The following is a 72,089-nucleotide window of genomic DNA, read 5'->3' as shown; positions in this document are numbered from 1 at the left end:
CTATGATTCCCCCTTCCCACCCACTCATTTTTTTCCCTGTACTCAGCCATTGATTTGGGTTCATTAGCATAACCTCAGGAAGACAGAACGTCCATGAATACCCAACGAAAGCTTCCTAATTCCTGGATGAGAACAGAACTTGCAGCGACTCTTTTTCATCCATCAAAATAGAGCACGGGGTTCATTAGCATAATCATTCATCCGTGGAGCCTGCAGCTCTGCAATAACTTCCAAAACTATCCCTCAACATCCATGAACCGAGGGGGTTTGTATTATTTATGGATCTCTTCCATGGCTAGATAATTTCTCTATGGGGCCATAAATTCTGTGTTATTAACGTGAGGCTGGAGAAAGTACCTGCAGATCCTTTCACTTGCCATTGTTAGGTTACTTTGATCCAGATTCCCGGCGAGGTATATCATCTTCGCTCCATTGCCTTCGAGAAATGGATGTACACAACACGACAAACTCGTAATTCATAACCAATGTCCTTGTAATTCATAACAAGGCTTGTTGTTGGGATCCGTCTGTCTCGAGAGACAATGGAGTCCGCCTCTGGGGGTGAAGTCAAACCTCTGCATTAGCAACACTGAAGTGACCTCCTTGGGGCGCAAGCCTGGGCAGTATGTTTGGAGGCCCTGGGTTGACCAGACGACAAGACACACCCACCCCAGTCGAGCACAATTCAAAGTGTTGGTGCTGACCTTTCAAGCCCTAAACGGCCTCGGTCCAGTATACCTGAAGGAGTGTCTCCACCTCCATCGTTCTGCCCGGACACTGAGGTCCAGCGCTGAGGGCCTTCTGGTGGTTCCCTCGCTGCGAGAAGCCAAGTTACAGGGAACCAGGCAGAGGCCCTTCTCGGTAGTGGCACCCGCCCTGTGGAACGCCCTCCCACCAGATGTCAAAGAGAAAAATAAGTACCAAACTTCTAGAAGACATCTGAAGTCAGCCCTCTTTAGGGAAGCTTTTAATGTTTAATAGGTTATTGTATTTTAGTGTTTTATTGGAAGCTGCCCAGAGTGGATGGGGAGGCCCGGCCAGATGGGTGGGGTACAAATAAATTATTATTATTATTATTATTATTATTATTATTATTATTATTATTATTATTATTGCTGATGTGGTCCAAAAGAAAGCAGAGCAATACGTTTGGCACCAGCTTGGCTGCAGGAGTTGCCAGAAGGAGGTGTACAAGGTGCCATCCAACCGTCTTAGGCAGGGGTTGGCAATGTTTTTTGAGGCCGGACCCGTCCACTCCCTGGCAGACCTCTCGGTCGGCCAGAACGTGTGTGCCCATGCTCCTGTGCTCAAGCTCTTTCTGGTGCTCTTCTGGGTCGGAAGAGCACTGGAAATAGCGTGCATGCACGCGTATGGGCGCACTGCTGGGATGGAGGAGCGCCCGTGTGCATGCGCAAATGCTATTTTTGCGCTCTTCCAACCCGGAAGTCGGTACCCACGGCGAGAGAAAAAATGGCACCATGAAAAAAGGGGGGAAAGCACAGAATCTCCACGCTGATCCATGGAACGGCTGTGGGCCAGTTCCAGGAAGCTCATGGGCCGGAAACAGCCCATGGGTCTTAGATTGCCGACCTCTGGTCTTAGGGCTATTTTTAATTTTTAAAAATACGGAAATATATTGAATTTCTCCATCATCCCCAGCTGTGGCTTGGGAACGTATGCAGCCTAGGTCATGAACTTGTCGTGTTGTGCGGTTGTCTGATAATCATCTTCCAAAGCAGCTACTCTATTCCAACCTTAAAAATGGAAAGTGTAATGCTGGTGGTCAACAAATGAGATTTAAAGACCCTCTCAAGGCAAATCTTTTAAAAATGTATTATAAACACCGACAACTGGGAAACACTGGCCTGCAAGTGCTCAGGTTGGAGAACAACCTTTACCAATGTTGTCATGGATTTTGAAGATGCTCAAACTCAAGACGAAAGGGAGAAATGTGCTAAGAGGAAGGCATGCTTGGCAAATCCTCACCATGATCAACTCCCACCCAGAAACCTATGTCCCCACTGTGGAAGGATGTGTGGATCCAGAATTGGCCTCCACAGTCACTTATGGACTCACCGTTAAGACCTTGTTCATGGAAGACAATTTTACTCAGCTATGAGTGATCGCCAAAGAAGAAGAAAGACAGCCTAGGTAAAGTTCTGAGACCAGACAGAAGAGCCCAGAGGACCAGATTTGGCCTCTGGTCTTGAGGTTCCCCATCACTGGTCTCCACTGTGATGCACTTAGCTATCTCTTCCACATGATTTGGACTTTTTAAACGAACCATGAACCATGAATCTTCTGCATGTATAGATGATGATGATGATTATGATTAGGTGTAACTATACTCTACCACTGGTCCCATCACCTACTGGCAAATAGAATGGGAAGAAATGGAGACAGTGAAAGATTTTACTTTCTTGGGCTCCATGATCACTGCAGATGGTGACAGCAGTCCTGAAATTAAAAGACGCCTGCTTCTTGGGAGAAAAGCGATGATGAACCTAGACAACATCTTAAAAAGCAGAGACATCACCTTGCCAACAAAGGTCCATATTGTTAAAGCTATGGTTTTCCCAGTAGTGATGTGTGGAAGTGAGAGCTGGACCATAAAGAAGGCTGATGGCCGAAGAATTGATGCTTTTGAATTATGGTGCTGGAGGAGACTCTTGAGAGTCCCAGGGACTGCAAGAAGCTCAAACCTCTCCATTCTTAAAGAAATCAGCCCTGAGTGCTCACTGGAAGGACAGATCCTGAAGCTGAGGCTCCAATACTTTGGCCACCTCATGAGAAGAGCAGACTCCCTGGAAAAGACCCTGATGTGGGGAAAGATGGAGGGCACAAGGAGAAGGGGACGACAGAGGATGAGATGGTTGAACAGTGTTCTCGAAGCTATGAACATGAGTTTGACCAAACTGCGGGAGGCGGTGGAAGACAGGAGTGCCTGGCGTGCTCTGGTCCATGGGGTCACGAAGAGTCGGACATGACTAAACGACTAAACAACAACATACTATACCACTGGGCACCTGGGGCTCTGCTATGCAGAGATGATAGTCAGTGCATTTACTTGCTCGTTTAGAACTTCATTTTCATCGCTATTGATTTTTTAAATGCTCGTTGAAGTGAATGATAACATTTTCTTCAGCCCTCTTAATACACTTTGAAGATCTGTTCCTCACTACAGAAGGCATTTCTCGCTGTTCATTTGAATCCTGATTCATGCGAAATGAGCTGCCTCGGTGGAGGTGTTCCAGCGCGAAGGAGGTCAGACGCCGATTTACATTTGTAGGAATCTCATTTGAGTTGGTGGCTGTGAAATGGACTATTAGCATTTCTGAGAAGGAAAGATGAAATGGGACTCTTATCATTGGCTCATCCTCCGCGACATGCCTGTGTCTGGGAGTGTTGGACGCAATGCAAGAACTGCTGGGAATAAGCTATACATTGGCCGCTAGCAAATGTGCGGTTGCGTTCTCACCTGTGATAAGTGAAGAACCAGCACCAGGTGACCGACCTTATGTCTATTGGACAAGAGTTGGTTCTCCCCAGCAAACTTTCCCTGTTGAGGTTCTTAGAGTGCCACAAATTTATAAGAGAGGAAAGCAAAAAGCATGGGGACCAGTAACTTTCCAAAGTTTTATTTATACGGCAACTTTATTAGGGCATATCAATAATTAGGGTTGGTAGGCAGCAACCCCCAAAATATGTGTACACATATTTTATACACATGGGCAAAGTTAGAAGTGAGGAAGGCTTGGTGGCTCCCATTCTCTTCTCCCATGGTAAACTCTGAGCTCTCTGGTGAGAAAGAAAGAAAGAAAGAAAGAAAGAAAGAAAGAAAGGAAGGAAGGAAGGAAGGAAGGAAGGAAGGAAGGAAGGAAGGAAGGAAGGAAGGAAGGAAGGAAGAAAGAAAGAAAGAAAGAAAGAAAGAAAGAAAGAAAGAAAGAAAGAAAGAAAGAAAGAAAGAAAGAAAGAAAGAAAGAAAGAAGAGTTTGGATTTGATATCCCGCCTTTCACTCCCCTTCAGGAGTCTCAAAGCGGCTAACCTTCTCCTTTCCCTTCCTCCCCCACAACAAACACTCTGTGAGGTGAGTGGGGCTGAGAGACTTCAGAGAAGTGTGACTAGCCCAAGGTCACCCAGCAGCTGCATGTGGAGGAGCGGAGACGTGAACCCGGTTCACCAGATCACGAGACTACCGCTCTTAACCACTACACCACACTGGCTCTCAGTGTGGTGTGAAAGAAAGAAAGAAAGAAAGAAAGAAAGAAAGAAAGAAAGAAAGAAAGAAAGAAAGAAAGAAAGAAAGCGAGCATGCAACTAACTCATACTCAGACTAGACCTCTTGAAATCAATGGGCTTAATTTAGCCGTGTCCATTCATTTCAGTGAGTTGTTCTACTATGACTTAGTTGGGTACAATCCAAGCAAGGGTGGCAACTTGGGGGACAGGTAAGGCCTGCCCCACATAATCGATCACAAGATGTGGGATACACACACCATTTGAATGGCAATGCCCATCAACTAGGGAGGGGTCTGGCCCCCTCAAATGTTTTATTGGGGGGAGGCAAAGAGACATTGGTCCCTATGAATTCAAGTAACAGACACCATGGTGCTGCTGTGGTTTTCACCTGACCTCCCGACAGAAGAGTTACTACTGCTTTTCAAAAATTGGAGGGGCAAGATGGCGGGGAGGTTGGTGAATGCCCCAGCAGAAACACCGAACTGGCTCCGCTGGTGTGTTTGCATCACACCAGCCTCCCTGGCCGCCTCACTTCTCTCCCTCTCAGGAAGCCATCAGGACTCAGTCATTGGGAGGTCAGGTGAGCACTGCTGCCTCACCACGATGCCTGCTGCTGCCAAAGGCTCGTTCTTTAGCAAGACAATGTCCGCAGCAACTCTCCAGCATCACTTCCCACGACGTCCAGTAATGTGCGAACAAGATCCAAAGATTAATGTTGGCATGGGGGTGCTTGAAGAGTCCGGGGAGGTCAGAAGAGGAAAGGCACACAAGTGCAAGGCCAGGGGTGCATCTAACACAGAGGTTCTCAACCTGTGGGTCCCCAGATGTCGTTGAACTACAACTCCCATCATCCCTGAGCTCTGGCCTTGCTAGCTAGGGGTGATGGGAGTTGTAGTTCAACAACATCTGGGGACCCACAGGTTGAGAAAGGCTGATCTAAAGCATCACCGTAGACAGGGCCCTAGCTAGGGGGTGGTGAGGAAGGCCCCTGCCAGGGGTGCAGGTGAGGGAGAGGTTGCAAAAAATATGTCCATCAATATGGAGGGTGGACCGAGGGCTGGGCTGTTGGTTGCCCCTCCCAGCCTTGGGGAATGTGTGGGGCTGCTGCACAGAACAGCATCCGTCAGGACCCTGACAGACCAAAGCTGATCTTGCGACTCCCCAGTCATCCCCTGGAAAGCAGTAGCACTGGTTCTATCCGGGCTGGTCTGGCTGTGCCGCTGGGTCTACCAGAGCCTACTGGTCTACTAGCTTTGTAGAGCAATGACTCTGTGGTCTATCTACACCAGGGGTCAGCAAACATTTTCAGCAGGGGGCCGGCCCACTGTCCCTCAGACCATGTGGTGGGCCAGACTATATTTTGGAGGGGGGGGGGAAATTCCTATGCCCCACAAATAACCCAGAGATGCATTTTAAATCAAAGGACACATTCTACTCATGTAAAAACATGCTGATTCTTGGTCTGCCTGCAGGCCGGTTTGAGAAGGCGATTGGGCCGCATCCAGCCCCTGGGCCTTTGGTTGCCTACCTCTGATCTACACAACTGGAACTACCCATCCTGCCACGTGGAGGACCTCCAAGGTGCCCCCGGTCTACCCGCTGGGGGAGGGGGAAAGCGCCAAATCTACCTGCTGGAGGGGCTGGACCCACCACCGGGCTGCCGGGTCTACTTGGGAGGAAGAGCTAATTTGTCCATGGCTAGGGGGTGCAATCTGGAAAGTTCTGCCAGGGACACAAGATCACCTAGCAACGGCTCTGACCATAGATGCTTATCAGAAGAATCAGACTTGCTGGCAAGTTACTTCTTCCTCCAGCATAGGGGTGTGACTGGAGAAATAATTTGTTGATTAAGGTTGGTTTGGGAGCTGTCTGACATTTCTAAGGATGGATATGTCAAGAGACTTAAACTGGTTTAACAGCCATTCTCTCTCTCTCTCTCTCCCTCTCTCCCCCCCCCCTCTCTCCAGGAGGGTCAGTTAGCTGCAAGTTGGATAAGGCTGAGCAATACATGACTTCTCAAAGTGTTTCATTCTGTTTGTAGGCAGTTAAAATCCTGACAACATGGGGGGGGGAGCAAGTGGAGACCCAAAGCTGGTGTTTTGCCCACCTGCCTCCTGTTGGAGATGATAACGATGCCAATGGCAGTAAATTTTATCTAACATGGTTCAAAGGAACCCAAGGATTTGCAATTGCACGATGGAATTTGCCCCTTCACCTCTCTGTGTGTCCCCTAAACCTTTTCTGGGTCGCCCCCCCCCAATATTCCAGAGCAGATTTGGGGGAGACACAGGCCACACTCAGAGCAAGAAAGGGGAGACACTGTTACACAAGTGCAAATCATTGTGCCAAAATAATTAGTGGATTGGATTAATAATAATAATATAATAATAATAGGCATGAAATAGATACCAGTATATAGTGTTGCTGTGCTGTCAGAAAATTTGACAGATATTAAGGGTCTAAAGGTTTTCAGCAAACATTGCTGAAGTGACTTTTAAAAAGCATGAGGCAGTATTATTTTATGGATAGCTTGAGATAACACTAAGTATTTGTCCTTCAAGACGGAAAGGTCTTTGGCATTTGACACAAGCCATCTCAGCCATCCATTATTGTTACTGTTTTTCAACAAGATGGGCTTACGTGTTTTTATTTTATTTTTCTTGTTCTGGAAAGAGAAAAAAAAGCACCAGATTTCATGAGCTAGCAAGAATGGAAGTGCAAATTATGGAGTTTGCCTTCCCTTGCTTTATTAATCAGTACGGAAGCCTTTGTTTGCCCAGAAAGCTGAGGTCTAAAATGAGGCACCAGCTCCCTCTTCTGTAAGAAGGAGAAAAAGCGGGAGGCATTTTTTATTCTTTATCGAAGGTGTAAGAGCAAGACAAAGTACCTGTGCCAAAGGGTTCGGCCTGCTTACCTGGAAGTAAATCTTGCTGTGTTCAATGGGGCTTCCTCTCAAGTAACTTCAAATCCAAGTAACACACAAGTTGCTCGCTTCTTCTGATAAATGTGCGTTGCATAAAAAAGATAAGAGGAGAAGAAGAAGAAGAAGAAGAAGAAGAAGAAGAAGAAGAAGAAGAAGAAGAAGATCAAGAAGAAGACGAGGAAGAATCATAGAATCATAGAGTCCTGACATATGGTTGTCAAGCCTCTGCTTAAAGACCTCCAAAGAAGGAGACTCCACCACACTCCTTGGCAGCAAATTCCACTGTCGAACAGCTCTTACTGTCAGGAAGTTCTTCCTAATGTTTAGGTGGAATCTTCTTTCTTGTAGTTTGGATCCATTGCTCCGTGTCCGCTTCTCTGGAGCAGCAGAAAACAACCTTTCTCCCTCCTCTATATGACATCCTTTTATATATTTGAACATGGCGAAGAAGAAGAAGAAGAAGAAGAAGAAGAAGAAGAAGAAGAAGAAGAAGAAGAAGAAGAAGAAGAAGAAGAATTTATTATTTGTACCCTGCCCATCTGGGTGGCTTGCAACAAAGATTAAAAATACATTAAAATGACACACTTTAAAAACTTCCCTGAACAGGGCTGCCTTCAGATGTCTTCTAAATGTCAGGTAGTTATCTTGTTGGCATCTGATGGGAGGGCATTCCACAGGGCGGGCGCCACTATCGAGAAGGCCCTCTGCCTGGTTCTCTGTAGCTTTGCTTCTTGCAGTGAGGGAACCGCCAGAAGGCCCTCAGCGCTGAACCTCAGTGTCCGGCCTGAACGATGGGGGGTGGAGACGCTCCTTCAGGTATACAGGACCGAGGCTTTTTAGGGCTTTAAAGGTCAACACCAACATTTTGAATTGTGCTCAGAAACGTACTGGGAGCCTGTGTAGGTCTTTAAAGTCCGGTGTTATGTGGTCCCGGCGGCCACTCCCAGTTACCAGTCTAGCTGCTGCATTCTGGATTAGTTGTATTCTCCGGGTCACCTTCAAAGGTACCCCCACGTGGAGCGCAATGCAGTAGTCCAAGCTGGAGATAACTAGAGCATGCACCACTCTGGCAAGACAGTCTGCGGGCAGATAGGGTCTCAGCCTGCGTACCAGATAGAGCTGATAAACAGCTGTCCTGGACACAGAATTGACCTGCACCTCCATGGACAGCTGTGAGTCCAAAATGACTCCCAGGCTGCACACCTGTTCCTTCAGGGGCACAGTTACCCCATTCAGGACCAGGGAGTCCTCCACACCAGCCCACCCCGTCCCCCAAAACAGTACTTCTGTCTTGTCAGGATTCAACCTCAATCCATTAGCAGCATTGGAAACAGGAGAACCACTACTACTAAAAGTGGTGTCTGCATCTCCCATAATTCTTTGCGGAAAGCAGTGTTTGTTTATGGTGGCATCGTAGTGTTTTGAAGGTTTGGTGTGAATGTTGACCTGTGCTGCTTGTGTAATCCAACAATTGCTCGCGGGTTTTGGTGCATATTTTGCCCGCATTTCTACACCATGTAGCCCCGAAAAGATGCCAACTTTACTGCCAACCCAGAGAGACGGAAGATATTGCCTACATGAAACAACTGACCCAGGATGGGACTCGCTGTTCGTCCAAAGAGCTCTTCAGCATCTGTGTGCGTTTGGAGTAATAGTAGTAAATGTAGTGCTGGTGGTAGCAGAATAGTTGTAGTGTTGTAATCAATAGTAGGAGAAGAGATAATACCAGTGGTAGAAAAAGCAGTAGAAGCATTGGTAGTCTAAGTATTATTATTGTAGGACTTGTGATAGAAGAAGAGGTGGTAGTAGTGGTAGAAGAAGTGGTACTACTACTAGTAGTATACTACTAGTAGTATAGTAGTAGTACAGATAATAGCAGTGGTAAAAGAAGTAGTAGAAGCATTGATAGTCAAAGTTTTATTATTGTAGTACTTGTGATAGAAGAAGAGGTGTAGTAATAGTAGAAGAAGTGGTACTACTACTACTAGTATAGTAGTAGTATAGTAGTAGTACAGATAATAGCAGTGGTAGAAGTAGTAGAAGCATTGATAGTCAAAGTTTTATTATTGTAGTACTTGTGAAAGAAGAAGAGGTGGTAGTAGTGGTAGAAGAAGTGGTACTACTACTACTAGTAGTATAGTAGTATAGATGAGAGCAGTGGTAAAAGAAGTAGTGGAAGCAATGATAGTTGAATTTTTATTATTTTAGTACTTGTGATAGAAGAAGAGGTGGTAGTAGTGGTAGTAGTGGTAGTACTACCACTAGTAGTAGTAGTACAGATAATAGCAGTGGTAGGCGAAGTAATGTCTAGAAGATGTGGTAGAAGCAGTGCTTCTTTTCTAGAAAAAAAAAAGGAGCTGGTACTTACCATGATCTTCTTTTATTCTTACCCCCCTTTTCTCTCTCACACACACTACTATCCTCTCCCAAGTATCACATAAACAGATTAACTATACAGCGGCACCTTGGTTCTCAAACTTAATCCGTTCTGGGAGTCCATTCGACTCCTGAAACCATTCGAAAACCAAGGTGCAGCTGCCGATTGGCTGCAGGAGCTTCCTGCACTCAAACAGAAGTCTCATCGGACGTTCGGCTTCCGAAAAACGTTAGCAAACCAGAACACTTACTTCCGGGTTTGCGGTGTTCAGGAGCTAATTTGTTTGGCAACTAAGCCATTCGGGAACCAAGGTATGACTGTACAGTGGTACCTCGGGTTACTTACGCTTCAGGTTACAGACTCCACTAACCCAGAAATAGTACCTCGGGTTAAGAACTTTGCTTCAGGATGAGAACAGAAATCGTGCGGCAGTGGCGTGGTGGCAGCGGGAGGCCCCATTAGCTAAAGTGGTACTCCAGGTTAAGAACAGTTTCAGGTTAAGAATGGACCTCCAGAACGAATTAAGTATGTAACCAGAGGTACCACTGTATATGAACCTGGGTCATATACCTGGCCCCTTGACCATGCTGGCTGGAGCTGAGTTAAGTTGTAGTTCAACATGCAGACGGGGCCACCTTGGCCACCCCTGCGTTGTGCGCTGTGTAAGATTGTCACTGCAGCTGTACCCACCCAGTGCCAGATTTACGTATAAGCTAAACAAGCTATAGCATAGGGCCCCACTCTCTTGCCCCCCCAAAAAAAAATTTAAAGGGGGAAAAAACTGGATGTACATTTCCAAAATCTAAGATTAAAAAACAAATAAAATAAAACCTACATACCTATTAGGTCAATAAATTACCATATAGCATATATTCAACACACACAAAAACAGTGACAATTTGTTGTTGACAAAGGACAGCTGGAGATATAAAAGGCCCCATTACCTTCAGTAGCTTAGGGCCTCATCAAACATAAATCTGGCCCTGTACCCACCTGCCCACTTTGGCCCAGGAAACTAGATCTTGAGAAGGACCTGACATGCAGATCCAAAATGGTTCCTCACCTCCATCTACAATGGGTGTGAGTAACACTGGTTGCAACCCACACCTTCTCCCTTCTAAGGTGGAACTGACTGTGGAAAAATTGGTCAAAGCATACTGGTGTGCACATTAAAGGTAAAGGTACCCCTGCCCGTACGGGCCAGTCTTGACAGACTCTAGGGTTGTGCACTCATCTCACTCTAGAGGCCGGGAGCCAGCGCTGTCCGCAGACACTTCCGGGTCACGTGGCCAGCGTGACAAAGCTGCATCTGGTGAGCCAGCGCAGCACACGGAAACGCCGTTTACCTTCCCGCCAGTAAGCGGTCCCTATTTATCTACTTGCACCCGGGGGTGCTTTCGAACTGCTAGGTTGGCAGGCGCTGGGACTGAACAATGGGAGTGCACCCCACTGCGGGGATTCGAACCGCCGACCTTTCGATCGGCAAGCCCTAGGCGCTGAGGCTTTTACCCACAGCGCCACCCGCGTCCCACATTAGCTTATTATAAAAACATTAACTTTGGGGAGGTCTGAAAACTGGGAAAGATTTTTTGGGTGATTCGCAGCCCTTTGTTAGACACTGGAATCATTTAAAATGACACAACTGTGTTAAACAGAGTGGAAACATTGAATATTGCGTAGTAACATGGTTTTTTTTATTATTATTAAAAAGAAAACCTAGTCCTCCTTTGTGCATACAGTTGTTGAAGCTCTGCTGCAAATTATCTCACTATTTCAACCGTCTTTTGGATGTGACATTTATCTGTCGTGTTAGATTATATGTTAATATATGTTAATATGTTAATATTAATTGAATCATGATAGAACATTAAAAATCGAAAGGAAGGTTGATACAGTCATGTACTTCACTGAGATGATGATGACAATGGTGATTTAGTGAAGGAAACCTGTTTCACCCTGAGGACTGCATGCCTCATTCTCTCTTGGGCAACCTTCCAGGGGCCACATGCCAGGGGTGAGTAGGGCCACAAGTAAAAGTGGGTGGAGCCTTAAGCTTGAACCTGGGACATTCTGTATGAAAAGCAGATACTCCATCTCTGAGTTACGATGCTTCCAAGTATCACAGTCCCACTTATAGAATCATAGAACTGTTGTTGGAAAGGACCTCGTGGGTCATCTAGTCCTTCAACCATTCCTCATAAGGCTTGATTTCCAGACCCTTGACCATCTCGGTCGCTGTCCTCCCCACATGTTCTAGCTTTTGACCAAGACAGAAAAGAGTGATACTATGACTTGCCTTGATCTGGACACTGCAGCCTAGCATAGCATTAGCTTTCCCTCCCTGCTGTATCATGGTGTTGACTCATGTTAAGCTTTTAGTTTACCAAGACCCCTAGATCCTTTTCACAAGTACTGCTAGTAAGCCAGGTGTCCCCCATCCTATATGTGTGCATCTGGTTCTTCTTGCCTAAGTGCAGAATCTTACATTTGTCTCTGTTGAAATTCATTTCATTAGTTTGGGCCCAGTTCTCAAATCTGTTAACATCAGTGTGAATCCCAATTCTCTCTTCTGTGGCATTAGCCTATCTGCAAATTGGTTGACCATCCCCTCAAGTCCTTGAGCAGTTCCACCTTCTCTCTGTCACCCAACAGCACTTCTCTGTCTTTTCCATGCAGAATACCTACTGCTTGCTTCAAATATAGCCAAATAAACCCTTTTTATTGTTTTTAACCTCTCTTGCAAGTCTGTGCTAATTCTGAGCTTTGGGCAGCCTGACCTTCTCCCTTCAACTGTGGACTACTTGTCTATACTATTTCTTCGTGATTTCTCCTTTCTTCCGTTTCTTATACATGCCCTTCTTACATCTCAGCTCCAGTTCTCCTGGAGACTCCCTCAATGTGACATAAAATCAGAGACTTATCCCAGCTAAAATGCCCCTTTTGCCAGCCAGTTAGTAACCAAATGACTAGGCTCTACTCTGATTTTCCATCTCTGGGGAAGCCTTTCACATAGTGACTTTGAGCTGCACTGCCTTGAGCTCTACGAGTATGCCACTGCTGTCGAATGTATATCTGAGGGGAGAAAATGGCAAAGAACGAGGAGTTTGTGCCATGACCTCAAATTTAATTATGGGTGTGCCGAGGTGGCTGTTTTGTTTTTGCAAATCTGCTGGTTTCTGGTGGGTTTCAGCCAGTTCACTGCCTCTCTCGGAAAACATTTTTCAAGGGCACAAAGTTTTAGAGCCAAGTCTGTCCCCAGTGGTTCGGCTTGTTCTTTCTTTATGAATAAACATGAATGCATAATGTATACTTAACACATCACCTATTGCACTGGCAGAAAGGATACCTCAAAGGACAGTGAAAACCATTTTGGCTCAGTTGACACTAGCATTATAGCATTTCACTGCAGAAAAGCACATTATTACACTGGAAATGAAGTGTGTGTGTGTGTGTGTGTGTGTGTGTGTGTGTACCACCTATAAATGCCATCTCCAACTGGTTGAAAGATTCCATCAATGGTGTCTCTGAAAAATTCTACACATCACTTGGGAAGATAGGTGAACTAATTCCAGTATACTGGAAGAAGCAAAGATCACCAGTGTTGAAGCAATGGATCTTCAACATCAACTTTGTTGGACTGGACATGTTGTGCTGTGGTTGCCTGATTTTCATATTCTAAAGCAACTACTCTATTCCGAACTTAAAAATGGAAAGCGTAATGCTGGTGGCCAACAAAAGAGGTTTAAAGACTGTCTCAAAGCAAATCTTTTAAAAATGTAGTATAAACACTGACAACTGGAAAACACTGGCCTGTGAGCAAAGGTGGAGCTAGCTGCTCTGGCGCCTGGAGTGGCGCATATGCGGGGGCAGGGCTAGCCACCAGTGGGGGCGGGGCAGGGATGACACCTGGGGCTGACCGCACCCACTGCACGCCCCCTTCCTCTGCCAGTGCCTGTGTGCGCTCCATTTGGAGAACAGCCTTTACCAAAAGTGTCATGGGCTTTGAAGACGCTCAAACTCAGGACAAAATGGACAAACGTGCTAAGAGGAAGGCACGCTTGGCAAATCCACGCCGTGATCAGCTCCCTATGTCCCCAGTTTGGAAGGATGTGTGGGTCCAGAATTGACCTCCACAGTGACTTACAGACTCATTGTTAAAACTGTGTTCATGGAAGACAATCTTACTCAACTATGAGTGATCGAAGAAGAAGAAGAAGAAGAAGAAGAAGAAGAAGAAGAAGAAGAATTGTGTGTGTGTGTGTGTGTGTGTGTGTGTGTGTGTTACACACAATCAGCATCCATGGTTTTGTTTTTACTTGCAGGTCCTTTTTGGTTGCTAATGACTGAGACAGCTCAGCACGATAGAGTGTGGCATTGCTCTTCCGGTAGACAGTAAATTCAAGCTGAGCTCAGAGCAAAACAGCACCACCTAGTGTCAGAACATAGCATTAGCCCTCCTAATATAAAAAGAGGCCTGATGGATCAGGTCAAAGGGACATCTTTCTCAGCATCCTCTTCTCAGTGTGGCCAACGAGATGCCTTTGGGAAGCCCACAGAACACAATATTAATGTCAAAATATATAAAACAGCCACTTATTTCCATACAATCAGTGGCAAGATTGGGATTGCTGCTGGGTCCCGTGAGCGGAACTTCCGCTCTGTGCATTGCTTTTGTTTTCATAGAATGATAGAGTTGGAAGAGACCACAAGGGCCATCGAGTCCAACCCCCTGCCAAGCAGGAAACACCATCAGAGCACTCCTGACATATGGTTGTCAAGCCTCTGCTTAAAGACCTCCAAAGAAGGAGACTCCACCACACTCCTTGGCAGCAAATTCCACTGTCGAACAGCTCTTACTGTCAGGAAGTTCTTCCTAATGTTTAGGTGGAATCTTCTTTCTTGTAGTTTGGATCCATTGCTCCGTGTCCACTTCTCTGGAGCAGCAGAAAACAACCTTTCTCCCTCCTCTATGTGACATCCTTTTATATATTTGAACATGGCTATCATATCACCCCTTAACCTCCTCTTCTCCAGGCTAAACATGCCCAGCTCCCTTAGCCGTTCCTCATAAGGCATCGTTTCCAGGCCTTTGACCATTTTGGTTGCCCTCCTCTGGACACGTTCCAGTTTGTCAGTGTCCTTCCTGAACTGTGGTGCCCAGAACTGGACACAGTACTCCAGGTGAGTTCTGACCAGAGCAGAATACAGCTTTGAGTCTCTCTCTGAGAAGACGGCAAGCAGAGACAACATGTTTCTTTGTTCTGATTTATGTGAAATAAATCCGTCGTTTTAGTATGTATCCACAGCCTCAGCCTCTTCTGTTGTGCAGTTTTTACTCTGCTACGTATAGTGTGCTCAAGGCAGCAAGCTTGAGTCGCTGATTTACGTTGGAGCCAGAGGTCAACGAATCTCCAGCTGGCCTTTCGACCCCCGGATGCCGACAGGTAGGACCCAAAACGAATGGATTCAACTTACAAGGAGATTCCGACTAAACATCAGTAAGAACTTTCTGACAGTCAGAGTTGCTTGACCGTAGAATGGACTCCTTCGCAAAGGGTGGATTCTCATCCGACAGAGGTTTTTAAGCAGAGGTTGAATGGTCATCTGTCAGAGATTCTTTAGCTGTGACTCTTGCATTACACAGAGTTGGACTAAATGCTTCCTAAATTTGTTTATTGTTGTTGTTTAGTCGTTTAGTCGTGTCCGACTCTTCATGACCCCATGGACCAGACCACGCCAGGCACCTCTGTCCTCCACTACCTCCCGCAGTTTGGTCAAACTCATGCTGGTAACCTCGAAAACACTATCCAACCATCTCGTCCTCTGTCGCCCCCTTCTCCTTGTGCCCTCCATCTTTCCCAGCATCAGTGTCTTCTCCAGGGAGTCTTCTTCTCTTCTTCCTAAATTGGTCCCTTCCAATTCTATGACTCTATGAAATTATCATGCTTATTTCTGCTGGAATTTTTTTTGCACTAGAGTGCCCCTCCAGATGGCAATAATGCAGTAAATTTGGGGTAGCATTGCAGATCAGCTGTCCAAGTGGATGGTTCAGTACTAATCATTGCAACTTTGGAACATTGCAGAATATATCTGCGGAGGGGAAATGTCTGGAGGGACCTTGAATTAGCTACTTTGGGAAATAACATTTGTTGTATTTGTAATATGTAACAAAAGAAACAGATAAATGTTTATGTGAGGATAATAACTCCATCTGCTCTTACGCTGTGTGGGTGGATTTGATTCTTTTCCAAAACTGGATAAACAATAAACAATTGTAATTTTTTCTCTCTGGGACTCGCTCTTCTTTCACTGACCTGCCTGAAGCCTGAACAAAGCAAGCTAATTTCACTGCTGCTATTTCAGTCGTTAATAAAATCTTGTTTTAAAATGTTGTTTCTGGCATTGAGTCTTTTTAGGGACTGGAGGTGGAGGCAGGACAAGTTAAATCAATCAGCCCAGTGCAACAGATAACATAGGAAATATTTAGAAATCTTGCCTGTGCTTTGACAAGGAGCTAAGCTTCTGCTGCCAGACTATTTTAATTTCAGGAGCTTAACTTCAAATCCCCAAAGTTTGTCAGTCAAGATCACGCACATGAAAGTTTTCTTCACAGCGATAAAAGAACTGTCATGCTGTTTCCTGGTTGGGGGGGGGGACACCTACAACTCACTAGAGTTGGCAGTTCAGTGTGGAAGCTCATTTGCATCTGGAAAGCGTGTTCTCCAATAAATGAGAGCACGTGTTGCGGTGTGGGCCACCAGGCCAGGCCTCTTGTTGCCAGGCAGGTTGTTGTCTGGCACTATGATTGGGTAACCGGGTGGCTGGGGCAAATTGTATGTTGCAAATTGGGTGGGTGGGACCATAGTCTTTAAATATTGGTGCACTCTGGTTTCTCTTTCTCTTTGCAGAGTGCATCGGATCACCCGCCCGCCCGCCCTCTTTTCCGGTTGACCTTGCTTTGCCTGTCATGGGGTCACCTGCTTTGGAGCAGGGGCCTAGTAGGAATTTTGCCATTTGGTGATTTGCTGTGCCATTTGGTTTTTGCCTACTACTCAGCAATTCGTCACAACTTGTAAGGTTGCGGTTAGGCATTGGTTATAATATGCTGGTGGTGGAGGGGTCAGGATAGGCTGTGCCTGCCCCTCCAATTGCGCTGAAGGGAATTCCGTTAAAGGAATCCTGGGGCTTGCCATGATTTCGTCCAATCCCTGTCATGCGACCAGGGCCGCCCAATCCCTGTCATGGGAATCCCTGTCATGGGACCAGGGCCGGCAAGCTTTCGGGGAGCTGCTGGGGTGAGCGGCGTGGGTCCGACGCTTAGCTCAAATGACCCCCAGTTTGACTTTCTCTTCTACTGGCTACCGATCGGACCTCAGGATGTCAGTTCTGTCCCAGGCGGGGGGACAGATAGCCATAACCAATGTCTAAACAACCACTCACTGATTTTGTATTTTAATAAAGTTGTGGCCAAAATAGTGCCCAAAAACCAAAACTAAAATTACGTGTTATGTGTGAAGTTATTTGAGGGGTGGCCTGGGGACCTACACATGCAAATACAAATGTCCTTAGTAGCTTTTGAAACACTCCTAAAAACTGATCCAGCCATGGGTTGCAACCTGTTGTGCATCTGAAGCACGCACACAACACACTTGTGTTGATGCTCTTGAGTGCTTTGGACATGAAGGATGCTCATAGAGGCTCACCTTGTCCTATTAGGCCCCGTCCTGCCCCTGGTCCACTCTTTTCCTGTCTTCTTCTGGGTCCAAAATGACCCATGTGTTGGCAGTCACGCATCAATTGAATGTGCCCAAAATGCTCTCTGCCTGAATCCTAAAGACACCACAGTCTCTACCGTCCCTCATGCCAAGGTAAATGGCCTTGGCCCTGTATACCTGAAGGAGCATCTCCACCCCAACATACCCTCCTACATTTCTCCAATCAAAATAGGGACCTCCCATTCCACAATGATAATTTTACTATTTACACCCCACCCATCTGACTGGGTTGCCCCAGCCACTCTGGGCAGCTTCCAACATATAAAAAATAAAATAAAACATTTTAAAAAACAAAACACCTATACAGGATTGCCTTCAGACACCTCAGGGGTTGGATAACTCCATAACCTCCAACATTCTCCAAACAAAATAGGGACACCCTAAGGAAAAGTGCCTGCTTCTTGGGAGAAAAGCAATGACAAACCTAGACAGCATCTTAAAAAGCAGAGACATCACCTTGCCAACAAAGGTCTGTATAGTTAAAGCTATGGTTTTCCCAGTAGTGATGTATGGAAGTGAGAGCTGGACCATAAAGAAGGCTGACCGCCAAAGAATTGATGCTTTTGAATTATGGTGCTGGAGGAGACTCTGAAGATCAAACCTCTCCATTCTTAAGGAAATCAGCCCTGAGTGCTCACTAGAAGGACAGATCCTGAAGCTGAGGCTCCAATACTTTGGCCACATCATGAGAAGAGAAGACTCCCTGGAAAAGACCCTGATGTTGGGAAAGATAGAGGGCACAAGGAGAAGGGGATGACAGAGCACGAGATGGTTGGAGAGTGTTCTTGAAGCTACCAGCATGAGTTTGACCAAACTGCGGGAGGCAGTGGAAGACAGGAGTGCCTGGCGTGCTCTGGTCCATGGGGTCACGAAGAATCGGACACGACTAAACGACTAAACAACAACAACAAGGAAAAGCGGGACATTCTGGGATAAAATCAGAAACTGGGACGGCTTTTCTAAATCAGGGACGTCCCTGGGAAATAGGGACAATCGGAACCCCTGGAATCTCTCATTGCTCGGAGACTGGGGTGGCATGCAGCAATATATACAAATCCATGATTTGATAGTGTTATTGTGTCTGCTCATTTGCTAAGTGTTTATCTTAGTGATATAAACATTGCCTTCTGACTATCTTGTATTATTTTATATGAACTGTTTCGAAAGCTTTAAAAAGTTAAATGGCATAGAAACATTATATAACGTGAACCTTGTGCAATGCTTCCTTATTCAAGGATGACTTACAACGCATAGTTATCTTTTGGGGACTTAATGTTAAGGTGTGGGAGATAGAGCCCTCTAGTGGGCTTTATATATAAATGCAGTTGTGAGTGACAACACAGGGTGGGAAATTTGTGTTTGTGTGATTATTCACACTGACGTGTTCTCATTTACACAATCAACAAGACAGCAGGATGGGGTCTGTTTTTATACTGTTTGCAAAATTTATTTTCAAAGAAATATGCATGGAGCTATAGCCTTTTGCAGTTTGTGTCTTGATCTTGACTCTGGAATTACATGGGCACCATACTTCTTCCTAGTGATTATGGAAGTATTTGGAGATCCTTTTCGCATACACTATTTTGAGGGACGTTGCTAATACTTACCTTTGCAAACTTTATGACTACTGCATGCTAGGGAGTGTAGTACAGTGGTTGTTGTTGTTGTTTAGTCGTGTCTGACTCTTCGTGACCCCATGGACCAGAGCACGCCAGGCACCTCTGTCCTCCACTACCTCCCGCAGTTTGGTCAAACTCATGCTGGTAACCTCGAAAACACTATCCAACCATCTCGTCCTCTGTCGCCCCCTTCTCCTTGTGCCCTCCATCTTTCCCCGCATCAGGGTCTTCTCCATGGAGTCTTCTCTTCTCATGAGGTGGCCAAAGTATTGGAGCCTCAGCTTCACGATCTGTCCTTCCAGTGAGCACTCAGGGCTGATTTCCTTAAGAATGGATGTGTTTGATCTTCTTGCAGTCCATGGGACTCTCAAGAGTCTTCTCCAGCACCATAATTCAAAAGCATCAATTATTCGGCGATCAGCCTTCTTTATGGTCCAGCTCTCACTTCCATACATCACTACTGGGAAAACCATGGCTTTAACTGTACGGACCTTTGTAGTACAGTGGTACCTCGGGTTAAGTACTTAATTCATTCCGGACGTCCGTTCTTAACCTGAAATCTTAACCTGAAGACCACTTTAGCTAATGGGGCCTTCTGCTGCCACCACGCCGCCGGAGCATGATTTCTGTTCTCATCCTGAAGCAAAGTTCTTAACCCGAGGTACTATTTCTGGGTTAGTGGAGTCTGTAACCTGAAGTATCTGTAACCTGAAGCATCTGTAACCTGAGGTACCACTGTAATAATATTGTAAACCACCCTGTGATCTTCAGACTGTTACAGAAAAATCTAGGTGTGAGGCTGCTCAGTCACCCAGCTCATCGGGCAGAGCCCGCTGGTCCCTGCGGAATAAAGGAAGGAGTCCAGCCACCAACCGGAGCAAATAGCTATAGACCAAAGTTTATTGCGCAACAGGTTCAAAGAGGAATTTTGAACCCCGAGGATGGGGTGACAAGGACTTTTAAAAGTTTCTATCTTACCCCAGCATACAGTTCATTAAGCATAATCACTACATCATTGCTACATCAGAAAAGGGGAGGGTTATACATGATTAACATAGGAGGAATGTGTTGGGGCAACAGGCGGATACAGGATATGTATTGGGAAGTACATTCTAAGCACCTACTACAAAGGGACAATAGAACTTTGGTTTGCATAGTCTGCCACCTGGGCAAATCCAGAGGAGTGCCTTTTCCCAGCGATTGACACCTATGAATACCTTCCTGTGAGTACGTGACCTCCCTCTTAAGGGATTATGGAGGGGACCAAGTGGTTTCCAAGTCCTTGGCCAATGAAGCAAATTGGCGGTGGAATGAAGGAAACTGGCAAAGGAGTTGATTTTATATGATTTTTAAAGCTAGGTAACTTCCCTGAGCTGTCAGGTTGAAAGGATACATTTATGCATAATATCTGTAACATTTAACAACTTTAAAGTTGTGCCTCCCTCCCGCCCCCCTTAATTTAAGTAACAAGACGAAGAGCAGTACAGAAATTTCCATAACATTGTTGATGACGATAGGTTGCTGTTGCTGTTTAGTCGTTTAGCAGTGTCCGACTCTTTGTGACCCCATGGACCAGAGCACGCCAGGCACTCCTGTCTTCCACTGCCTCCTGCAGTTTGGTCAAACTCATGCTGGTAGCTTCGAGAACACTGTCCAACCATCTTTCCCAACACCCGGGTCTTTTCCAGAGAGTTTTCTTTCTCATGAGGGAGCCAAAGTATTGGAGCCTCAGCTTCAGGATCTGTCCTTCCAGTGAGCACTCAGGGCTGATTTCCTTAAGAATTGATAGGTTTTATCTTCTTGCAGTCCATGGGACTCTCATGAGTCTCCTCCAGCACCATAATTCAAAAGCATCAATTCTTTGGCAATCAGCCTTCTTTATGGTCCAGCTCTCACTTCCGTACATCACTACTGGGAAAACCATAGCTTTTACTATACGGACCTTTGTTGGCAAGGTGATGTCTCTACTTTTTAAGATGCTGTCTAGGTTTGTCATTGCTTTTCTCCCAAGAAGCAGGCGTCTTTTTTGCTTAAATATTCTGCAATCCATGAAATGTTGCAATGAAGAGGAGAGGGCAGAGAGAGAACAAGAGGCCAGTCTGAATGCGGAAAAGCAGGATGCCTCAGTGGGGGAGATGGGAAGCAGGGCTCATTCCATCAGTTCAGCCAAAATACCATCTCTATCAAACACCTCTGATACCTGAAGTGCTACTGTGACACTTGTTGGCCCAGCAGACAATGGAGGAATGCGCCTTAGCAGGTGAAGTCAAACTGTTGTTGTTTCCCCCCACTTGGTGCAGAATTTCAGTCCACTTGTCAGGTGATACTCTGAGATCCAGGCACCTATTGAAGCAGGTGGAAAATGGCTGGTCAGCACTTTAATGTCCAGGGGCTGTCCAGCTTAAGGAGGGCAATAGCTAATCAGTGAGACATGATAATCTCTCCCACCACCCAAGGCAACCTGTAATGCTTGCATCTTATGCCAATCATATTGAGCTTATAACTCGTAACTTCCCCCTCCTGCGTTGTTTTTGGTGCATTTATAGCACCAATGTGACCTCTTTGGGGCATAAGCCTAGTGTCGTGAACATGACAGCCCCAAACCAAGGAGGACAGCCTGAGATAGAAGGCAGACAGGCAGGAGAACAGAGAGACGTGCAGATTTCTCAGACAGCTGGAATTAGTGGGCTGATGCCTCCTCCCCCCTCTGAAGCTGGCAGGAATGTGGCTTATCAGCTCAGGAAAGGCGGGCTGGAGCGGAGCCAGCTCTCTGAGGAATCACAGTCACTCACGGCACAAGCGAGGGAGAGCATTTCCTCACTGGAAGAGGAGGTAGCTGACCCCATCAGTCCCAGGACTAGATGAATGGGGAAAGTCCAAGCAGAAGACGACCCCCGAAACGTAAGGATAGGAGGTTCAGGATATTCTGCAGTAGCCGGAAGAATTCTTCAGAAGGGTCAACTTGATTGTGATGGATGGTCGCTTGGAGAGAGTGGTTGGAGGCTACCTCTTGCGTGCTGTTTTCTCAAACTGGCAGCTGGCCAGTTCCTGACACATAGGCAGTGTGTCTGGAGGTCCTAGGCTGCCCAGACAACAAGACCCTCTTCCCAGCCTTACTGAAGTGGCCCAAAGGAAAGGAAAGCAAGATGTTTGGCACCAGCTTGGCTGCAGGACTCTTTTTTTTACTATGTTTGCAATTGGTTAAAATAAAATCTATTTTGGAAATTTAAGAGGCTGCCTTATGCAAGGCAAGACAGTTGGTCCATCTTCTCCAGCACTACGGGGTTTTCTGTTATCTCCCTACCTGAAGAATTGGACCATATCTAACTATCTGTTGTCTAAAGCTGGATTAAATGCTCATCTGAAGTGCTGAGGGGAAGATTGGCTGGTGCCCATACCAAGATAGGCTGTGCCCATGTTCCCGGGATGTTGAATGTACAAATACGAAACACATTTTATTGCACTGCAGTCTGTATGAACAGGTGGTTGTTGTTTAGTCATTTAGTCGTGTCCGACTCTTCGTGACCCCATGGACCAGAGCACACCAGGCACTCCTGTCTTCCACTGCCTCCCGCAGTTTGGTCAAACTCATGCTGGTAGCTTTGAGAACACTGTCCAACCATCTCGTTCCTCTGTCCTCCCCTTCTCCTTGTGCCCTCCATCTTAACCAACATCAGGGTCTTTTCCAGGGAGTCTTCTCTTCTCATGAGGTGGCCAAAGTATTGGAGCCTCAGCTTCAGGATCTGTCCTTCCAGTGAGCACCCAGGGCTGATTTCCTTAAGAATGGATAGGTTTGATCTTCTTGCAGTCCATGGGACTCTCAAGAGTCTCCTCCAGCACCATAATTCAAAAGCATCAATTCTTCGCCGATCAGCTTTCTTCTGGAGTGGCTTGCCGGTTCCTGCTCCAGGTGGATCACGTTTGGTCAAAACTCTCTACTATGACCTGTCCATCTTGGGTGCCCTGCACGGCATAGTTCATAGCTTCTCTGAGTTATTCAAGCCCCTTCGTCACAGCAAGGCAGTGATCCATGAAGGGGATGAACAGGTTAGAGAAGCATCTAATCAATGCAATATTAACAGAACAACCTGGAATCGCCAACTATTTGCATGTCAAGGTTTTCCTTGAAGATAAGATTGATACTATTACACTGGCTGTAGCGAAATTACCCTCAGAGGCAGTAAAAATCAGAAATCAGTATGTACAGGCTAAAACTCCTCCGTTGGCTAGCAAGGCCGATCTTGCACAGTGGATGCTCGGGTTGCGAACGTGATCCATGGGGGATGTATGTTCACAACCCGCAGCGTTTGCAACCCGCAGCAGCACGTCTGCACACACGTGGGTTGCGATTCGGCACTTCTGCGCATGCGCAAAGCGCGATTAAGAGCTTCTGAGCATGCGCAACCCCCCAAACCCGGAAGTAACCCATTCCGGTACTTCTGGGTTTCAGCGGGTCCGTAACCTGAAAAAATGCAACCTGACACGTCTGTAACCCGAGGTATGACTGTACCTTAATATCTGTTGATATATACTATTGTTGTACAGTGGTACCTCGGGTTAAGTACTTAATTGATTCCGGAGGTCTGTTCTTAACCTGTAACTGTTCTTAACCTGAAGCACTATTTTAGCTAATGGGGCCTCCCGCTGCCGCCACGCCGCCGGAGCACAATTTCTGTTCTCATCCTGAAGCAAAGTTCTTAACCCGAAGTACTATTTCTGGGTTAAGCACAGTCTGTAACCTGAAGCGTATTTAACCTGAAGCGTATGTAACCCGAGGTACCTCTGTACTGTGTATTTTGGGTCTATGAACCACAATAAAGTGTGCCACCCCGTGTGTGTGTGTGTGTGTGTGTGTGTGTGTGTGTGTGTGTGTCTGTGTTTAGTCGAACTCCAGAATCTAAGGCAGAGCGATCCCAGGCTATTTTAACTGGAGATGGCAGGGCCATTCAGCTATGGTTTTCCCCAACCCTGACACCATCTCTTTCAAATATGTCCTGAAAGAGGGGGAAAGGCAGACATTGGCTTAGCTTTGAAAACGCTAGAGGGCAACCTCTCGCAGAGCAGATGAACACAGCATAGAGCAGGCAGGGCACAGTTTCTGCCAATGCATAATAACAGCAGATGAACTTCCTTTCTACTGGCTGCTAGCAAGGGGCGAGTCTCTCCCTCTGTTTGCCCCAGAAGGATAATCGTTTGCAAAATGGCTTTCAAACAGTTTAGCGCTGCCCTTTGAACTTCCAAAAACTGCAAGTTCAAAGAGCAGCACAAACTGTTTCCTCGTGGGGAGGGGGGCAGGGAGGTACAGCCTCTCCCACTTGGCAGATTTGCCCCTCCAGGAGGGGCCCAATGGCCAGAGATGCTCCCCCATGCCTGTCACAGGGCATTGAATCCCATATTTCAAAGAGAAAACCTCCAATCTGCTGGTGGGTCCAGGCTGCCATCTGAAGCAGCGGCAAAGCGCGTCTTTTTTGTTAAACGCGGCCTTATCTTTAAACTTGACATTTCCTTTCCTTTCATCCCCACTTTTTAAAAGAGGTCTCCCATTTCTCTGCATTACTATTCATGCCCACCAGGTGGAAGCACTGGACTCATTTTTGATCCTGTAATCTGCACGGGCAAGAAGGCTCTGCAACATTGGCGCAGCCCAGAGATTATTTCACTTTCACTTCAAATACTCCAGATGCCATTCATAAAGCCTCTGATTCATCCAAAAACTGCTGCCCTTCCTTGTGGCATCCCTAATGCTATTCGCCCAGTCCTGGGACGGAAGTATAATCTACACATGGCACACCCCTTGATTACTGATGTTTCTAAGCAGCTGTGTGCGTAAAAATAATTTTAAAAGTATATACGGTTTCCTGGCCTGCTTCTGCCTTCTGTGGGGACAGGGAGGGAAAATTCAGTTTGGTGCCTATTTGAATAGGACTCTCCTTCCTTGGAGGTTTTCAAGCAGAGGTTAGACGGCCATCTGTCATGGATGCTTTAGCTGAGATTCCTGCATAGCAAGGGGTTGGACTAGATGATCCTCAGGGTCCCTTCCAACTACAGTGGTTACAGACGCTTCAGGTTACAGACTTCACTAACCCAGAAATAGTACCTCAAGTTAAGAACTTTGCTTCAAGTTGAGAATAGAAATCATGTGATGGCGGCGTGGCGGCAGCGGGAGGCCCCATTAGCTAAAGTGGTACCTCAGGTTAAGAACAGTTTCAGGTTAAGAACGGACCTCCAGAACAAATTAAGTTCTTAACCCGAGGTACCACTGTATAAGACTCTAGGTAAAGGTAAAGGGTAAAGGGACCCCTGACCATTAGGTCCAGTCGTGACCAACTCTGGGGTTGCGGCGCTCATCTCGCTTTATTGGCTGAGGGAGCCGGCGTACAGCTTCCAGGTCATATGGCCAGCATGACTAAGCCGCTTCTGGTGAACCAGAGCAGCGCACAGAAACGCCGTTTACCTTCCCGCCAGAGCGGTACCTATTTATCTACTTGCACCTTGACGTGCTTTCGAACTGCTAGGTGGGCAGGAGCAGGGACCGAGCAACGGGAGCTCACCCCATTGCGGGGATTCGAACCGCCAACCTTCTGATCGGCAAGTCCTAGGCTCTGTGGTTTAACCCACAGCGCTACCCGCGTCTCCAATAAGACTCTAAGACTATTATTATTATTATTAGGCAAGGCTGCATACCAGAATGTGTATGTCAGGAGAGGTTCATACTAAAATGCTTCTTCATTTTCACGAGGGTAAGTTCAAAAATATATTTGAAAACTTAAACTGATCTGGAAATGCGCAGAACTGAACATAAGCTTGGGAAAGCGATGAGAAACAGAGAGAAATCAAAACTGACAGATTCGCCCATCCTCTGTGAGTGATGTCTGCTAACTCAGGAAGCCAAGATAACCCCAGAACATACTTTGTTACTGATTTAACTCAGTGCCTTTCTCCTGGAGACATTCCCCCATAGTCCCCTCTAAGATTCTATGATTCTATGAATGCAAATTTACCTAATTCACACATCCTAAAACCCACCTATCCTTTTTCCAATTTGCACTTGTTGTAAACAAAATCTGCCCTTTTCCCCTTATGGGGTATCCATTAGCCCATATAGAGTCCATACGTGGGTTCCCTATTGGTAGGAGAAAATAACAGAGGCCAACCAGAGAATATTGAGAAGCAAAGCAGCTCGTAAGCCTGATCTTTATTGAACTGTTGCAACAGGGTGCTCCCCTCACCCGCAGGAAAGGAGGAGGACCCAGAACAAAGGTGTGGCTGCCCTTATATAGACATTTTAAATTCCCTGCCCTGGAACTCAAGACCACCACTCCATACATCATACATACATCACAGAAGGGGTGTAACCCAAGACCACCCTCCACAAACATCATACCTGCATCACAGAAAAGGTGGTCTACAACAGAAATTTGAATGTTCTTGTTTTTCCTGTCTGCCAGGTTTTCTGATAATGCCTTTCCTGATTGCCCATTCCTTTGAAATGGTGATTACTAAATTCCTGTAACAAGGAAGGTTTTTTTCCCCCTCCTCCTTCCTTGCAGAGAAACATTTGGTCAGCTTGGGAGTCAAAATGGTTTCAGGACTGTCTTCCTGTGCTGCTTCAGACATGTGGTTTATATATTTATGTTTGTTTGGTACATTTATGAACTTTTATTATATATCTAAGACCTTAAAATTCTTATTACACACCTATCTCTTTCCCCTACCAAAAACGTCCGACACATCTGATTGGTCGCTGTGAGAATAGGATGCTGGACCTAGATGGGGCTCTGGTCATAACTGGCAGGGCAGTCCCTTAAGTTTGTTAGATTTCGTATTTTTAACTCAGAAGGAGGTGGAGGGGGGGGCAATGAAATGAAACAACTGGAAACTTGCTGCAAAAATGTTCCAATCCCAACATAAATTTTGGAACTTCTGCTAGTTAAATTTAGGTGGAGAAGAAGACACGGCCAAGTTTAGATGCAGAACGAGAAAGGAAAGCTGGTCACCTCTAACTAGAACACATGGTCTCTCTTTGCCTGCGAGAGGGAAAACAAGCCAGTCGATAGCAACAATATTTGTTTTCCACACTCCATTAGCAGCCTAGAAGCAGATCATGCATGATCCCCAAATCTGCGCCCGGCTAATTAAAACGAATACTTCACATCTCGTCTTATTCTGGAACCAGCTTGCTTCTGCAAACACGTGGAGAGCGGTTTGTGTGTGCGGCGCAAGGAAAGATCACAATAAATCTATGCCGACAGGTACAAGCAAATTGGTCTATGGAAGTGACACGTCTCTCCGTTTAAATGTCTCCCACAAATCCCAAAGAGGCAGCGTAGGATTTAATCTAATTGGCTGTGCCACTTCCTTATGGCTTAATGTGAGAGTCACGGCAATTACATCTGACTGTACTTAGCCTGGGTGCTGAGAATCCCTTTATTAGGCTATTAGAATCTGGAGAAAACTGAGTCGGGGAATAATTTGGCTGCCTCTGGTAAGTTATTTGTGGTTTTATTTGTCAGATTGCTACTGGTGGAAGTGGCAGCGAGGAAAGCAATGCAGTCCTCTTGTTTTCTTCCTTTATGGCATTTATTTCATTTATATCCAGCCTTTCTTTCATCATGGGGTATGTAGTTCCCAGGGCAGTCACCCATCCAGGAAGTGACCAGACCCGGACCTGCTTAGCTTCAGCAAAGTGGTGGCCTCATGCGCCTTCTGACCAGATGCCAGGCTCTGAATGCCAGGTGCTGCCAATTATTATCTGGACTTTGTTGTTGTTGTTGAGTCATTTAGTCGTGTCCGACTCTTCGTGACCCCATGGACCAGAGCACACCAGGCCCTCCTGTCTTCCACGGCCTCCCGCAGTCTGCTCAAACTCATGCCGGTAGCTTCAAGAACACTGTCCAACCATCTCGTCCTCTGCCGTCCCCTTCTCCTTGTGCCCTCCATCTTTCCCAACATCAGGGTCTCTTCCAGGGAGTCTTCTCTTCTCATGAGGTGGCCAAAGTATTGTCTTAAACTGAGTCAGATCATTGGTCCATCTATATCGGTGTTGTCAGCAGGGTTTCGAGACTTCCCAACTCTGCCTGCAAAAGCCAAAGATTGAAATTGAGAACTTCTGCATGCAAAGCAGGCACCCCATCTCTGAGCCAAGGCCCTTCTCCAAAGACATACAACAGGGACTCAACTACATTAGTAATTTGAATGAATTATAAACATGCAAAACCAGATGGCAACAGAGAGCAGGGAATTTTAAAACACTATTTTCAATAGATCTAGTTACAGGTAGGTAGCCGTTTTGGTCTGCCATAGTCAAAACAGAATAAAAAAATTCCTTCCAGTAGCACCTTAGAGACCAACTAAGTTGGTCATTGGTATAAGCTCTCATGTGTCTGAAGAAGTGTGCATGCACTCCCTGCCTTCCACTCTACCAGTCCCAATGGGGATAAGCCTGTTAGTTTCTGTTTGTGTCACTGTGCAGCTGCTTGGAGTCGCAGGACTCTGTTTACATTCCAGAGACCTTCCAGGCTGTTGGAAGTCTCACGGGAGACGGGAGACAGATGTGACGTACTGGTATCCTGTTCCTTTGTTCCTTTGTGCAGTTGCTCTCTGCTTTCGTAGAGAGAGGATGTGTTTTTTTGTCTGTGTAGTTAGGAAATAAAACTCTTTAGCCATGTTGCCATAAATCTCATCACTTCCGCATGCTGCTTTGATTCTCTGCTGAACGGGAATGTGCCTGAGGCCTCATCAAAGGCTCAGGTCGTTAATTATCGTCAGAGGCGATTCCGAAGGCCTCGGCCGGAGGAAAATGAGCTTTATCAGCTTGGCCAAGCGAAGATCCCGACAAAGCCACCATCAATTCTCTAACACTTGAGTTTAAGATCTCTTGGCCAGGCAGGCATTCACTCAAATCACTAGGACCTGCTATGGGAGTGGACTACATGGGCCAAGAAACAAGTGGGGAAAGGGCCCAGGAAGAGGAAGTACTGCAGGAGAAGAGGATGAAGCGTTAGAGGATGGAGACCTGTGGAGGGAAGAGGAAAACCAAATGCAGTTGGATGAAGGCTGGATTTCATATTTCGATTTGACCTAAGCAGCCAAATATGTGGCCATAGCTGTGCAGGGATTCAATTGACTGCCCCTGAAAAGTGTGCAAATCCAACTAAGATACTCTTAAATATCTTAGATTTTAAGCAAGACAAAGACGTGCTCTCCCAAGCCCATCTTTCCAGTATGTTCGCGCTTCTGTCTCAGTGACATCTATGCTGGCTTGATCCTGTGCACAGAATGGAAGATGGCAGGATCCCCAAGGATGTGCTCTAGAGGGGCTGGCTTTAGGCACCAGGCCCATTGACTGACCAACTCTGTGTCACAGAGATGTCTGCAAACAAGGCATGAAGGCTGCCTGCCTCAACCCCGCCATATGGGAATAATAATAATAATAATAATAATAATAATAATAATAATAATAATAAATAATAATTATTTATACCCCGCCCATCTGGCTGGGTTTCTCCAGCCACTCCGGGCAGCTTCCAACTGAATATTAAAATACAATAACCTATTAAACCTTAAAAGCTTCCCTAAACAAGACTGTCTTCAGATGTCTTCTAAAAGTCTGGTACAGTGGTACCTCGGGTTAAGTACTTAATTTGTTCCAGAGGTCCGTTCTTAACCTGAGGTACCACTTTAGCTAATGGGGCCTCCTGCTGGCGCCGTGCCGCCAGACCACCATTTCTGTTCTCATCCTGAAGCAAAGTTCTTAACCCAAGGTACTATTTCTGGGTTAGTGGAGTCTGTAACCTGAAGCGTATGGAACCTGAAGCATATGTAACCCGAGGTACCACTGTAGTTGTTTTTCTCTTTGACATCTGATGGGAGGGCATTCCACAGGGCGGGCACCACTACTAAGAAGGCCCTCTGCCTGGTTCCCAGTAACTTGGCTTCTCACAGCGAGGGAACCACCAGAAGGCCCTCGGCGCTGGACCTCAGTGTCCGGGCAGAACGATGGGGGTGGAGACGCTCCTTCAGGTATACTGGACCCTTGCAGACAACCACAGTGTTGTGTGTGCGGACATAGTCAGGTTGTGTGTCCACAGCAGTGTCCAGAGGAGGAATGACCTCTGGGAGGAGTGCAGAAGGAATGCCATGGTACATCTGCAGCAGCACAACTGGATGCCTTCATCTGCCTCAGCTGCAACAAAACATGTCTTTCCCATATCGATCTCTACGGCCACAGCGGGCGCTGTAACTCCCCAACGGTTCGGCTTCACTCCCAAAGGCAAACCCCTGCAAATTCTCCCAAGACAGACGGATGCCAACAACTCTCGCTCAGCAACAAGAAGAGGGATCGAGCAGGGAAGGGGCACAATGCGAAGATAACTTCAACAAGAGAAAAGGGGACTAGTGAAGAAGTTGACTTGGGAAAGAAAGCTAGAGATGGGACGAGGGAAGGATCAAGGAAGATGACAGAGGGGGGATTGGAGGAGGAAAGACGAAATTGAAATGGAAGCGATGAGGCTGGAATATGATTTCCAGAGGGAAAGAGGAAGGGTGAGCTGGGGTCCTGGTGGGTCAGTCCATGCATATCGAGTCAGGTATAATAAGGAGAAATTGCTTCCTCATTACAAGGAGAAGGGAATGATGTTGATATGTTATTGCCGGCTTTTTTCACAAAGCGCACACAGCTCATAATTGGTGAGAGGAACCTATGGGCAGCCGAGGGGCGACCCTTGCTCAGGGAAACACCCCAGAGACCTTTCCTGGGCTGGCTGATAATGACTGCGGTGACTATCAAATCATGCAATAAGCTCTTTTGAGGAGGGATGAGGTTGACCCCAGAGACCTCCTGGGTTATACTTCAGGTCTCTGAGGACAGGGTCTGATAACTCCTTTCCTGAGTCGGCTCCAGGAATGACAAGTTGATTTAGCAGGTTGATCGAAGTGGGAGTGGGGGGGGGGAGAGGAGAGCAGAGAGAAAAAGTGAGCCGGGGGGGGGATTATCCTACAGCAGAAGCTTAGGAGGAACTTGGTGTTTTGTCAGTGAAGTAAAAAAACAAAACCCCAACAACACACTCCTCATTATTAATATTAGCAGATGAATTCTTGCAGCGAATCTTCGCACACGGATGCAAAGGCGACAGGAACAGGGTGCGCCGAGCGAACGAGGCTGCAAATTTTTCCACCCATTTTTCTGCATGTGGAGAAGCTGCTGAATGGTTAAAGGCTGCCACAAAATGTTTGTGCCGCATTTTGAACATCCAATGCTTCTAAATAGGTTTCTAAAATTGAGAAGGAAGAGAATAAAAACTCTAAAGGCTGGTGTGTGCTTTTTACCACAGTGGTACCTCGGATTAAGAACTTAATTTGTTCCGGAGGTCCGTTCTTAACCTGAAACTGTTCTTAACCTGAGGTACCACTTTAGCTAATGGGGCCTCCCGCTGCCGCCGGCGCACACATTCTCTTCTCATCCTGAGGTAAAGTTCTTAACCCGAGGTACTATTTCTGGGTTAGCGGAGTCTGTAAACTGAAGCGTCTGTAACCTGAAGTGTCTGTAACCCGAGGTACCACTGTATATTTTCTCATGCTGGGTACTGTGGGTGATTCTGGGTCACGATCATCCTTTAAGCTAGCAAGGTCACACACCCTGGCGGAAGCTGTTGCCTTTTAGGGAGACCCAGAAATGGTAGCCCTAAATGACCTTGGACTAGTATACCTGAAGGAGCATCACCACCCCCATCCTTCAGCCAGGACACTGAGGTCCAGCTGCGAGGGCCTTCTGACTGTTCCCTCACTGAGAGAAGTGAGGTTACAGGGAACCAGGCAGAGGGCCTTCTCGGTAGTGGCGCCTGCCCTGTAGAACTCCTTCCCATCAGATGTCAAGGAAATAAACAACTATCTGACTTTTAGAAGACATCTGAAGACAGCCCTGTTTAGGGAAGTTTTTAATGTCTGGTGTTTTATTCTGTTTTTAATGTTCTGTTGAAAGCTGCCCAGAGTGGCTGGGGGAAACCCAGCCAGGTGGGCGGGGTATTATAGGCAACGATTCCATTCAAGTGAGTAGCTCAGAAGCTTCAGTGAGTGGAGTCACAAAGCCTCCAACATTTCTCTGATGAAAACAGGGATTTCCTTTTCTTTTCCATAATCATAATTTACTGTTTATACCCTGCCCATCTGACAAGGTTGCTGAAGCTACTCTGGACAGCTTACAACATATATAAGAACACAATAAAACATGAAACATTACAAAACTTCCCTATACAGGGCTTCCTTCAGATGTATTCTAACGGTTGTATAGTTACTTATCTCCTTGGCTTAGAGGTCAAAAACTCCATACCCTCCAACATTTCTCCAACATGCTTGTGTGGTGGCAGCTCGGTGAAGCCACTTCTTACTGTTTGTAGCAAAGTTTTCCCTGGAGGCAGAGGACAAGAACAGGTTGTTGTTGTTTAGTCATTTAGTCATGTCCGACTCTTCGTGACCCCATGGACCTGAGCATGCCAGACACTCCTGTCTTCCACTGCCTCCCCCAGTTTGTTCAAACTTATGCTGGTAGCTTCGAGAACACTGTCCAACCATCTCGTCCTCTGTCGTCCCCTTCTCCTTGTGCCCTCCATCTTTCCCAACATCAGGGTGTTTTCCAGGGAGTCTGCTCTTCTCATGAGGTGGCCAAAGTATTGGAGTCTCAGCTTCACGATCTGTCCTTCCAGTGAGCACTCAGGGCTGATTTCCTTCAGAATGGATAGATTTGATCTTCTTGCAATCCATGGGACTCTCAAGAGTCTCCTCCAGCACCATAATTCAAAAGCATCAATTCTTCAGCGATCAGCCTTCTTTATGGTCCATCTTTCACTTCCATACATCACTACTGGAAAAACCATAGCTTTATCTATATGGACCTTTGTTGGCAAGGTGATGTCTCTACTTTTTAAGATGCTGTCTAGGTTTGTCATTGCTTATTTCAGCACCCACCTTATTCTCTTGGCTGCAATCTGTTTCCACTGGTTTGAATATTGACTTTTTTCAGTCGCTGTAACCTGCTCTGGGACCTCAAAGTGAAGGGAATGTTCATAATAAGCTTCTGTTGAACCATCTGAGGGCCACGTGCCAGTGATCGGCGGGACCACCAGAAGGAAATGTTGGTGTAGCAACAAATGCACATTATGTGCAGAAGAATGGTTTCTACATGTGCTCTTGCCTACATCCAGTTAAGCAAAACTCATTAACAGAGTTACCAATTCCAGGCAGGCAAAAACACCCGGGCAAAGACCAGTGAGGGTTGTGCCTGGGAGGAGAGGGTGTGGCTGGGGTAGGGTGTGGGGACAGTCCTAAGGGCCAGATAGAAAGGCTTGGAGGCAAAGCTGTCAACCTTCCCTTATTTGGCGGGAGACTCCCTTATTCCAGCGCCGTTTCTCGCTGCTATCCCAGATTGTTGATATCCTGTAAATTTCCCGGATTTCAAAGGAAGCAGCTCCTCTCCCTCCCTGCCAGCCAGGGAGGCTCCTCAACTGTGTTGCTCGGCTGCCCAGTAAGGAGTCTGAGAATGACTGGGGGGTGGAGCTTGTTTGCCTTGTGCCGATCAAATCGGCCACATTGCCTGGGGACTCGCCTTTGCTCAGCGCTTCCCAGCAGAGAGGTGACGGTGGTTTTCCTTGCTGCATCCCCTTTGCCGGGTTGCTGCACTGTGGGAACCACCACTTGAGGCTTCGTTTGGCTGCTGGCTGGGCTTTCTGCCTTTGGGCCTTTGGCTCGGAGGGGCTCTACTCTGTGTGTGTGTGTGTGTGTGAGAGAGAGAGAGAGAGAGAGAGAGAGAGAGAGAGAGAGAGAGAGAGAGAATGTGTCACTTAAGCTGATAGCAGGAATGCTGTAGCTTCACACACTTACCTTCACACAATGTGTAATTAACTTGGGGAATTTTTTTACCGCAGGCTGTGGTGAGGTCAGTACTTTAGATTTACAAGGAGACCTGAGAGATGAATGGGAGATACGGTTTGTCAGTATTAATGGACAGCTAAATAGAAACATAACCCAAAAGTTAGGACCAAAATTCAAATCCTGACTGGGTAACTTTGCTCACTAGTAACATTGAACCATGAGGACGAGATGGTTGGACAGTGTTCTCGAAGCTACCAGCATGAGCTTGACCAAACTGCGGGAGGCAGTGGAAGACAGAAGTGCCTGGGACAGGTGAGGCTGCTGACCCTTTATTTTGGCTGCTGGTCCCTTATTTTCAAATCTGAAAGTTGACAGCTATGCTTGTAGGGCCACATTCTACTTGACTGGAGGTTCCCCACTCCTGCTATAGACCAGTGTTCCCCAACCTTGGGCCTCCAGCTGTTTTTGGACTACAATTCCCATCATCCTTGACCACTGGTCTTGCTAGCGAGGGATGATGGGAGTTGTAGTCCAAAAACAGCTGGAGGCCCAAGGTTGGGGAACACTGCTATAGACCCTCCCTAGAAACAAATCCCACTGGAAAATATAAGATTTACCATAAAACTCTAACCGTACAATTCTGTCCATGTCTACTCAGCATTTAGCACCACTGGGTTCAACAGAATTTACTCCCGAGTAAGTGTGGACAGCTTAAGATGGCTCTTTTTCTTCCTAACAGTTCACAGGGTCATCATTTCCATTGGGGATTTGCCTCAAAACAATGCATTGCATTAACCCGCCACCATGCATTAGGGATGAAAAAACTTTATTCCCATAAGTACAGATAGTAAATCATCGTGAAAAGTCTGCCACTTCCCCTGCCCACCGGGGAAAAAATAAGAGTTGGTGTTAAAACGAAATATCCATGAGATCAAAGCAAGGGGAATTGGTTAAGTACTTCGGGGGTTAAAATTGGTGTCCCGAACTGTAAATTTTATGGCCAAATACAAGTGATCCACAGGCTCATTTATTATTGCAAAAATGATTGGAACTGGTGCTCCTGACATTATTGTCCGTTAGGGCAGATTTATTGAAAATTAGCAATTCCATTTATAACTATGAGATTTCAGGGATTATTCTGCTGTAGACTAGGAAATGGACAGATTTACAGCCTCGGTGAGTCTAGTTGTACCAACTAATAGAGCGAGGGAGGAAAATTTAGAGGTTTGTACTCCTAAAGGAGTTAACCTTTGGGTAAAGACACATTTTTCAAGTGGCTTGCGAGAAATTATTGGGCCTATAAATTTTGCCTGCCATGGCATGAAAAATAGCTACTGTGCTACAGATTTTATTTTGGTTGGCATGTGGGGTTTTTTCCCTGGGGAAGGAAGAAAAAGCCAAAGGAAAAAAGTCATATTGTTCTTTCTTGACCGCAAGCCAAAATTTCTTGCAGTCATCAGTGAAGTTTAGCATCCAAGGATTTGAGCTGCGAAGCTGCTGATTTCGCCCTAAGACCTACACACAAGAAAGCAGCATAGGTTGCTGGTTTTTCCCCCTTCCTGAAACTTGCAGGGCTAAAACTGCGCCTGCATGGGTGTTCCACATGGGAGGGGGTGACTTTTAAATCCATCCTGGTGATGCACTCATCAAAGCCCTTTGTGATGAGAAGCCTCTGGGTTACTGTAGCAGATAGCTGTGATTGGAAGCCTCTGGGTGACTGTAGCAGATAGTTGTAATCAGATGCCTCTGGGTGACTATAGCAGATACTGTAGCTGTGATCAGAAGCATCTGGGTGACTGTAGCAGATAGCTCTGATGAGATGCCTCTGGGTGACTGTAGCAGATAGCTGTGGTCAGACGCCTCTGGGTTACTGTAGCAGATAGCTGTGATTGGAAGCCTCTGGGTGACTGTAGCAGATAGTTGTGATCAGATGCCTCTGGGTGACTATAGCAGATACTGTAGCTGTGATCAGAAGCCTCTGGGTGACTGTAGCAGATAGCTGTGATCAGACGCCTCTGGGTGACTGTAGCAGATAGCTCTGATCAGATGCCTCTGGGTGAATGTAGCAGATAGCTGTGATTGGAAGCCTCTGGGTTACTGTAGCAGATAGCTGTGATTGGAAGCCTCTTGGTGACTGTAGCAGATAGTTGTGATCAGGTGCCTCTGGGTGACTATAGCAGATATTGTAGCTGTGATCAGAAGCCTCTGGGTGACTGTAGCAGATAGCTGTGATCAGACGCCTCTGGGTGACTGTAGTTGATAGTAACTCTGACAGCTGCTATTGTCACCTCTGGAGAGCCCTGTTTCACCACCCGTACCTAAAGCCACCACTCCAGTATCTGCCAGATCGTCATACTGTATAATGAAAGATGCCATTCAAAAACTCATATATTAATCACTTAAATTTAAGAGATGATTGGATATAATAAGAGTCTCTAAGCTATGCAGGTCCTGAAGCGGGATGGGACATATCACACTAGGTTTGTGGATTCAAGTCTTCATCTCGTCTGTAGAGGGAAATCTCATGCTATCGGAGTAAGGATGCTATTGACATGGAAGAATCTAGCTTAAGCAATGCTGGTGGTGCGACTGCAGGAAAGGTGGGCCAGGTTCCATGTGCAAATCAAACATCAGCTTTAAAAAAGGGTTTGCGAGCCAAGTCTCCTTAATTGGGGGAGGTGAATTCTTAAGTGAAGTGTCAACTCAAAGTTAATGGGGCCATGGCCAAAGATCACAGGCAAATATCTATTACACTTTGTGAATATTTCATGCCCGTCACCTTTATGTTTGCTAAATTTGAATAGGGGGGATAGTGTCATGTGGAAAGCCAAGCAAATCGAGAGGAAAAGTGTGCTGGTGGTTTTCACTGAGATTAAATAACAGGGCTCCTCAGCGCCTGTTGGCTCCCTATCACCACCTCAATAAGTTTAAAAGTCAGCTTTCTTCCACTGCGCAGGGATGAAACCCACATATCTACAGTCTGAGGCTGTGTACACACCATGAATTTAAAGTACACCTCCCCCAAAGACTCGATAAACTGTAAATTATGCCTTACAGAGCTACCATTCCCAGCACCCTCCAAAAACTAAAGTTCCCAGGATTCTTTGGGGGGAGGTTATGTGCTTTAAATGTATGTCGTGTACACAGCCTGAGTCAACTAGACTAGGGATGTCCTACAGGTCGATAGCGATCTACTGGTAGACCCCTGTGAGGTGTTGGTAGATCTCTGTTGATCTCTGGCTCCTTTTCCTTAGCATCGCTAAAAATGACTCCTGCCCCGCCCCCTTACCCTGCCCTCCACTGTTGTTTGATCTCTGGAAGGGAAGAGAGAGCTGTCTCTGTGCTGCTGTTTTCATCCATAGCAATCTTTTTGTGAGTGACTTTACCCCTTTGTCCCTTGCCTTTAACCCCCCCCCCCAAAAACAGAAGTCCCCCCAAAAAGCTTTTTTAAAAACCCCCTAAAAAAAGTGATTTGTTCCTCCCTAAAAAAAGCTCCCTAAACAACAGAGTCTAGGGCTTGCTGATCAGAAGGTCGGCAGTTTGAATTCCCATGATGGGGTGAGCTCCCGTTGCTCGGTCCCTGCTCCTGCCAAACTAGCAGTTCGAACGCATGTCAAAGTGCAAGTAGATAGGTAAGTAAATAGGTACCGCTCTGGCGGGAAGGTAAACAGTGTTTCGGTGTGCTTCGGCTTAGTCATGCTGGCCACATGACCCGGAAGCTGGCTCAACAACTTTGAGATGCAGTTTTTAATTCTGAAAGAATATCTGCACTAGACCAACTGGTTCTCAAAAAATGAAACAGAGGGAGACCTCATATGTTCAATAGATCACTGTGTCCCAGAGAAGACCGTCTTATCAGGAGGTCTGTTCCATACAATGTAGGAACCAGACCTTTAGTGTTGTGACACATACCTTTCAAAACTACATCTTGTTCCATATCACACAGGCACAATCTCTGTTATCTTTATCTGGTAGCCATTGAAGACTTTTTCTTCCAACAAGCTTTTTAAGAGGAGATTTCTTTCTATCCCACTCTCTTTCCTCATTGAATGGGAAACAGTATTTCTGTATGTTTTTATTGTATGTTTTATCGTTCATCACTTTGGAGTGTTTAGTGGGAAACCATTCATAAACGAAATAAATACTTCTAATATTGGCGGCTAATTATGGATGGATATCCTAACCTATGAAATGGGGAAATATAAGCAAGCTGGGCCGCAAAGTTTATCACGCATCTGTTCATTTCATTCCAGCTATTTATACGCCGCTTAATCACCAACATGCCCGAACGGTGTACAATATGATTACAAAGAGCATACAGCAGATAAAATCAATTAAAATTAACACCAAAAAATGTTCCCGTCAATGCAATTCCCGCGACATCTGGAATCCAAAGCGCATCAACGGAAACAGCATAAACACGGTCAATAGCTACTGCATCTGTTTTGTCAAAAAGTCCCAAAGAATCACCCCGTTTAGAAGGAAGATCAGGGAGCCATCTGATTCCGTGACACTGATAGATCTATCAGTATTCAATTCCCCTTTCCCTCTGCACCACAAGGCACAAATGCCAATAACTCTAAACAGTCCCCTAAATGCTGAAGGATCATTATTAAAGTGAGCTCAGCATCCCTGGTCATTAATTATAATCTCGCGCACATATGCCGCACGATTGCAGGAAATAATCAGGTTTGTATGCCAAATTGGCAACCCCGAGAAACTAATTTGTTATGACATGCTGTCGAAGATATTTAAACAACAAAACCCCGAACCCTGCCGCATTGTTATAATATCAGATCACATCATTAAAAAATAGTTAACATTTCCACAAGGGGATGCTAAGATTTATCCTTGAAGATTACACACACACACACACACACACACTCCCCTCATGGTTATCCTTGGTTTCTCTTTCTGCCACTTTAGAGTTAGGAAGTGTCTTGCTGCAAATATTTTCTTTTCTGAATATAGAAGGACAACCGGACATTCTTTTGGGCTGCTGAATTTGATCTGACCCCAGTTCCGCACTGCCATTAGACAAAGGACAGGTGTCTAAGCAGAAGCACTGCGATGAAACCTTTTGTTGTAAAGGTAAAGGTAAAGGGACCCCTGACCATTAGGTCCAGTCATGACCGACTCTGGGGTTGCGGCGCTCATCTCGCTTTATTGGCAGAGGGAGCCGGCGTACAGCTTCCGGGTCATGTGGCCAGCATGACTAAGCCGCTTCTGGCAAACCAGAGCAGCACACGGAAACGCCGTTTACCTTCCTGCCGGAGCGGTACCTATTTATCTACTTGCACTTTGACATGCTTTCGAACTGCTAGGTTGGCAGGAGCAGGGACCAAGCAACGGGAGCTCACCCCGTCGTGGGGATTCGAACCGCCGACCTTCTGATCAGCAAGTCCTAGGCTCTGTGGTTTAACCCACAGCTCCTCAAAAGGTGCACAAGTGTCTGCAGCATTCATATGATTGATCAGTCTATACAGCAAGCAGGAACTGCAACAAAAGGTTGCATTGTTGCTCCTATTCAGGGCCATAGCCAGCCAGTTCTTCCCCTTTCCCAGCATACTCCATTCATTCATTTCCTTCCCTGGTTTTCTACCCCTCCCCCAAATGACAGCATTTCTGGACAACTAAATATGCTTAGTCCTCATGGGGAACTTGGGGATGGAGGTTCCCCCTTCCACATTTTTGTTTGGCCCTTTCATTGAAAAGATGAAAATGGCATTATTCCACAAAACTTCCAGCCCATATGTGATGGCCTGGGAATCTGATTCAGAGGCTGAACCGGAGGAATCCCAGCCTGCACAGGAGCCCCCAACTCCAGGGCCGGCTGAGCCGGGGCAGGGCCTTGAATCTGAAGGGCCCGCACCTGTGCCGGATCCTCAGGAGCAGACACCAGATGAATCCACTCTGGCTCCGGGGGTGATTGAGGACCCATTGCCTGCAGGTGCTCCTCTCCCAGCCCTGTCAGGGGAAGGTGAGCCTCCCCCTGGGTCCAGTAACCCTCCAGCCTCTCCTGAGCTGCAGAGGCTCAGGGCAGAGAAGCGGAGGGAACTAAGTTCTCATAGGAGGAGTGCTCGCCTTAAGGCCAGGAGAGGTGAGTCACCTGTGGGCCGGGACCGCCCTAGGCCCCAGAGGAGTTAAAGGCCAGTCAGCCCAGTCCCAGGTTGTGGGAGCAACATTGTTGGAAACCTGTTTCTGCCAGCACCCAGACCTGTTCTTCCGGAGTTCCTGACCACGCCTGGCTTCTTGCTTTGGACCCCGCTTCATCCTTGGCGGACAGTCTCCAGACCTTTGACCCAGGACCGGACTCTGACCATGCCTCACGGTAACCTCCCCCCGGGACCCGCACACCATAATTTGAAGTTCACTCTGATTTGAGCTCAAGGTTTGTGAGGCCCTTGAAATGTCATTCTGCTAGACCCCGCTCTTACATTAGTGACCCTTTCAGGTGAACTTACTCAAAGTGTAAGACAATAGCACTCCTCTGATCAGAGTCAAGTAGCTCTCAGTATGAGTCCGGGAGCTGCCGTTTTTCATTTCCCACAATGCCCTGGAGTGGTGGTACGTCAGGGGCACTGAAGTAAATTAAAATGATAGATCACAACTCCCCTGTAGATAAATATAACTTTCAGTCATTTGGTGTTGGAATTTTTGGATTGTTGTTGTTGTTTAGTCGTTTAGTCGTGTCCGACTCTTCGTGACCCCATGGACCAGAGCACGCCAGGCACCTCTGTCCTCCACTACCTCCCGCAGTTTGGTCAAACTCATGCTGGTAACCTCGAAAACACTATCCAACCATCTCGTCCTCTGTCGCCCCCTTCTCCTTGTGCCCTCCATCTTTCCCAGCATCAGGGTCTTCTCCAGGGAGTCTTCTCTTCTCATGATGTAGCCAAAGTACTGGAGCCTCAGCTTCACGATCTGTCCTTCCAGTGAGCACTCAGGGCTGATTTCCTTAAGAATGGATGCGTTTGATCTTCTTGCAGTCCATGGGACTCTCAAGAGTCTTCTCCAGCACCATAATTCAAAAGCATCAATTCTTCGGCGATCAGCCTTCTTTATGGTCCAGCTCTCACTTCCATACATCACTACTGGGAAAACCATGGCTTTAACTATACGGACCTTTGTTGGCAAGGTGATGTCTCTACTTCTCAAGATGCTGTCTAGGCCTGTCATTGCCCTTCTCCCAAGAAGCAGGCGTCTTTTAATTTCGTGGCTGCTGTCACCATCTGCGGTGATCATGGAGCCCAAGAAAGTAAAATCTCTCACTGCCTCCATTTCTTCCCCTTCTATTTGCCAGGAGGTGATGGGACCAGTGGCCATGATCTTCGTTTTTTTTGATGTTGAGCTTCAGACCATATTTTGCGCTCTCCTCTTTCACCCTCATTAAAAGGTTCTTTAATTCCTCCTCACTTTCTGCCATCAAGGTTGTGTCATCTGCATATCTGAGGTTGTTGATATTTCTTCCGGCAATTTTAATTCCAGCTTGGGATTCATCCAGCCCAGCCTTTCGCATGATGTATTCTGCATACAAATTAAATAAGCAGGGAGACAAAATGCAGCCTTGTCATACTCCTTTCCCAATTTTGAACCAATCAGTTGTTCCATATCCAGTTCTAACTGTAGCTTCTTGTCCCACATAGAGATTTCTCAGGAGACAGATGAGGTGATCAGGCACTCCCATTTCTTTAAGAACTTGCCATAGTTTGCTGTGGTCGACACAGTCAAAGGCTTTTGCATAGTCAATGAAGCAGAAGTAGATGTCTTTCTGGAACTCTCTGGCTTTCTCCATAATCCAGCGCATGTTTGCAATTTGGTCTCTGGTTCCTCTGCCTCTTCTAAATCCAGCTTGCACTTCTGGGAGTTCTCGATCCACATACTGCTTGAGCCTTCCTTGTAGAATTTTAAGCATAACCTTGCTAGCGTGTGAAATGAGTGCAATTGTGCGGTAGTTGGAGCATTCTTTGGCACTGCCTTTCTTTGGGATTGGGATGTAGACTGATCTTCTCCAATCTTCTGGCCACTGCTGAGTTTTCCAAATTTGCTGGCATATTGAGTGTAGCACCTTAACAGCATCATCTTTTAAAATTTTAAATAGTTCAGCTGGAATACCATCACTTCCACTGGCCTTGTTATTTGCAGTGCTTTCTAAGGCCCATTTGACTTCACTTTCCAGGATGTCTGGCTCAAGGTCAGCAACCACACTACCTGGGGTGTACGAGACATCCATATCCTTCTGGTATAATTCCTCTGTGTATTCTTGCCACCTCTTCTTGATGTCTTCTGCTTCTGTTAGGTCCTTACCACTTTTGTCCTTTATTATGGTAATCTTTGTACGAAATGTTCCTTTCATATCTCCAATTTTCTTGAACAGATCTCTGGTTCTTCCCATTCTGTTGTTTTCCTCTATTTGTTTGCATTGCTCGTTTAAGAAGGCCTTCTTGTCTCTCCTTGCTATTCTTTGGAAATCTGCATTCAATTTCCTGTATCTTTCACTATCTCCCTCACATTTTGCTTGCCTTCTCTCCTCCGCTATTTGTAAGGCCTCGTTGGACAGCCACTTTGCTTTCTTGCATTTCCTTTTCATTGGGATGGTTTTCGTTGCTGCCTCCTGTACAATGTTACGAGCATATTTTTGGATGTATAATGTATAATGTATAAGAACATAATTTTTGGATGTAAAACTTTAATTGCAACATGGTTGCTTTTGTGTTAAAGTCTCTTGTGCGTAGGAGGGCCAGAAGTTCACAGGGAGGTTAAAAGTGTAAGGCACAGTTTCGTTCAAAAACTTGTTCACAGGAGGGTCAAAAGTGTAACTGGGAATGTTTTGCTCAGGAAGTTTTGCACAAGAAGGTCAAAAGCTAATCCTTGGAACCAATTAAGGGGAAACAAATATTTAACCAAGTCCTCTCTTCCCGATTGGCTAAACATTTGGGAGGTGGAGTGAAGATGTTCTATATAAGCCAAGGTAGAAAAGAGTTGAAGTCAGAAGGTTGTGCAGTCAGAAACTTCAACAGCTGGAGCTGAAGACTTGAAAGAGAGAAAAGGGGCTGGCACACTTTAAGAGAGTTGGAACACTTCTGGGCACTGAAGCAGAAAGGAGAGGAGGGAAAACCAAAAGGAGATCCTGAAGCTCAACTGAAGGGTGCAAATTGATAAGTATTGACTTTGGTTGGGAGTGAATATAAATATAGCTCAATGTGTTTCTGTTCTATTTACTGTTATGAATGTCTACACAAACTAGAAATAGTTTTATTTCTAAAATAATTTTGTCAAAAAACTTCTTAACTTGTTCCTTTACTAATTATGAAGTGGGGACACTTCAGAAGTTGATAGTAACAGTTGCATGATGACTTATGCAAGGAATTTACACATAGCTGCAATTTTCTAAATGCAGTTTCAATAATGTGGAACAGTGTGTTCTTTGGGTATAAAATATGAGGTAAATGAAGAACATTGTTCCATCAGCTTAAAGCAAATGTTTCCAGTCACGTAAAATCTCTTAATAGTCATTTTATTACAAGAATCCAGGGCCAGCTATTGTGTTACATCAACATTTTGTTTTCCTTTGTTTCCAAGGGAATGCTAGCCCTCACTTATGGTTTTCAATAACATTTGAGAATTGCGTCACTGGAACCATTTTACAAAAACATATAAAAAGGGAAACAATAAAAATTTATGAAAACTATATATATAAACTTTATTTATGAAAACCCCTGAAGATGTTGTGAAACCTGGAGAAGTGGGGAAACACACAATACTTGCCTTCAAATGTGAAGCACATATTAGGAGTTGTATGCAAGAAGGTCATTATGCAACTCCTTCTGTGTCCATTCCGTGCATTCATAGTACAGTTGTACCTTGGTTCTCAAACGCCTTGGTACTCATACGTTTTGCCTCCCGAACGCCAAAAACCCAGAAGTAAGTGTTCCAGTTTCCGAACGTTTTCGGAAGCTGAACATCCGACATGGCATTCACTTGAGGGCAGGAAGCTCCTGCAGCCAATCAGAAGCTGCACCTTGGTTTTCAAATGGTTTCAGGAGTCAAACAGACTCCCGGAACGGATTAAGTTTGAAAACCAAGGTTCCACTGTATTGGAACTTGGAGCTGCCCAAGGAAGTTGAATGTTGGAAGTTGAATGTTCACGCATTCTGTAGTTAAGCTATGGAATATACTTTCATATACAGTGGTACCTCAGGTTACAGATGCTTCAGGCTACAGACTCCGCTAACCCAGAAATAGTACCTTGGGTTAAGAATTTTGCTTCAGGATGAGAACAGAAATCGTGCACGGCGGCGCGGTGGCAGCAGGAGGCCCCATTAGCTAAAGTGGTACCTCAGGTTAAGAAAAGTTTCAGGTTAAGAATGGACCTCCAGAATGAATTAAGTTCATAACCAGATGTACCACTGTATGTGAAAGCTGATGCTGAAGACTCACATTCTGGGGTCAACTACCAGCTCTGAAAAAATTCCAGCAGCAACGGCATAATTATTAATAATAATAATTTATTATTTATACCCCGCCTATCTGGCTGGGTTTCCCCTATCATCTATATCTATCATCTATCTATCTATCTATCTATCTATCTATCTATATCTATCTATCTATCATCTATCTCTATCTATCTATCTAGCTATCATCTATCTATCTATCTATCTATCTATCATCTATCATCTATCTATCTATATCTATCTATCATCTATCTATCTATCTATCATCTATCTATCCATCTATCATCTATCTATCTATATATCTATCATCTATCTATATCTATCTATCTAGCTAGCTATCATCTATCTATCTATCTATCATCTATCTATCTATCTATCTATCTATCTATCATCTATCATCTATCATCTATCTATATCTATCATCTATCTATCTATCTATCTATCATCTATCATCTATCATCTATCTATCTATCCAACTTTAAGAACATAATTTACACAGCATAATAATAATACGGAGCAAAATAATACACAGCATGATAATAATATGAGTGACCCTCATCTATACTGGCATTCTACTGGCTCTTGAAGAAGCACGTGTTTATGCAAGCATCATCTTGATCCTTGGACTTGCATCTCTTGTTTTCATCGCTGCATTCTAACAGGATTGCTTTATTGCTTATTTTAATTACAGTTCATTTTTTAACTACTGTATTGTGTATTTTAACAATGTTGTACAGGTGGTTTTATATTTTGTAAACTGCTTAGAAGCCTATTTTGGCAAATTAATAAATACGGACGACAGAAATGCAACAGAAACATGTTATGAAGCAAGCTGAAGTAAATCCTTCTCTCCCTCTCCCTCTCTTTATATGAAATAAATGTTTGGAAATGGCCGTTCATTTGATGGATTCAAGTCTATGAGCAAGAGTCACGATCCTTTGGATAAGATGAGGAATTTCCAAAACCAACACACACACACACACACCAAAAGAAATATGCTGACGACAGAAGAAAGAGAGGCCTTCGGGGAGCTGGTTAAAATCTACTTCACTTGAGTGACCACCCTTGGAGAACAAAGAGGTCAATATATCCATAATTATTATTACAATCTCCTTTTTAAAATATGCCAAGTTACTTTAACAAAAAGAGGGGCGGTTGAGAAAGGGAGAGAGAGAAAGAGAGAGAAGCATTTAAATGACGGTTTCAATATGTCATCTTGTCTAGAGGCTTCCTAATTTCCCCAAGGATGTCCAAGGTTTAAGAACTCCCAAAGCAGGGAAAAGGGACGTTAAGAAATCCAGGTTTGTAATATAGGAGTCTGGGGGAACAAAGAGTTTGGGCACTTAATTCTGCATGCTTCTTCCACACTCACCCAGTGGATTACTGAATCCCCTTCAAAAAGTGATCCTATAAGAAGGAAGGGTTTCTCAACAGTTCTCTAAACCAGAGCTTCAGAAAGTCTCTGCATATTTGTGGACATTATTTCATTGTTGCCGTATTTTCTCCCAAAGGTCACATTTGAAGCATATTTGGTGGTTCTTATTCAGGCAAAATCTATGGAGAATTTAAGGGTAACCAAATGTGTTTCAGTAAGACTATTGATGTCTCTCAGTGTGTGTGTTATATACACCTTTAGATCACTACTAGAGGTTATTATTATTATTATTATTATTATTATTATTATTATTATTATCACTGACATGCCAAAATGGCTTTTAAGCAGCTTCCAAGTATAAAATCCACACAATTAAAGTATGCAATAAAACAATTCCATCAAAATATTAAAGTCATCCATACTCACAATGTAAAACAAGCCCAATTAAAAAGCAGAACCATTAAATTAAAGTTAAAAGTTCAAGCAATTAGGTCAGGAAGTTCAAGTGAAAGGTTTGCCGAAACAGGTGTCTTTCAAAGCTGTGGAATGCTAACTACACCAGGGGAGGGGAAGAAGAAGAAGAAGAAGAAGAAGAAGAAGAAGAAGAAGAAGAAGAAGAGGAGGAGGAAGACAACTTTGGATTTGATATCCCGCTTTATCACTACTCGAAGGAGGCTCAAAGAGGCTAACATTCTCCTTTCCCTTCCTCCCCCACAACAAACACTCTGTGAGGTGAGTGGGGCTGAGAGACTTTAGAGAAGTGTGACTAGCCCAAGGTCACCCAGCAGCTGCATGTGAAGGAGCGGAGACACGAACCTGGTTCACCAGATTATGAGTCTACCGCTCTTAAGCACTACACCACACTGGTCTGAGCCTATCTTGAGCAGGTCATCAGTTAACCACCACCCCAGTTCTCTTCTGGGTACCCCTCCCTTCCTCACTTTGACAGAGGTTCTGAAGAAGACTGGAGGGTCAATGGTGGGCCACTATGCACTCTAATGGAGACACTTGTGTCAAGAGGGTGGAGATTTCTGTATTGAGCAGCAATTGTTCCTGGAAGCAACCTTTCAAAAAGGCTTCAATCCAGACCAAAGTAGCTTCTATCCACCCCTTCACTGGGAACAGACAAGTCAGATGACATTTCCTTCTCTTGAGGTTGTAGTTAATGCCTGAGTTACTTGAAACCACTAGGGAGCAACATTTATCTAGCACTCTAGCCAGACTTGTTTGCAGCTCTCTAAGTTAATGCCCCCCTAAAAGCTGAGCCATTTTTGTTTGCTGTTCTCTTTAGACAATATGTCTGCTATTTCTCTCTCTCTGTCTCCACTCATCCTGTAAGTAGTTCCTGCATGAATAAAGCCTTTGAACTGCAGAAACGGTATGTGATTACTTCAATCTCATTCACCCAAGCTGCAAGGTCTGCTAACAGATGGTTGGGCCAAAACACTCAGTACTATGGATAGTAACTCTCTAGGATGTCTCCAGGGATGCAGACATGCCTGGAATTTTCCTTTTTGAAAGAAAAAAGTTGCTAACCTTGGTCCTAAGAGAAGGCTGACCACTGCACCTAGAAAAGGGGAGGTGAATGTTGCATTCCTATATCAGCAAATGTCTGGAAGCCACATCCTAGTAGTTGGTGGAGCAGAGGCAGAAGTGGATGGGGCAATAACTTTTAATTTTAGCTTTATATGGTAGGCTAGTTTCTGCAGACACTCAAACACTCCTCTATCCTACACACAAGTGAGCAAGAGGCATTATCAGAGTTCAAGGACACATGCAAGGCTGGGAAATGCACTCAAGGGGTGTGAGAAGAAGTACAAGGATGGGATGGGGATGAGAATGGGGTATGGCTTAGAGAGAGCCGCAGTGGCCTGATAGAGAGTCTTGGAGGAGCCAGTGTGGTGTAGTGGTTAAGAGTGGTAGTCTCGTAATCTGGTGAACCGGGTTCACGTCTCCACTCCTCCACATGCAGCTGCTGGGTGACCTTGCGCTAGTCACACTTCTTTGAAGTCTCTCAGCCTCACTCACCTCACAGAGTGTTGTGGGGGAGGAAGGGAAAGGAGAATGTTAGCCGCTTTGAGACTCCTTCGGGTAGCGATAAAGCGGGATATCAAATCCAAACTCTTCTTCTTCTTCACATTCAAGATCTGAAATCCTGGCCTCAAAATTCCTACCACATTATGAAGTGAATTGAATAATAATAAAAATATTCTTGGCCTTCTTCTTTCAACCACTTGCTGAGTGGTGGTGGGTCTCTCACCCCTTGCCATCTCATCCTTGATCTGTGCATTCAGACCCTCCCAAAAAAGGTCTCTAACCGGCGGAGAATCCTTATCCCAATTCAGCGCGTTGACCAATGCAAAAAACCGGGAATGATACTGCCTTACGCTGGCTTTCCCTTGTCTTAGCCCAAATATGTCCCTCCGGGCAATGTCCAGGTCTATTTTGGATAAGAAACAAGAGTCCATCGCCTTAATGAACGCATCTGCGCTTTGGAGCGCTGGATCCTTATCTCTCCACAGGTTGCGCAGCCATGATTTTGCGTCCCCATGCAAATGAGACAAAATAAACCCCACTTTTTCCCGTTCATCTCTAAAGTCTCTTTCCAGCAGCTGCAGCGCAAACAGCACATCTGCTCGGAAATTGGGGTACTGCTGCAAATTCCCATCAAAATGAGATACAATGCTGCCTCCTCTCTTCCCCAACCCGATCCCCTCGGACCTGGGTGCTGGGATCCCCTGCTTTACAAGCCCTTCCAACCTGGCTTGAAGATCTCTGCATGCAGCTGCCGCTTCTTCCTCTCTCTTCCTGGATGCGATTATTTCAGCGTTGAGTAGCGTCACCGCTTCTTGCAGGGAAGCTATTTTCTGTTCTGTAGTCATCTTGCCTGACTCTTGTGAGCTCGCAAGGCACCAGCTTTCCACCCTCCCTGCCTCGCTTCCTTAGCGATGCTTGAGGCGAAGAAAACCGATGGTAACTGGAGACGAGGCTTACTGTCAGAGACTGCCTCCCGGTCTCAGCTCACAGAAGACCAACGCTAGCCATTAGAACTGTACAGAAGTCTTTATTGGCATTTAGTTTCCATTTCCAAACACTAGCGTGCGTCTCTACGTCTAAACCCTAGACCAGCGAAGCCTCGTCTGAGTCTCCACCCCCTGTACACCAGCTTAAGACTCTAGCCTTACTCCACCTTCTACGTTTCTCCTTCCTCCTCTGGGTCCTACTACCCCCCTGGGTGCCTTCTTTCCGGGATGCCTCGGAAGCGGACCCTTCGGACTCCTCCCCTTCTCTCCGGCGGGCTTTGGGACCCGGCTCTCTCTCCGGACTGCCCATTGCGCCCCCCTCCTGTACATTTGAACTTGGCGCGCGCGCGCTGCCCCTGACCTTCCTTTTGACCGTTACCTCGCTCTCTGATGCAGGCGTGGCTAACCCTGACTCATGTCCTTCCGCTGACGGAAGGCTGCCTGCTGCCGATGTTTGGGACTCCTCCCCCTTACTGCTCTCCGGTGGGAAAGTTGGTCCCGATTTCCAGCTGCTGCTCTCTGAGTCCCCTCTGGCCCCTCCTTCCTGGGGTGTTCCCTCTGGCAACCCCCTGGCTCTGACCACTGGGGCCCCTTTCTGTGAATCCTCTGATTCACTGGAGAGACTTAGAGACCTCGGATGGCTACCCTCGCTGACTTCTCCCTCAGATTCCTCTCCCTCGGTCTCTACTTCCTCCCTCTCCTGTCCCTCTGCTCCTGAACCCCTGACATCCATCCCCCCCTCGAAGCCCCCCCTTCCCCCCTCCCCTCCTTCCGGTGCGGGTACTGGGTGCTCCGTCGTCGCGGGGGTGCTTGCCGGATACAGTTCATCCCCCATGTACTCGTCAACGTCGCTCTCCTCTGCTTCCATCTCTCTGTCTTCATGCTCGAACCCCACGTTGTCCCCCAACACGTCCATGTCCGTCTCGCCCCTCTCCCCCTCTTCGGGTGGTCCCATCCAAGGACCCCTCAGCCACTTCCTGCGCCACTGCTCCTCTGGTTGATCGTCCCACCAATACGAGTGGTCTGAGGCAGACCCCGGTGGCGAACCCACCTGAGAGCTGGGGACTGGTGCCTGTTCCTCGTCCGAGTCGAACCCCAGGAATGTGCTGGCTGAAAGAGTGGGTGTGAAAAGCCAGTCATCGAAATACTCTGCTGGCATGGGCCTGTGCGGGAAGAGGGCATGAAACTCCTCTTTGAGCAGCGGTGCCTCCAAGGCATAGTCCGGTACCCAGCTGTTGGCACTGGCCGGGGTACCCTCTCTGGCTAGGAAATATTCTACTCCCTCTTCCCCCCATCTGGAGTCCAAAATCTCTGTGACCTCATTGATGTGTCCCTTCCTAGGCGGCCCCCTCACTCTGGGCCCTTCACTGCTCTGGTCTGGTGCTGTGTCTGGCTCCTGAAACCTATGAGGTGCTTTGTAGGGCGTGAGCACCGATCTATGGAACACCGGATGCATTCTGGAACCCTCCGGAAGAGCCAACCGGAAGGCCACTGGATTGACCTGCGCCTGGACTTGGTAAGGTCCTAGCTGCTTATGTCCTAGCTTCTTCTTAGCTAATGATCTGGTCGGCACTGCTTGCGCTGCTAGCCAGACCCAGTCCCCCACCTGTATGTCTTCCCCAACTCTTCTGTGTCTGTCGGCCTGCACCTTGTATGCGTGCTTTGCTAGTTCTAGCTGCCTCCTGAGCTGTTCGTGGACTTCCTGCAACTCTGACGCTAAGGCTTCCGCTGCCTGTGGCTCCCCCTCCCCCACTCTCTCTAAACCCGGGAAGGTTCTGGGATGCCTCCCGTTGTTGGCGAAGAACGGCGTCACCCCCGTCGACACGTGCTTCGTATTGTTGTAAGCGAACTCGGCGAGCGGCAGGTAGTCCACCCATGTCGTGGGCTGCTGGTTGGCGTAGCATCTTAGGTACTGCTGCATGACGGCGTTGACCCTCTCCGCTTGTCCGTTGGTCTGCGGGTGTCTCGCCGACGCCAAATTGACCTTGACGTTCAGAATGCCCATCAGCTTCTGCCAGAAGTTCGAGATGAACTGTCGCCCCCGGTCGGAAAGAATAGACCGTGGCAGACCGTGGACCTTGAACACGTGGTCTATGAACAGTTTGGCGGTCTGCTCTGCCGTGGCTACCTTCGCACACGGAATGAAGTGTGCCATCTTAGTAAACATGTCCACCACCACTAGCACTGCTGTCTTTCCCCTCGAGCTGGGCAGATCCGTGACGAAGTCCAGGGCCACCCTCTCCCACGGTTCAGACGGTGTCTGCAGCGGTTCCAGCAATCCCGCCGGCGGTCTGTGAACTGACTTGGCCCTTTGGCAGGTGTCACATCTCGAGACGTAATCCGCTACTTCCCCCCGCATCTTGGGCCACCAAAAGTCTCTGGCTACGAGTTCGACAGTCTTTTCTTTGCCAAAGTGCCCTGCGGTGGGAGCGTCGTGTAGCTGCTGCAGGACCCTTGCGCGGAGGTCGTCTCCCGGCACGTAGAGTGCTCCCTTGTGGAGGAGCAACCCATCGCGGATCTGGAACTCGTCGGCCCTCGCTGTGCCCCTGTGCACCTCCTCCATCTTGGCCCGTGCGAAGGGGTCTTCCCGCAGCGCGCGACGTACGGCGTCCAGGTCCACGGTTGCCGACGCGCATGCCCACGCTTCCGGTGCGAAAATGTGCTTGGCCGCCGACGGTGCCGCCTCCTCCAGGTATTGCGGCTTTCTGGACAATGCATCCGCCATCACGTTGTTGTCGCCTGGGATGTACTCTATCTTGAAGTCGAAATCCGCGAAGAACTCCGCCCATCTAATGTGTCTCTGGTTGAGGAACCTAGCCGTGCGCCAGTACTCCAGATTCTTGTGGTCTGTGTGGACCTGCACTGTATGTCTGGCTCCGATGAGGAAGTGCCTCCATGCCTTGAATGCTGCATGTATGGCTAGCAACTCCCTGTCCCAGATAGTGTAATTCTGCTCCGACTTGCTGAGCTTCCTCGAGTAGAAGGCGCACGGCCTCCAGTCCCCCTGCTGGTCTTGTTGCAACAGGACAGCTCCCACGGCTCTGTCTGAGGCGTCCGTCTCCACCCTCATGGGTCTGCTGGGATTCACATGCAGCAGCTGCTCTTCGGACGCGAAGAGACGCTTGAGTTTCTGAAAGGACTGCTCCGCTTGCTCCGTCCAGATGAATTTCTTCTTCTTGGAGCTGAGCGTGTCGGTGATGGCCGCTGTCTGCATGGCAAATCCCTTGATGAACTTGCGGTAAAAGTTGGCAAAGCCGACAAACCGCTGGACTTCCTTCCGATTGCGTGGGCTCTTCCAGTCCAAAACTGCGCGAACCTTGGCGCTGTCCATGGCGAGCCCCTTGTCCGACAACTTGTAGCCCAGGAAATCCACCTCCGTCACGTCGAACAGGCACTTCTCCAGTTTGGCGTACAGCCTGTGCTCCTTCAGTCTCTGCAGAACTTCCCTGACATCCCTCTCGTGCGCCTCTCGCGATTCTGAAAAAATCAGGATGTCGTCCAGGAAGCATACGCACTTCTTGTAAAGGAGCCCCGCCAGCACGTGATGCATAAAGGCTTGGAAAGTGTGAGAGCCATTTTGTAATCCGAAGGGCATAACTCTGTATTCGTAGGTGCCCAGTGGCGTGAACATGGCCGTCTTCCACTCGTCTCCGTCGCGCATGCGAATCAGGTTGTACGCGCCACGTAGATCCAGCTTGGTGAAAACGCGTCCTTTCCGCACCGTCGCGAGCAAGTCGTCTATCTTGGGCATGGGGAAAGCTGAGGGCTTGGTTTTCGAATTCAAGATTCTGAAGTCCACCACCAGTCTTTTTTGGGGCGTATCCCGCTTCTTCACAAAGAATACGGGACTGCCTCCCACCGCTTTCGACTCCCGGATGAACCCACGCTTCAAATTGTGATCTATGAACTCCCTGAGTTCTTGCAGTTCATCCTCAGACATGGAGTACAGTTTCCCAGTTGGCAGCGTCGCCCCCGGCAGGAGGTCAATCTTGCAATCATAGGGTCTGTGAGGGGGCAGCTTGTCCGCCTCCTTCTCGCAGAATACCTCCAAAAACTCCGCATACTTGTGGGGTACTGCTTGCAGCGTGCCCAACTGCAACTGCGGGTCCTCCTCTTCCCCTTCCGGGCTGGGTATAATGCAGTGTTCTGCACAGTAGGAGGAGCCAAAAGTCAGGTGGCGCTGGTACCACGCCAATGCTGGGCTGTGCCTGTGCAGCCAACTCATGCCTAATACTATAGGCGTGTCGGACAGCTGGGTGACATTGAAACTGATGACTTCCCGGTGATTCCCAATTTGCATCACCATAGACGGCGTCTGCTGCACCACCTGCCCCCCTAGCAGTTCTCTGCCATCCACCGTGACAACCTTCAGGGGCAGTGTGGCTGGCAGTAATGCTACGTTGTGTTGTTGAATGAACTCCAATCCTATAAAGTCTGCGTTACTGCCAGAGTCAATTGTTATAGGCACTTCTAAGGTGAGTCCATTGGGCAGCTGAAGCGATGCGGTTAGCTGCACCACTGGCTTGGGCGGGAGGGGGTCTGTGGGCTGCAAAATCTCTGGGGACTTCCTCACTGACTCGTCTGGCTGGGCCCCAGTGCCTCCTCTTCCAGCCAGACCTGGTCGTTTCCCTGCTGTGGTGCTCTCTGCTGAGTTGTTTCCAACACTGTCACTGAAGCTGCAGTGTGCTTGAAACTCCTCTGGGGACACTCTTTCGCCATGTGCTCTGCACTCTCACATATATAACACTTCCTGTTCCTTCTAGGCAGCTTCGATTTTACTGCTCCCGGCGTTAAGGCTCTGGTAGCTGAGTGAGCCCTAGCACCGCCAATCTCCATCTGCTCCTCGCCCCCTCCCTGTGGAGGCGTGGACTGCGCACGCGCTGCCTCTCTGGGCAAGAGGGAGGGCACTCTCGCTGGTGAACGTCCCCAACGCCCTTCTTCTTTGCTCCACGGACGTTCTTCCTGCCTCACCCCAATAGACAACGCTCTTTCAACCACTTGCTGAGTGGTGGTGGGTCTCTCACCCCTTGCCATCTCATCCTTGATCTGTGCATTCAGACCCTCCCAAAAAAGGTCTCTAACCGGCGGAGAATCCTTATCCCAATTCAGCGCGTTGACCAATGCAAAAAACCGGGAATGATACTGCCTTACGCTGGCTTTCCCTTGTCTTAGCCCAAATATGTCCCTCCGGGCAATGTCCAGGTCTATTTTGGATAAGAAACAAGAGTCCATCGCCTTAATGAACGCATCTGCGCTTTGGAGCGCTGGATCCTTATCTCTCCACAGGTTGCGCAGCCATGATTTTGCGTCCCCATGCAAATGAGACAAAATAAACCCCACTTTTTCCCGTTCATCTCTAAAGTCTCTTTCCAGCAGCTGCAGCGCAAACAGCACATCTGCTCGGAAATTGGGGTACTGCTGCAAATTCCCATCAAAATGAGATACAATGCTGCCTCCTCTCTTCCCCAACCCGATCCCCTCGGACCTGGGTGCTGGGATCCCCTGCTTTACAAGCCCTTCCAACCTGGCTTGAAGATCTCTGCATGCAGCTGCCGCTTCTTCCTCTCTCTTCCTGGATGCGATTATTTCAGCGTTGAGTAGCGTCACCGCTTCTTGCAGGGAAGCTATTTTCTGTTCTGTAGTCATCTTGCCTGACTCTTGTGAGCTCGCAAGGCACCAGCTTTCCACCCTCCCTGCCTCGCTTCCTTAGCGATGCTTGAGGCGAAGAAAACCGATGGTAACTGGAGACGAGGCTTACTGTCAGAGACTGCCTCCCGGTCTCAGCTCACAGAAGACCAACGCTAGCCATTAGAACTGTACAGAAGTCTTTATTGGCATTTAGTTTCCATTTCCAAACACTAGCGTGCGTCTCTACGTCTAAACCCTAGACCAGCGAAGCCTCGTCTGAGTCTCCGCCCCCTGTACACCAGCTTAAGACTCTAGCCTTACTCCACCTTCTACGTTTCTCCTTCCTCCTCTGGGTCCTACTACCCCCCTGGGTGCCTTCTTTCCGGGATGCCTCGGAAGCGGACCCTTCGGACTCCTCCCCTTCTCTCCGGCGGGCTTTGGGACCCGGCTCTCTCTCCGGACTGCCTATTGCGCCCCCCTCCTGTACATTTGAACTTGGCGCGCGCGCGCTGCCCCTGACCTTCCTTTTGACCGTTACCTCGCTCTCTGATGCAGGCGTGGCTAACCCTGACTCATGTCCTTCCGCTGACGGAAGGCTGCCTGCTGCCGATGTTTGGGACTCCTCCCCCTTACTGCTCTCCGGTGGGAAAGTTGGTCCCGATTTCCAGCTGCTGCTCTCTGAGTCCCCTCTGGCCCCTCCTTCCTGGGGTGTTCCCTCTGGCAACCCCCTGGCTCTGACCACTGGGGCCCCTTTCTGTGAATCCTCTGATTCACTGGAGAGACTTAGAGACCTCGGATGGCTACCCTCGCTGACTTCTCCCTCAGATTCCTCTCCCTCGGTCTCTACTTCCTCCCTCTCCTGTCCCTCTGCTCCTGAACCCCTGACAATAGCCCTTTCATTGAAATCAATGGGGCTTTGCAAATTACCACTGTACAACAGTCCATTATGTCCGATACCAATTTAAAGCATCCCACCCATTCACGTATATCAAGAGGTGAAGTCTAATCCCATTTTCCTTATGTAAATAACTCAGACTTTTTTTTTTTAATGTTGACAATAATTATTTCAGTATTTAGCCATCATTGCCTTAGGCAAACCAGACCTCAGGGACAGAAATATCTAACTCCTTCACTAAGCTATCCCCCGCCTCCAACACCTCCAACTAACATTTTCACTGGCTTGGTCTAAAATACCCCAGGTATTGCAATCCCAGGACCAAATATATTCATGGATATGTTTTATTGACATGCTGCTCCTTTGCATGAATAGACAGGTGAGCAAATAGTCTCTTGACTGCATGTTTTTTGTCATCAGTTTGGACAGTGACGTGTTTCCTGATTGGTTGACTGGGCGGTGTAAGGCAGCAAAGGTGAAAGCTCTACTTTTCAAAAGATAGAAGAAGAAATTCACCATGTTTAAAAGTAGTGATGAGTGCATGCAAGCTCAGCTCCAAAGGCCATCCCATGTCAAGTTGGAAAGGTCTTATTCGACTCCCTTTGAATGTGAGTGAAAAATGGCAGAGGATGCTTTGCCCAAGACTTTTCCAAGCATTGGTTGACTCGGATCCGTCCCAGGTTTGACCCTTTTCAGGGTAAACAGAAGAGCAGAGTTCTTCAACACCATTCCAATCTCTGCTGAGAGGTAGCAAAATTCCAGGGGCTCCAGGCATTCACCGAGCAGTGGCAGACCTTGGCATCTCGAATTTCAGTGGCGCCCTGTGTGATGCCAAAATCCGGCGCCCCCCTCTACCTCTCGCCTTCCATTGGACATAATAGTAGTAGCACCTGCTGCACCCCCCCCCCCCAAAGCTCTGCAGTAAGATGAGCTTGCAGTTTCTCCAAATCTGAGTGAGTTGTGTACAGCTATTAACCAAATGAAAAACAACAAAGCCAGCCAGCAGACCGGATGGGATCCCTGCTGAAGTCTTCAAAGTGGGCGGAATGGAATTTGCACAACAAATTCACAAGCTCATTGAAAAAATCTGGGAGAGAGAGGAGATCAAAGCAGACTTTAGGAATGCTGTATATGTTAGGTTTCTGTTTGTGCCACTGGTGCAGTGCTTGGAGTCACAAGACTCTGTTTTACATTCCAGAGATTCCAGACTGTTGGAAGTCTCATGGGAGACGGATGTTTATATTACTGGTTTGCTATAATGCTATAAAGGAATATAAAAAATGGATTATTAACAGGTAAAAACTTAATGTTATAATACTTTAAGATTAAAGACTAGGACAAACAAAGAGGGAAAGGATTTGCTGAACTAACAAATTGAACTGGAATACAAAAAAGGGAGGTGTGAGGAGGTCCGGGAAACAAGCAAATGAAAGATAAGTAATGGAGAGATGGAATTGTTTTTAACTATTTTTATTTTGTATTTTTCTTTTTTCTTTTTTCATTTTGTAATATTTTGAAAATCTTAATAAATATCTTTTAAAAAATATATATATTACTGGTTTCCTGTTCCTTTGTTCCAGTTGCCTCTCAGCTCTCACAGAGAGAGGCTGTATTTTCTTTTCTGTCTGCGTAGTTAGAAAATAAAACCCTTAGCATGTAGTTCATTTTTCTCATCCTTCCGCACGCTGCTGTATACTCTGCGTAATGGGGGAACGTGCCTGGAGCCTTATCAAAGGATCAGGTCGTTAATCAATGTTGGAGGGCTCGGCCGGAGGAATAGCTCGGCCGAACGCAAGTCCGGCAGTATACACCTATAAACACCTGAATCTACAGGGAGAGGAAGAGAGTCCACAGAATTACATCTCCAGAGTGACTCTCTTTGCTTCTCTCACAGCTTCAGCCAGTCTGAGTCCACAGCAGTCAGCCCTGCTGCCCAGTCTCTTGGATGCAGCCTCACCAGTCAGCAGCCAATATGGTTCTCCTCCTTTTCTTGTTGCCAGCAACCCCTGCTGCAAGAAACCTCTCCCCATCTGTCTGCTATCTCAAGCCTAGTGTTTTAGAGACACATTTTTTCAGAGAGCACTGCCTGCCTGCCTGCCTGCCCAGGTCCAAGGATTCCTCTGTGATGTGGGTCATCAATACCTTTTATCATGTTACGGTCTCTGTTCCAAATGAGGCCCTGGCTTGGAAAGGAAGCTTAGCCTGTATTTCCCCCCTTTCCTGAAATCTTCCTTTCAATACTCCAAATATCATCTAGAGCCTGACATTCATTCATTTATTGGGTTTAGCATGCCCTCCCAACTTATAACAGTATATAAAGCCCTTAACAACTTGGGACCAGTTTGTTGGGTGTTGGGTGCCACAGAAGCTCAGTCAAGTGGTTAAGCTCACCACAGGGAACGGATGTTTAGCAGAGTTATCTTTACTAGGCCAACATAAACACACACTTTATAGACACACATTATTTACAGATGTTGTTGTTGTTGTTGTTGTTTAGCTGTTTAGTCGTGTCCGACTCTTTGTGACCCCATGGACCAGAGCACGCCAGGCACTCCTATCTTCCACTGCCTCCTGCAGTTTAGTCAAACTCATGCTGGTAGCTTAGAGAACACTATCCAACCATCTCGTCCTCTGTCATCCCCTTCTCCTTGTGCCCTCCATCTTTCCCAACATCAGGGTCTTTTCCAGGGAGTCTTCTCTTCTCATGAGGTGGCCAAAGTATTGGAGTCTCAGCTTCACGATCTGTCCTTCCAGTGAGCACTCAGGACTGATTTCCTTCAGAATGGAGAGGTTTGATCTTCTTGCAGTCCATGGGACTCTCACGAGTCTCCTCCAGCACCATCATTCAAAAGCATCAATTCTTTGGCGATCAGCCTTCTTTATGGTCCAGCTCTCACTTCCATACATCACTATTGGGAAAACCATAGTTTTAACTATACGGACCTTTGTTGGCAAGGTGATTTCTCTGCTTTACAGATGTTACAAGTAGTTTACTCTCTCTGAGCCCAGAGAGGGTTCTTTGCTTCAAAGTCCTTGCTGTGCCAAAGTCCACAAGGCAACTCCTGTGTGTGGTTGGCTTGTGAAGTCCTGCAACTCTTTGCAAATCTTCAGGATTGTGGTTTCAGTAAGGCTTTCAGCCAAGTCCCTCGTGATATTATTGTGGAGAAGCTGGTAAAATGTGGGCTGGACGAGGTAAGTGTTAGGTGGATTTGTAGCTGGTTGACTGACAGAATCCAAAGAATGCTCACTAATGGTTCCACACCATCCTGGGAAAATGTGGCAAGTGGGGTGCTGCAGGGCCCATTTTTGTTCAACATAAACAAATTGGGTAAAGGAATTGAGGGGGTGCTCATCCACTTTGCAGATGACACCAAACTGGGAGGAGCAGCTGCAGAAGACAGAACTGGGATCCACGTTGACCTTAACAGATTGGAGAACTGTGCCAAAACTAACAAAATGAATTTTAGGCATTGAAACTGTATGCACAATTGTTTAGGAATAAAATACTTCTTTTTTTAAAGTAGATAATTGTAGATGTCAGCAAAATCCATAATAAGTACCAAATGTTGAATGCCAAGAATCAAATTGTATTTCAGATGCCAGGTGCTAGGTATAACATGTCAAAGATCAGGTATCAAATAACAAATTTTGAATTCTGTAGAGAGATTAGGTTGATACTGTGTGCACACACATACCGTCCCCTTCTTCTCCTAGTCTCAACACCATTTTAGGAAATCACTGTGTCATAAGGAGAGGTGAGGGTTGACAGAGAGCACCCTTATGTTTTCCCCAGCACCCACTATTTCAATTTAATTCATCATCACCCTCTTCGGAGTTCATCTGCTTCATTCATATATCACTCTGAATCCTAGAAATGAGAATCCATATATCTGTGGTTTCTAATAGTTTATATTAACAGTGAGTTTTCATTGAAATTCTTTGGTTGAAGGCCAATTTGCTGCAATGGGTTGTTTGTTGGGTTTGGATCTTTGAGATTCAGAAACACCTCCTCCTTTTACTCCACAAAACTCAAAGCATTGGCAAACCACTGTCTCTAAATCCCACCTATCATTCAGAGATGCTGGGAGTGTAAATGGGATCCGCGCATTGAAACTGTTAATGAATTCCACTATCTCCTCTAAATCTAAGCAATTAGCTCTCGTTAGCAATAACAGGTGTCACTCAAGAGACTCTTTCTCTATTGTTGATTATCACTTTTTTGTACCAACTCATAAAAAAAGGTACAAAGAAGGGGGAGAACCACGTAGTTAGTAGCTTTGGCCAACTTTATGAAGGCAAATTAGAATCATTACCATTCTCTGACTAAATAGTGAGCAGGGCTTCTTAGAATGTTGCTCGTTTGCATACTTTGATCTGATGGGTGTAGGTACCTAATTATACAGCAGCCAGCAATGGGTTTTTGATGTGCTCGGTTAATTAATATTCAGTGTAATAATTAATTGTGCAGATTGCTCCCATGCATATCAAACTTGCTTTCTTAAATGGATATCATATTCAGAAGTATGTCAGTGAAGTACATGGTGGGGGACAGAACTATCCACAAAACACCCTAAAGTTTTAACATCCATTAAGAAATGGGACTTACATCTTTGCCTGATGTGCCATCTTTCCTTCTGGGTCTCTCCCCCCGCCCCCCACCCCAGGGTTACTAGGCCCTTCTTCTGCGAATGCTTCAGTTTTCAACATAACCCTTCATTTGAGATCACAATTATTCTTAGGCAGAATGCAATGGAAGAATCACCTTGTGGGAACCTTCAGCATCCAAAGAACTTCACTTAAGGTCACCTTTGTATTCATAGGATCCCATGGCAGGTACATCTGTGTTAGAGATCACCCTTGTGATTGTGGTTCAGCCTAACTCTATACAAAAGCTGGAATTTATCTGGCTGGGATGGTGGAAGTCTCACACAAATGATGACAAGAACATTAACGAAGTCCTACTAGATCATGTTAGGTTTCTGTTTGTGCCACTGTGCAGTGCTTTGGAGTCACAAGACTCTGTTTACATTCCAGAGATTCCAGATTGTTGGAAGTCTCACGGGAGATGGATGTTGATATTACTGGTTTCCTGTTTCTTTGTACCAGTTGCCTCTCTGCTCTCACAGAGAGAGGATGTATATTTCTTTTCTGTCTGCGTAGTTAGAAATAAAACTCTTAGCAATGCAGCTCATATTTCTCGTCCTCTTCTGCTGCTGCTTGGACACTCTGGGTAATGGGAACTTGCCTGGAGCCTCATCAAAGGCTCAGGTCGTTAATCACCGTTGGAGGACTCGACCGGAGGAGATAGCTTGGTCAAACGCAAAGTCCGACAGATCAAGCCAAAGGCCAACAGCCAGTTTTCCACAAGAGCACATCAGGTGCCTCCATAAGTGAGACATGACGGCAGTAGATCTCCCCCACTGTTTGCTACCTAGCAACCGAAATTATGGAGCATACCAACTCTGATCCTAAAGCAAATGTGTTAAACCTGTGGACCTCCAGACAGTGCTGGACTATCATAATCCCTGCAGGATGCTTTTGAATACTGGTTTGCTGGGCACCAAAAGTGGAGAGAGTGCTCTCATATTCAGATTCTGCTCGTGGGTATCTCCTAGGCATCTGGTTGGCCCCACACAACATGACATGGAAGAGACTCTGTGTTGGCCAGAAGGCAATGGCTTTTCCCACCTGCCTTGCCCCACCCTCCAGCCCTAGGAGCCTTCAGAAGGGAGCTGTTTCCAGAGGAAGAACTGTAAGGGGAGAGAGATTCTGTTAGCCATCACAGGGTGCTTGGTTTCACCTGTGGTTTCACCCTTCACCTTCAGAAGGGAGTTGCTGCCATGGACATTAGGTGTATCTGCATTTTAATGAGCTGAATACAGTGAAAGATTATTAGTCCTAGGGGTGTGGAGAGTGTGAACTTAGCAGTGCTTCATTTATTTTTTGGTTGCTTTTTTGTTAATGTTACTCATGTTGTTTTATGGATTATGAATACTATATTGATTTGTTAATCATATCATATGACTTTTGCTTTAATTATAACGTTTAGCTTATTTTTTAGTTGTCGCTTTGTTAACAGTGTTACGTCGATTGTCATTGTTTTACTCAAGATTTGTCAATTGTCCTATAGGATTGATGCTGTATTTGTGATGTTCTATTAGGTTCTATCATGTTATTGTTATTTATTGTTTGTAAGCTGCTTTGGGATTCCATTGGAATGAAAAGCAGTATAGAAATATAATAAATCAAATCAAATCAATTTCCCCAGCACGTCATAAGATCTATGGCTTAAGAGAGATCTGTCTTCATACATGACGCCACACATGGTGTCATAGAATTCATATCAACACCCCATGATTGTCCATTGAAGGGGAATTTCTGATCTTCTTGAAGGCCCAGGGCTTTTCTTCAGCTGGAACTCACCGGAACTCAGTTCTGGCATCTCTCAGGTGGGCACCATTGCCATTCTAAGAGAATGAGGGAGGTGTTCATGGTGAGTTCTGGCACCTCGTTTTCTAGAAAAATAGTCCTGCAAAGACCTATGATTCTTCCAGGGACCTCAGAGTTCTGAGGAGCCCAGTCTGAAAGCTAGAAGTAGCCCTAAGCTACTGAAGGTAATGGGGCCCTTTATATGTCCAGCTGTCTTTTGTCAACAACAAATTGCCACTGTTTTTTGTGTTAAATATATGCTATGGTAATTTATGGACCTAATAATAATAATAATAATAATAATAATAATAATAATAATAAATTTTATTTATATCCCGCCCTCCCCAGCCGAAGCCGGGCTCAGGGCGGCTAACAACAATCAAATAATCAAACAGTCAAATAACCACACATTCTAAAAAATATTTCATTATAAAATTAATTAAAATCAAATTGATGGCAACCGATTAAGCAAAATTCTGTGCAGGTTGCCAGAGGAGGGAGTCAGGCTGCGCCCTGACCAAAGGCCTGGTGGAACAACTCTGTCTTGCAGGCCCTGCGGAAAGATGTCAGGTCCCGCAGGGCCCTCGTCTCTTGTGACAGAGCATTCCACCAGATTGGAGCCGCAGCCGAGAAGGCCCTGGCTCTAGTTGAGGCCAGCCTAACCTCTCTAAGGCCTGGGACCTTGAGGATGTTATTATTTGCAGACCGTAGGTTTCTCTGTGGGGCATACCAGGAGAGGCGGTCCCGTAGGTACAAGGGTCCTAGGGTTCTAAAGCCACAAAACACTCTTGCTGTATGTACGTTTTATTTGTTTTTTATCTTATATTTTGGAAATATACATCCAGTTTTTTCCCTTTACATTTTTTGGGGGGGCCCAAGAGAGTGGGCCCCTAAGAATCCGCCAGAAAAACAATCTCTCAAACGACCTGTTGATGGCATTTTACCACTGTACTGTGGAGAGAGTATTACCGTATTTTCTGCTCTATAAGACTCACTTTTCCCCTCCTAAAAAGTAAGGGGAAATGTGTGTGTGTCTTATGGAGCGAATGCAGGCTGCACAGCTATCACAGAAGCCAGAACAGCAAGAAGGATTGCTGCTTTCACTGCGCAGCGATCAATCTTGCTGTTCTGGCTTCTGAGATTCAGAATTTTTTTCTTCTTGTTTTCCTCCTCCAAAAACTAGGTGCGCCTTGTGGTCTGGTGCGTCTTATAGAGCGAAAAATATGGTAGTTTATGGTCTGTGTGTGTGGTTTGGGAGCTGCACAGTCAGGGGAAAAACAATGCTGTCCTGGTTTGTAAAGACTGCGGAGAGAATAATTGGGTGCACTCTTCCCACCTTGGATCAAATCTATGCTTCCAGGTGCCATAAGAAAGCTGCAGAGATAGTGCAGGATAGTGCACACCCCAGAAATGATCTCTTTCAGCTTCTGCCTTCTGGAAGAAGGTACAGGGTTATAAAGACTAGGACTAGCCGCCCAAGAAACAGTTTCTACCCAAATGCGATTTTGGTTTTAAATGCAGTGTAAGGAGTCTCTATGGGAGTATATTGTATCAGAGTTTTTAGGGGGCTAACCAGGTTGGGATAGCTGGGATAGCAGGCTTGTTGGGTTTTGAATGTTTTATGTAGATTTTTCAATTTCGTTGTTCTGTATGGAACAATGACAATAAAGATTATCGTATTGTATCATATTGTATCATATTGTATCATATAGCTTGTATAGATGGGCCAGTGCCCCATCTAGTCCAGCCACAGTAGGTGACAGGTTGCCTGTGGGAAGCCTGCAAGTTGGACATGGGTGCAATAGCACTCTGCTCACTTCTGATTCCCAGAAACTGATATTCAGAGACATGGCACCCCTGAAAGTGTAGACAGAACACAGCCACTGTGATTAGTGGCTATTGATAGCCTTTTCCTTCTTGTATGCATATATATATAATCTTTCCTCACTATAATTGGGATTCTTGCAGCACTAAATCATGATTTGGCACATTTACAATCCTGCTCCAAGCCTTGGAACGCTCCCGTCATTTACCTGTAAATTCTCACTCGTCTCACCAGCGATCTTTCCTGCAGAGCCATTAGAGGCACCCGGAACAGCTGATCATAACGATATTATTATTCCCTCCCAATCAATTTGGTGACGGTTGTTTGAACTTTATTGTTATTAATAGTGAAAATAATAAAAAGGTATTAACTCTGCATTGTGTTTAGTGTCGTGTTATTGCCATATTTTTACGACAAGTGCCTTGGCATTTCAGCGCATTTCCATTTACAGTATTACCCGGCTCTAATCGACTCGTTTTTTATAATTGCTTCTGAGATACTTAAGGAGGTTTAATTTCTGCAGGTTTCCTCCTTGCTTGAAAGCCCCCCCCCTCCCACCCATATTTTAAAAAAAAATTATACGGAATCATCCTTGGATTTTACATTGTTAGTCTAAAAGGAAGGTTTCAAGGGCTCTGATCTACCCAACCCATTCTTTGCAGCTGCTTGGTGAAATGAGACTTCACTGCCCTCTTGGGCTTCATGTTCAGGAGGACTAATTAAAATTCTAAAGGAGAGCCATTTCTTCCTGAGTATTGCAGTTTTATGCAGGAATCATAGATCTGGGGGAGAGTCCTTAAGGATTATCCACTTCATACCCGCAGCAGAACTTCACCTGGAATGCAAGCTGGCTACCAAGGGGGCCAGTTCGTCTGTGCCTTGTACATCGCTTGAACTTTTAATTTTAATTAACTTATTACTTAAACTCAGAGCTTGAACACCACCAAATGGTCCCCCAAGGCAGTTTACAAAATAATATCTCCATTTAAAATTTTGGAATCACAACACTTGATTGCTCAACATCTGGGGCAAATGCACAAAAATGAAATTTTAAAAATCTCACAAGATGGTTGTCAGCTAGGGTGGCTTTCAAAGAAGACTGGACAATTTGGGAAGACTGGAGGATGGGGCTATCAGTAGCTACTAGCAATGATGGCTCTCCTCATTCTCCAGTATCAGAGGCACGGCACTGCAAAAGTGAAACGAGCTCTAAATAAAACTGAACTGAAATAAAAATGAAACGAACTCTAAAGGGTGCACTTGATGGAGACCACAGAGATTGTGGAAGGAGGAAAGTGAGAAGACAGTTCGTTTGAATCACTAATGCCTTAAATCAAGCACTTTGGCTGTGTGTTTTTGCTTGGGAGACAAGCTATAGTACACGGGTGTTGGCCTTGGGTCTGATCCAGCAGGCCTCGTCTTATGTTCTGAGCTTGGATATAGTTTAGTGGCTGGGGAGAGGAAAGGCAGATGAGGAGCAAGTCAGAAACAAAGGTTGGTCATCGGTCTGCGTCTTGCTCAGACCTTAGCCTGACTTGAATTAAGTATACTTAAGGAAATGATCAACAACACAGAGGTGAGATGGGATGGGATTGCTGAAATTAAAAAGCAATAACACTCAAGTGCAAGGGATAAGAGAAACATCTTTGCCTGGAACCAAAATGATGTCAATGTTGGCGATTCTCTTTTGGGGAAGCATTCTGTAAACATTGCCACCTTCTGGACAACTGTCAGAGAAGGCTCACAGCCAAGGGCTTCTGTATATTCGGACCATATCATACTGCATTACAATCCCTACCATGCTTGATTGCTGATAATAATAATAATAATAATAATAATAATAATAATAATAATAAAAAACAACCACTCGAAGCCCAAATTGGCTTCTGATTGGTTTACAACTTTTCGTCAAGTAAGACACCACTCTTCCTAAAGGGTGTGGCATGAAGTGAGGAGAGAATCTCTGCCAGGGAACTGTACTAGAAATCTGTACCAATTTACTAATCTTGCCTAATAGATATCAATTTCTGAAGCCATGTGATGTAAAGATACTGTTGAAGCTGGACAGGAGAGCGCCAGGACTGCCTGGCTATGAGACCACCTGGATGATGGCCTTGCAAAGAAACCCACAAAAGTTACTGATACCCTAAAGAATTCAGCATCTTAAAAAGCAGAGACATCACCTTGCCGGCAAAGGTCTGTAGAGTTAGTGCTATGGTTTTCCCAATAGTGATGTATGGAACTGAGAGCTGGACCATAAAGAAGGCTGATCGCCGAAGAATTGATGCTTTTGAATTATTGTGCTGGAGGAGACTCTTGAGAGTCCCATGGACTGCAAGAAGATCAAACCTATCCATTCGGAAGGAAATCAGCCCTGAGTGCTCACTGGAAGGACAGATCCTGAAGCTGAGGCTCCAACACTTTGGCCACCTCATGAGAAGAGAAGACTCCCTGGAAAAGACCCTGATGTTGGGAAAGATTGAGGGCACAAGGAGAAGGGGACGACAGAGGACAAGATGGTTGGATAGTGTTCTTGAAGCTACCAGCATGAGTTTGACCAAACTGTGGGAGGCAGTGGAAGACAGGAGTGCCTGGCGTGCTCTGGTCCATGGGATCACAAAGAGTCGGACACGACTAAACGACTAAGCGAGAACAACAAAAGAATTCAGGCAAGAAGGTTGACAGAGCCCAGTATATGCCGTATTTTGCTGGCATTTGTAAATTTAAAAAATCATGCAATACTGTGGATCATTTCAAAGATGTGTGATGTACGTAAAAACAGCAGAGGGCACTCATACGCTGTGGTAGACAGTTCAGGCTGAACTGCAACACTCTGGATTTTTTACCTGCTCTGTCAAGAGCTGTCAAACCCTGGTCAAGAAGAAATCATCACCTTTCCCCCCTAAAAAGCCAAAATAATTATATTCTAATACCCTATTTCTTATAGCAGATTCTTGTGGATCATTTCCCGTCCCACCAGAAGATGACTTCATTCCATTGCCGCAAGACAGTGGATACCCACGGGGCCATTCCGGTATTTATGAATTATTCTAACGTGCGTTCCCCATATCAGGTTGAAAGTTCAGCTTCGAGACTTCCCAAATGTGGGTTTGGCATAAAACAAGTTAAAATATCACAAGGTGTATTGGGCATAAGGTGGGAATTATGGCTTCCTCAGAATTATGGCAGATTTCAGCACAGCCGTCAGACAAATGGAAGAGCTTCTTCACGCAAGCCAGCGTGGATTTATGGAATTTGCTGCCACAAGCTGTGCTTACGAGTGTACATTTAATGATGCTTTCAGGATTCTGATCATTCCACATTTTTAAGTGAATCAACCTGATTTGCTCTTTCTGGACCACTATGAGAAACTTCAGCTGGTACAGAATTCAGCCGCCAGGTTGCTCAGCAGGCAAGACATTAGTTTCAGAGCCCAAATTCAAAGTTTTGACCTATAAAGTCTTAAGCAGCTGAGAACCTCAATACCTGAAGGACGAACCTTGCAAGCATCATCTGAGGCTCACATACCCTCCAACATTTTGCCGATGAAAATAGGGATGTCCTGTTCAATAATAACATTAATAATAAGAAGAATTTTATTTATAGCTCTCCCATCTGACTGGGTTTCCCCAGCCACTCTGAGCGGCCTCCAACATACAGTATATAGAAAGATAGCAAAACTACATGGGGCTGTCTTCAGACGTCTTCTAAAGGTTGTATAGTTGCTTATCTCATTGGCTCGCATAACTTCATATCCTCCAGCATTTCTCCGATGGAAATAGGGATGTCCTACAATACTCTCCGAAGGGACGCGGGTGGTGCTGTGGGCTAAACCACAGAGCCTAGGGCTTGCCGATCAGAAGGTTGGTGGTTCAAATCCCCGCGACGGGATGAACTTCCATTGTTCGGTCCCAGCTCCTGCCAACCTAGCAGTTCGAAAGCATGTCAAAGTGCAAGTAGATAAATAGGTAAACAGCGTTTCCGTGTGCTGCTCTGGTTCGCCAGAAGCAGCTTAGTCATGCTGACCACATGACCCGGAAGCTGTACACCGGCTCCCTCGGCCAGTAAAGCACGATGAGCACCGCAATCCCAGAGTCATCTGCAACTGGACCTAACGGTCAGGGGTCCCTTTACCCTTTACCTTTACAATACAGTGGTACCTCGGGTTACATAGGCTTCAGGTTACAGATGCTTCAAGTTACAGACTCCGCTAACCCAGAAATAGTACCTCGGAATAAGATCTTTGCTTCAGGATGAAAACATTAGCCCCATTAGCTAAAGTGGTCTTCAGGTTATGAACAGTTTCAGTTTAAGAATGGGCCTCCAGAACAAATTAAGTTCTTAACCTGAGGTACCACTGTACTGTCCAACATTTCTCCAATGAAAATAGGGACATTCTAGGATCAAATCAGAACCTGGGACAACTTCTGTAAATCCAGGACTGTCCCTGAAAAATAAGGACACTTGGAGGGTCTGGGGTCTTCTATGTGTGCCCCCCCCCAAGAGGCCCAAAGGGCAGCAACATAGGAACGGGCCTTTTCTGTGGTGGCTCTCATTTGTGGATTGCTCTCCCAAGGAGACTCACCTGACACCTTTATGACATAGCTTTAAGAACCAAGCAAAAACATTCCTCTTCTTCCAGGCCTTCAGCTAATTAACCAATCTATGAATGGGGGTGGGGGTGGTATTATTTCATTTGTTGTGCATTTCTTGTATTTTTATACTATAAACTTCCCTGTGATCCTCACATGAAGGGCGGTATAAAATTGAATAAATGATAAATAAATAACTCAGGATGCATCTATCTCCTTTCATTATTGAATGGTAAGTAAAATATTCAGCTCAAAGTAACATTCCAAAACGTGTATAGAAATGTGTATTTCTGAGGGAAATTGCTTACAGAAATGTGCATTTCAGGCAAAAATTCAACATGCTGCAAAAAGGGGCTATGTGCTATATGTGTGGGTTTTTTTAATGATGTGGAAACAAATTGATTAGTGGAACTGACAAGAGCGAGAACTATCCTGCCCTGCCCATGGCTTTAAATGAATATTAGACAAAACGTGCATCCAGTTTCTCTGTTTTTCTGGACAGGATTCGATCACTTACTGACAAATTCAGGTTGTGCAATTATAGCTGATTGCGAAGTCTTGCACAAGAAACTGGCTTCCCCAAACAATCGGGCTTTCTGCCATAAGGAAACTGACAGGAAAAAGTACCGGAAAATGTGGTATAATACTTGCTTTGACTCAGCGTAACATAGCTTCCCTGCAAACAAATAAGAATGAATGCGCAATAAACAGGTCATCTGGAAGCGACCAAAATCACAAAGGATAGTTCGATCTGAAATTAGAGGTTGAAATTGAAAACCTGTTGATAGGGCTTTTCAGCAGATTGATGTTTGTTCGAGTCCAGTGGTAAACCGTGGGTTTTCCTGGGGAAAGTAGTGGGGCGAAAGGAAAAACTGATTGGACCCATGCCTAGGACCTGTGCCTAGAAATTGCAGCACCAACAGAGGTTGTGGAGGAGCCTCCAGATGAAGATATGGCCTTCATATCCTGATGTTGGCTGCTGATGAATCATCTGACAACTCTGGGAAACAGATGGTGGACTGGATCAACTAGATCAGAGAGCCTCTGATTGGTGGTCCGTAGGGCAGTTCCAGTCCAGGAGCCATCAGCTGCTGGTCTGTGGTGACTCCACCACAGCCCAGGTTGAGTGGCACACTTCGTGGACCAAACATGGTACCGGTCCACCATATCAGACAGTGGTCTGATCCAACAAGGCACTTCATCTGCTTTTAATTTCTGGAGCAGGATTTAGCATTGCCAGAATGCCTGTGTTTAAGGATCCAATGAATGTCTGCGGTTTTTAGTTCCAGGAGCAAAGATACTTGCAACCACAGTTCTGGCTAGGCATTGAGTAAAGCCAGGAGCAAGGAACCTATGGTCCTCCAACTCTCATCAACAACAGTAACAACACTTTGGAGGTCTCAAGCCTCAAGGAGGTTAGATTGGTTTCAATTAGGGCCAGGGCCTTTTCAACACAGGCCCTGACGTGGTCGTACATTCTGTCACAAGAGACTAGGGCCCTGCGAGATTTGACATCTTTCTGCATGGCCTGCAAGACAGAGCTGTTCTGCCTGGCCTTCAGCTTAGACCCCTTATATGGGATTTAGTATATAAATTTTCCCTTGGCTTTTTTGCTGGCCCATGTAGGACCAGCGTGGATAGCTGGCTCGGGTGAATATCTGATGTTTCCTCCCTTTATGGTCTTGAGTTATGGGCTACTACTAAAATGAGGCTGCATTTTAAGCCGTATTTTAATTACCGGTAACTGTTTGTTTGTTTGTTGTTGTTGTTGTTTCCCTATTATGTTTTATTGTAATTCATATTTGGTGTTAGCCTCCCTGAGCCTGGCCCTGGCTGGGGAGGGCAGGGTATAAATAAATTATTATTATTATTATTATTATTATTATTATTATTATTATTATCCTCATCACTAACCCCATCAGCTATACTGGTTGGGGCTGGTGGGAGTCTGACAGCGCTAGGAGGTCCACAGATCCCAGACCTTTGAGTAAAGTTCAAATACAGTGGATGCTCGGGTTGCGAACGTGATCCGTGTGGGAGGCATGTTTGCAACCTGCAGTGTTCGCAACCCGCAACGCCGCATCTGTGCACGCACGGGTTGCGATTCAGCGCTTCTGCACATGTGCAAAGTGTGATTTAGTGCTTCTGCGCATGTGCGACCACTGAAACCGGGAAGTAACCCGTTCCAGTACTTCTGAGTTTTGGCGCATCTGTAACCCGAAAAAATACAACCTGAAGAGTCTGTAACCCGAGGTATGACTGTAGTTACTGTGTTCTCTTGCAAGGAGCACTACTGATGGTTTGGTCTTGCAAAGTCCCTTTCAAAGTGCCTTTTGCACAGAGCTTTACTGAAGTGCCTGCAAGCTGCCTTTTGGCCAAGCCAGGTTTTTACCTACTCCACACCCACATATATGATGCCAGATGTAGGAAGTGGCTTAGCCAAAATGGCCTTGTGGGTCAAATGGCCAGGCCTAGTGCAACTCATTTGGCCTATGGGCCAGTTTCCCTACCCCTGTATTATAGGATATGGAAGGGAGAGGGAAATCAAAAGCAGATTCCCTGTGCAAGATACTGCATAGTTAAAGTGGCTCCACAGAATAGGGCAGAAAATACCCTCGTCCAGGAAATGCAATAGTCTTTTTGACAAAAGAGTCCTGCACCTAGTGGGTCAGCAGGATTGTAAGCAAGGTGAATTGGTAGAGGACAATTCTAAGCAATAGCAAGGTGGTGGTCAGCATTTGAGGGCGCAGTGATAAACTGCATTGCACTACAATGGGAAAATAGAAGATAGGCTAGCATTTGAACAGAAGACAACACTAGCTTAGGAACTAGTCCTTCAGAAATCCCAACGTTTACCTAATCCACATAGCTTGTGTGATTATTGTGAGCCACTTTGAACTCAACATTTGTTGTTCGTCAAGCGGAATAGAAATATTAAATCTAATCAAATAAAAACTATCTCTGTTCTGGATAAGCGTCCTGATGCCAGTTTTGGACTAGGCAATAAGTATCCATGAAAATACCGTATTGTTTGCCCCATAGAGCGCACTGGCCCATAGGGCGCGCCTAGTTTTTTAGGGGGGAAATAAAGAGGGGGAAATTTATTCCCCCCCCCCAGGCACGGGGCTGGGGCAGGGGAAGCCCCAGCCCCCAGAACAGGCTGCTATCCGCAAGCCGTGGGAGCCCGGTGGGAAGTCTTGCCGGTCTCCCCAGGCTTGCGGATATCTGCCCGAAGCCCTGGGCGTGCTGCTCAGCGTGCCCCAAGCTTCGGGATGCAGGCAGCTCTCCGCAAGCCGTGGGAGCCCAGTGGGAAGTCACGCTGGGCTCCCACGGCTTGCGGAGAGCTGCCCGAGGCCTCGGGCAGCAGACTGCTATCCGCAAGCGTAGGGAACCCTGCGGGAACTCCCGTGGGCTCCCAAGGCTTGCGGATAGCTTCCTGAAGCCTGGAGAGCGAGAGGGGTCGGTGCACACCGACACCTCTCGCTCTCCAGGCTTCAGCGAAACCCTGCATTCACCCCATAGGATGTACACACATTTCCCCTTCATTTTTTGAGGGGAAAAAGTGCGTCCTATGGGGCAAAAAATACGGTAACCATGGACATGACCTGGAAAAACTGTCTGCGGACAAACGTCGGCTCCCTTGGTCAGTAAAGTGAGATGAGCGCCGCAACCCCAGAGTCGTTTGCGACCAGACTTAACTGTCAGGGGTCCTTTACTCTTACCTAGCCATGTCCAAGCAATGTTGTTTTATTATAAATATTATTATAATTATTTGGAAACCTGTGGAGAAAGTCTAAGCTAGGTAAGCCTTGGGACCTTTTAAGTAACTTTGACTGAAATCTGGAGAGCTTACCTGCAAATGAAAGCAGCAAATGTTGCCAATTGCTGTGTGCTGACTTTTTGGTGGAATAATTAAAATACAGAAGACGTCGGTCACATCCTCCTTCTGACCCCCACAAGAATCTCCTATTTGTCAAGCTATTTTTTCATCAATGCTCTCTCCCTGCGCCTGCTACAGATTGAAGTGAAAAAGCTGGTGCCTTGCCAGCAGCTTCACAGGAAAAGTTGC

Source organism: Podarcis muralis, chromosome 3, assembly GCF_964188315.1.
Source record: "Podarcis muralis chromosome 3, rPodMur119.hap1.1, whole genome shotgun sequence".
NCBI classification, from domain to species: Eukaryota; Metazoa; Chordata; class Lepidosauria; order Squamata; family Lacertidae; genus Podarcis; species Podarcis muralis.
The sequence above is the reverse complement of the archived record's forward strand: the minus strand, read 5'-3'. Positions refer to the sequence as shown.